Raw genomic sequence first — 72,089 nt, forward strand, 5'->3', positions numbered from 1 at the left:
GCAGAAGGTTGGTGCCCAGCAGTGGGTGTGGTGATGGGACTATCAACAGCAACAAAACAGAGGGGCGGGGAGCACAGTGTTATCTAATTTATTTGTGTCCAACGCATCGTGGCCTAATAGGTTGAACGTAGCCTAGTAAACGACCAACTTCCGTAATCCAGTAATGGTTTCGGGTGGGTACGAGGCTAGGTTGAACGCGGGTTGTGACACAAAAGCGATTGCGAAGCAAGCATATAAATATTGGCCCTTTTGAACTTTTGCTGTGTAATGTTATGCACAGGATGACAAGGTGTTCAGCTACTACAACCACACTCTGGAAGAGGGATATCCTAAAGAGATCCAACAGGACTTCCCTGGAGTCCCCAGCCAGCTGGACGCAGCCGTGGAGTGTCCCAAAGGAGAGTGTGTGACCGACGCTGTCCTCTTCTTTAAAGGTACTGTATGAGTTGTGGTGCTCATGCAGTCCCAGAGCCAAAGCAACACAATCGTAGTCTACGTTGCTGTTGCCCAGGTCAGCGGTTCTCCAACTGTGGGTCGGTCCCCTCATGATTAAGGGGTTAAGGACTTCAAAAAAAGACAAAAAGACAAAAATTATAAAGACAATTGCTGCATCAAAAGTAATTATTGGGGGTGCCTGCTGGCCTACTGGTCCAGGAACATACCACTTTGCCACATAGGCATGCATGCGTGGCGGCGTTGCCGGTTCGATTCCCGATCGGGACAGCCTTTGCCGCATGTCACTCCCCATCTCTCCCCCCGTTTCCTGTCAGTCTACTGTCCTATCCAATAAAGGCATGAAAGCCCAATAAAGGCATGAAAGCCCAAAAACGAATCTTAAAAAAAGTAATTATTGATTCGTCAAATTATTTAAGAAAGAGACATACATTGGGAAAATATGCCTCGCACCGCAAGGTGTTGTGAGCTTGTGAGCTTTTCACAATATTTATCTGTAGAACAGAGTCACACAAAATTGAATGCCTCAACACCTACAATTCCAAGTGCTTATCAGGGAGGTGGTCCCCCGTTCAAATTATTTTGGGAACCACTGCCCTAGGTTAATATAAGGACACAAGCCTGTCATGACTGCAGAATGGTCCTTAATCCTCTCTCCTGTTTTGTGGCGCCAGGACATGATGTGTACAGTTATGACATCGCCACCAAGACGGTAAAAAAGAAGACGTGGGACCACCTGCCCGTCTGCACCTCTGCCTTACGCTGGCAAGAACACTACTACTGTTTCCACGGGCTCAATTTCACCAGGTTCAACCAACGGACTGGAGAGGTGGAGGGCAACTACCCCAAAGAGACCAAGAATTACTTCATGAGGTGCAGTGGTTCCGGTGAGTATAGTGAAAAGATATAATAGGCATAAAACAGGCCAACACTAGCTGTCCCAGTACAGGGCGGCAACTATCGATTATCATCAATTTCTTCTCTGATTAATTGAATAATCGAGAAGTTATTTTTTTTTAATACATATTTAAATGTTACAATTATGTCAGCGAATTAGTCTGATTAACCTGTTTTTATTCGTTAGAATTACACCCTTACAGTGTCTGTTTAATAATGTCTTTAACTGAAAATAACAGATTTTCTGAAATGTGTTATTAGTGCGGCAAGCGAAACGTACAAAGTATACCTGGCTGTGTTGCATGTTTTAGGAAAAGGTTTGATTCAAATACCGTACATTCTGACTGAATTGTAGGTCATGGAGGTGGCTACAGAGTCCCTAAATGCAGTGAAGTCACTCTGGACGCCATCACTTCTGATGATGCGGGCAAAACATATGCATTCAAAGGTAATAGTCAAATCATATTCACCCATGACCATATTTAGTATGTGAACGGTCACAGCTTGTCTGTATGTATCTCTGTCTATAACGCCTGCCACTGTGGTTCCCCTGAAACATCACTGTGACATCACTGTGATGTCAGGGGGACCACTCTCAACAGAATGGGTTTGCCGCTCTGACATCACGCTCTGGCTTCGCTGTGATGTCACACTAACAGAATCCCTTTTATGTCCATATATGGAGTTCCCTGATGTCATCAATATTAAGCCCATATCTAACAGGACTTCATAATGGAATGCCCATATATGGCCCATATATGGCATACATTGGCCACACCACACACTACAGACAGGGATCTCCATGTATGGGCATAAAAGGGTATGATGTCAGATGTCATAGACATCAGAGGACTTTCACATAACGAATAACTGAGTAAGCATGTTTGGGCTCTTACAGCAAATCTCCATATACAGTACATGGAGCTCCATATATGGGTACCAGGGGTCTCCATATATAGTTAACTAGTCCGATATACATCACTGGCCAGGTGGCCAAGAATTGGCGCGACCTCTCCCTTTAGGGCGAGGTCGCATTTCGCCCTGAGGAATCTTACTAGTATATAGTATTATTTATTTACATGTACTGGAGATCCATACAAAAATGTCCTAGATATCACAAATTACTCCACAGGAATGGTGCACATTTTAATGACAGTATTGAAAAGACACTGCAATCCTTTCAGGTCCCATTTACATGCGTCTGGACCAGAGTCGTGATGGAATGCACGCCTTCCCAATCTCCAGGTCATGGAAGGAGTGGAGCGGTGGGGTGGACGCCGCGTTCTCCCTCACTGACAAGCTCTACATGATTAAGGTAGGGTTTTCCCATTTGATCAGCCAGCCTCAATTCTTTCTTCTGAAAACATCCAGTTGCATAATAATAACTTTATAATAACTTTATATATATATATATATATATATATATATAGCACTTTTCAAAACACGAGTTACAAAGTGCTGAACAGCAGTAAAACATAGCATACATTTTTTTTAAAGATCTATGGATTTGACACAAATTAGCAAGACATTCAGTTGACAAGCAATAAAAAACACATTTAGTAGATTAAACACATTTAGTAGATTAAAAAGGAGACAAAAAGAACTTTGGTCTCAATGCAAATATCAACAGATAAACAGACATACACCGCACACACAACACAGTTAAGGCAATTTAGGTGATCTAGGGGATGGCTTTCCTGAAGAGGTGTGTTTTAAGAAGTGTTTTAAAAGATGACAGCCCCATTGACTTCCATTATAACATTTAAGGTTATTTTTGATAAATAAATATAAAACATTATGTGAAAAGTGGAGGTACTTCCATGACCTACTTACTCTGCACAGACAGTGAAAATAAGATCTTATGCTTTTTTGTGTTTAACCTTTTGACAGATACTGTATGCACAAATATAATTTCACATACTGTAATGTCATTTGTCAATACAAATCTCAATCAATCAACCAAAAAACACCAATTAGCACCCATGAGTTTGACATTCTCACATGCCAACTTAGCACCTGAGTTTGTTTGACACTCTCCATCTCTCCTAACTGTTTGTTCTTTTGCTCTAATCCACTGGCAGGGCGATCAGGTTTACATCTATAAATCACCTGCTCCCTATACTTTGATCGAGGGCTACCCTAAAACCCTGAAAGAGGAGCTGGGCGTCGAGGGACCCGTGGACGCAGCTTTTGTCTGTGCCGAAGAGCATGTCGTTCACATAATCCAAGGTACATACAAGAGATGTATAAAACATATCATTGTTTTTATTTTGACATGATTATTTAACTTTTGTTTTTATTTTGATGATAGAGTCGATTAACCAAACCCTATACTAAATATTCTAAAATCTCTTTGCCAAAAAGAGGAGATCTACAAGCTTAAATGTGAGCAAATGTTTGCCTGTTTTCGCATGATGTTTGCCTATTATGACATGCGCAGAATTAGGACACTAGGGTTCAAGTGGTCAACCGCTTTCAACTTGGCTTCCCTATTTTGGCCAACCAGGTGAAATGTTTCAAAAGAAGTTCAGTCCCTCTCTCTACCCCGAACATCTCATAAAATATACTACTGTATGTCGTACAATCTTCTTCTTTTCCTTTCGGGCTGTTCCCTTCAGGGGTCGCCACAGCAAATCATCTGCCTCCATCTCACCCTGTCCTCTGCCTCCTCTTCTCTCGCAGCAACTAACTTCATGTCCTCTTTCACTAACATCCATAAATCTCTTTCTCTAGGCCTCCTGTCTGGCAGTTCCAACCTCAGCAATCTTCTACCAATATACCCACTCCCCCACACATGTACAATGAACTCAGGCTTAAAGGACAACTTTGTTTTTTTTACAACAAGGGTTCATATTTTAGATAGTCATTAGAGAAAAGAAAAGATGAGTGTTAAAATGTTTTCATTGACTTCTTTCTATCGTTTTAATGATTTTAACTATTTGCATGCATGCCCCCAGGTTGGGGGCATGCATGCAAGAGGCTAAATATCTCTTTTTAGACAGTAAGCCTATTCCCAAGATGCACTTGCGCAGATGACTTATGTGGGCTGGTGTAAATAGTAATATAGAAATTGATGGCTTATTGTGTCTAAAAAGACATATTTAGCCACTTGTACGCAATCTAAATACTAATACAATAGAAAGCAGTAAATGAAAACATTTTAACACTCATCTTTTCCTTTCTCTAATTACAATCTAAAATATGAACCCTTGTTGTAAAAACAAAAAAACAAAGTTGTCCTTTAACCACCATCCTTTGCACCTCTCTTCTAACAGGGCAAAAGATGCTTGACGTTGACCTGTCTGCGACTCCCAGGGTAGTGAGCCGTGAAGCACGCTTACCCTTCAAGATAGACGCTGGTCTGTGTGGCCCTAAAGGTGTCCAGGTGTTTGCGGGGTCACAGTACTACCTCTATGCGAGCCCTATGATTCTGAGTCACAGCAGGATTGCCCCCGAGCCTCATCCTATCACATCAGCCATAATGCCATGCCAGGACTGAGTTGGGATATGAGATGACAACTAATCGTCTGTTTCCATATAAAGTCTGCTGTGCATCTCCAAAGCAATACATATCGTCGATGTCGGCTGGAAACCTTGTATCTCCAAGTTTCAAATTTGTACGTTATTTCGCAAAGTAAAGCCCTGCTTCATCGTACAAGGCCGGCGCACAAAATTAGTGAAAACTGCAGATCTACAAGCACACAACGCTTCGCGGTGCGAGGCGTTGTGTGCTTGTAGATCGGCTGTTTTCACTAGTTTAAATCATTTTTGAAATGATAAATGCAAAACGAACGGTTTTGGACATACAAGGTTTTCACCCGACAACAACGATATGATAATGATGTAATAACAACAAGACAGGGAAACAGAAATAGCAGATGCAATTCAGACAACAAAATACATCCCACAAACTTTAATATTCATTCACAAAGTAAGAAAAGAAACAAAGGAAAAGTCTAGAACATTTGATAAAGTAAAATAAATGGAATCTCTTGTTTCTTGTATTGTTTTGACCAATATGTGACAATGTTGTTTACTTCTCTCAACTCTTGGCCTTATTGTTTTATTAAACATGAAAGGTTTAATTACAACATTTGAGTAAGAGACTGTTGCAGTGCTGCGAAAATGGCTGGAACCTCCCTTTACTCAATGTGTGGCACTTTAAAAGGATTGTGAGCAACTTAAGGCTAATAAAATAAAATAAAATACAACTTTTAGAGGATGTCTTTGGTATTTTATTGTTATTGACTGATAAACTTGTAAGAGTTTTTTAGTGGGTGTCACAGCAGGATTGCCCCGTACATTTTGATTGAACTTACACTATTGTCTGTTTCCATAGAAATAATCTAAGCATCTCCAAAACAATACATATGATAATGTTGTAATAATAAGACAGAGAAACAGACATAACAGACGGCTATATTCATTTAATATCAACACACAAAGTAAGAAGAAGAGAAAAAACCTCGTCCAAGATTGGATGAGAGAAAAGTAGATATTGGACTCTTCCTACATAGCCTATTGTATGTATTAAAAAGAAGAAATCCATGTAACAACGTGGTTTGCTTCTCTCAACTCTTGGCCTTAGGCCCTACGTGTTATTTTATTACACAAGAGATATTTCATTACAAATGGAGTCAAGAAATCCACAGACTATTAAAGAGACTGTTGTAGTGTTGTAAAATGACTGGAATTCTCCTACCCTCAATTTATGGCACTTTAAATGGATTTGGATTAACCTATGTTGAAATAACCTTTCAACGTGGTCTTTTTGTATTACTAGTTTATAGATATTGGCTGACAGATACAGACAAGACTTGTAATTGTGGTTGATGACCACAAGAGGGCGCGTTGTACAAAGAAATGTATTGCATAAACGAGGCATTGATGAGTTGAGCCCTTTTGAATGTATAAACAGGTTCATTCAATCCGGGCTTTGATAGATTAACTGACAAAACCTTTTCTCAAAAACTGACACTTTAATTTGTGATGGCCAAGTGACATTTCCCATGTGTCTAGTCCCATGTTAATTTATCCGATTTTAGAAATAGAAGCTGACTGACAAGCAAATAAAAGACAAAATGTCTTTAAGTTTAGAACTGTGGGGGGAAGTCTGTCAAGTAGACCTACTTAAGGACCTAAATGAATATCAGTGCAATCCAAGTGACAAATGTATTATTGTAAGTTGTGTAACATCACATGATGAACGTGTGAAAAGACACTCATGGACATGGTTAGTTGGTGCAAAAAGATAGCAACTTTATGGAGCGGTGTCATATTCTGGAATGTCATCTAGACATTCCAGCACTTCCCACCAAACACACTGAGTGGAATCCTGTGTGTGTGTGTGTGTGTGTGTGTGTGTGCATGTGCGTGCGTGTGTGTGTGCGCGCGTGCGTGCGTGTGTGTGTGTCTCGCTCTCTACTGTACTTGTGAGGACATCACTGTTTTTATGACTTAATGAATTTTATGACTTAAACATTTTTATGACTTGTTTTTTAAACCCAACCCTCAAGTCTTTGTATTGCGTGTCAGGTACCCAAAATAGCCGATCTACAATGCTTTGCAGAGTGCCTTGTGAGCTTGTAGATCGGCTATTTTGAGTGTGTGACAGCTGTGAGGACAAATCGAACAAAAACTATATTTCTGAGATGTTATAGGCAGCCTATTTGTGGGGACATTTGGTCTCACACACACACACACACACACACACACACACACACACACACACACACACACACACACACACACACACACACACACACACACACACACACACACACAAAGACAGAGCGCATTGAAGTGTGTGTGCAGCAGGGGGAGCCAGTGAGCTGCGCCTCATCTACGGTTCTTCGTACCCATGCATAGCATGCAGGCTCTACTTTTTGAACTGAACCACGCCTGCAGCCTCTTCCCCTGCTAGCTTCCACCAACCAGCCAGCCAGCCACTAGTAGCCAGGCACAGGCAGCCCCAGCAGCAGCGTTCAGCCATATTGTATCTGTGAAGAACTGTGACACACACACTCCAGTGGATCATCATCATCATCACCCTTCTACGACCGAGAGGGGCTTTCCACCCACATGCCTGTGTGTCTGCGGGAGGGGGGGATTTGTCTCTTTGACCAGGAAGACGGATGAAATAGGAGCAGAAGAATAACGGCGTTTAAACTCCAGCCTGGGGGGATCGGATCGTTCCCACCAACCAACGCCAGAAAACGTTTTAATACCGGTGAGTTGATGAAGATGATCCTCTCTCTCTCTGCAACTTTGATGCAATAGCGGATATCCTCGTGTGCGGCCCCCGGCTGGCGCACGCACATTTATTTATATTTACAAAACAAATGTATTTAGAATAGATGTGTTTGTTTTATATAATATATAGGCTATGATATGGTCTTTTGGCCGGGGGCGGTTGGTTATTTCCAGAAGGAATGTCCCCCTCTCTGTCTCATCATGACACAGAGTATTGTGTTTTTAATGGCCAAACATTTCTCATTCATCATGGCTTCAAAACTTTACCCCCACACACAGTCACACGCGAGTCTTAAACAACACGCCTGGTTTCCGTTATGTTTAGAACGACGCCCCAAATGTGATCCATACGGTCTCTCGCAGTCTAGCCTTGGTCAGACTGCATGAAAGCTTTCATTGTAGCTTCATTTTTAATCAATACATATGATTGATCGCGGGCTATAGCGTTACGTCTGGCTGTGACCACTGCTTGAAACTGCCCGAATCGAGACCCCCATGAGTGACCCCCCCCCCCCCCCCATTGATCAAACACGTATTTGTGAACTCCATTCATATTCATGACACGCTGCTGTCCTCTTGTCATGTATGATTGTAATCAGGATGTGTGAACGACACGTAGGCTGCATATTAGAATGTAACGGTACGTTCATTCTAGGCGGGTAAATACTAGGCTGCTTGCTAGTGCTACAAAAGTAGCAGCTTTGCTACAAGTGTGTTGGATGGATTTATGTCCTGTGTTTACTCTAGACTAGAGCAGTGTTTCTCAAACTTTGAAATGTGAAGGTCTACCCTTAACTCTGACAGTGTACAAATGGAACCAAATAGACCCTATTTGTTCCATTTGTACACTGTCAGAGTTGAGTTATTTAGACCCCCCCTAAAGGAACCCACAGAGTCCCCTGGAATCCACTTTGAGAAACACTGTTCTAGGGCAGCGGTGGTGCTCAGACTTTCTTTTTAATTTCAAGGACCCCTATAATACGTCATAAAGGGTCCATGTGGTTCCATTTGTACACTCATGAGTTCTAACCCCTTCAAGAAACCATAAGAGAACCACTGTTCGAGGGTTTACCGTGGGTGGCACTGCTTGCATGACATGTATTCATTCAAACTTTATTAAAACCCTCATGTAGCCAGAGGGAACAATTTTAACCGAAATGGAACTCATCTGTGGTTCTTTTTAAGGTCCTTTCTTGAGGTGAGGCAGGATTTCAGGTCTTGTAGTTGTTATGATGCTTATTATAAAATGTGAACAGTGCAGGGCTTGACATTACGTTTTTGAGTCTTTTCCTATTCACTTGTCCAGGCACAAAAGTCACTTGTCCAGATAAAAATGTACCATTTCAGTCACTTTTTTCTGTCTTTTTATTTGACAAATAAATAAGACTCCCCTTGGTACCCTCCACTCCATAGTATCACCAGTCCATAGTCTGCATACAGCACAAAGCTGAGTCACAGAAAAAGTGAAACCAAGAGCCACTTGTCCAACAGACAAGTACATTTTGAATGAACTTGTCCATTAAGATGTATTAGTTGTCCCGGACAACAGGGCAAGCCTTAATGTCATGCCCTGCAGTGTAGTGCTGTGCTGCTATCCTCACAATTGCATAGTTCTTTATTTTTGGGTGGTTTGTTTGTATGTATGGGAAGCCTCCTCAATATTTGTGCCATGTTCTTGAGTTGTACATGGAGGAGGACACCTTTTCATTCGTATTGCATTACCACGGTGGCATCAAGGATGTAATGATCCCCAGAGGGACATTCAGATGTCATAGCAGCAGAAAGGTTGAAACATTGGTAGTTAAGCTTAGATTAGATACTGGCACTAAATAAAATATCTGCAATGGTTCTCTGAATGAACGAATGTACAGTATCTATCAGCCTCACAGTAGTAAGCTAGTCAATGTATAGTCTTGTAAATAACTGTCTATTAACAAAGGAATCTACCAGTAATGGGTGTTTGAATGAGTATATGCGTATCAACCAAGAATGCATATTTGATTAATTACCAGCCTAATATTTGTCAACATTGAACATCTGAATGAATTAATATATGTACTTTCTACAACAGTAAATTCTAGCAAGCATTAGGTCAATGTTTGGCAGTGTACATTGACATTCTATTTAGTCTGTGTGCCAGAGTACTGTAAATATGTGCATTTGTCAATTTGTCATGTTTAATAATGGTAATGTTATGCTACGCTACTTTTAAAAACACTGAGGTTTTAGCCAGGGATACAGTAAGTGAAGGCATATGAAACATGTTGTGGGACTCGTACTTACAGACACCCCAATGGCTGACTGAGACAGTTCTATATTTGGATGAATCATAGTCAACGATTCAGCTTGCCAGGTTACAGAAGTTATCAGATTATGCCGGTGACTGTCATGAACTTTTCTCTTCCAGAGTAATTTAAGGTTAAGGTCGTTTCTCATGCACTCTCTCTCCCCCCCAATGGTTGCCGTATGTCTGCTGAAGCAAAGTGGAAACGCATGTTAGACTTGGACATGAAGTTGTTTCTATTCTGCCTCGGGTGGTGGGATGTTTTCGTGACGTTTTAGTTGCTACCAGTTGCAGGAATAGGATTACAGTCTGTTTTTTGTGGCATGCTCATTTCAGATGATCTAATTCCTACACGATTCCTTCTTCCTGTTGACTCAGAAGTTCATTCTCTCATTTTGCTTTCAGCATTTCTTGTTGTTCATTTTGCTATTCATTTGTTGAAAACGAATGCTTCTAAGTAAACAACATTTTCATTCTAGCTGTCCAAGAAAGACTGTGGTCTAAATTAGTCTCAGCTTAGACAGGCCATGGTGTGCTAGATTTCATTGGCTCCCTTATTGATCCTTATACGACAAACTAATCAATGATTTCCTTCCTCACTCTGTTTCTCTCTCTTTCTTGTCTTTGTGATCCAGGTATTGTTTCCGTCCTCTGACGGGATTTCGTCTCAGCTGTCTTGGTGTGAGGAGGAGGAGAGGGAACAGAGATGCCTAAACCGGTAAGAGTTAGGCCAGAGAATCAATGATGTCTACTGTCCGTTATGCTCCTTCCTACAAACACACACAAACACTAAGCAGCGGAGTCTCTCGAGGAATCAAAAGTTTCCCGGTTTCGATTCCGGTTCCCGACATCGCACGCCATGTGCATGACGCTGAACCGATCCCGCTGAACTCGGCCGTCGTTGGGCTGTGACTGTGTACAAAGATGGCTAGAAGAAAGTCACTATTCCTTCATGTTGGTCACTTGCTCACACAGTTTTGAGATTTCTTTTACTTGACCACAAATGTTAAGACTGTTATTTAGTTAGCATGTAGTTTACACAGATGCTGAGTTTGTTTACCTGGTATCCTGGTTTCTTTGAAGCAGCTACATTGTTCTCTTTGCACTCTACTTATGTGACTATTTACCTTGTTGTTTGACTAGGGTTCATGCTTACTCTGATCTCGCACCTCAGAGCATCTGCTCAAAGCCTAAACTGTAATTGTAATAAATGCAGACCATTTATTACATAAGCAGGAGAAGCCACATCACACAGTGTCACTAGTCCTCCGCTGACAGCGAATTCCCATCTATTTCAAATATGATTTCCATCAGAACTGAACCAAATCTGCCTGGTTAGGCTGTTAGTCATAAGGTCTACAGATATATATCGTCGTTGTCGGGTGGAAACCTTGTATGTCCAAAACCGTTTGTTTTGTATTTATCATTTTTAAAATGATTTAAACTAGTGAAAACAGACGATCTACAAGCACAGGATCTGCTGTTTTCACTACTTTTGTGTGACGGCCTTGTCTGATGAAGCAGGGCTTTACTTCGCGATAAAACGTACACATTTGAAGCTTGGAGAAACAAGGTTTCTACCCGACAAGGACGATATATTGCATGCCCTTGGATAGCTCATGTCCCTGTGCAACACAAGGAGGTTGCTTGGTGTATGACTTACAAAACACTACTTTCTGTTTTGTTGTAACCGCCGGTGCATGCACCTGGATGCCCCGAAGCCAGATTTTATCGTTGCAGGAGGTGACAGCTCTGTCGCCATGCACATGGCATGCTTCTACTCGTCAGAACATTTTCTCTCACATTATCCTCCCACGTCGCAAGTATGGGTCTGAACTTGTGCCACTGTGCTTACTTACGATTGGCTCCTTGTAATTTGTTTGTCTCGACGCTTCTTGTGCAGTTGTGTTTTTGTTGCGAGACGCTCCGGCGAGAAACAACATGTCAAACTTTCATCATAGTTCATCTTCCAGTAAACGTGCAGCGTGAAGTGAACTCCGTGGGCCTGAGGCCTCCTGTGAGCCTCAGACAGAAACCCAGGCCTCGCAGGCTGTAACACTACAGCCATTGTTGCCAGCCAAGAGGGTGGAGAGAATGCCATACGCCTCAGCTCCATGAGCAAAGGCCAAAACAAAAGCATTTCTGCACAGTTGCTGCATGGCTGTCCGATTCCTCGCTGTTGTGAGGCTATGTTGCTTTCAGTCAGAGACAGAGTAAAGCCGTGGACAGCATTCACAGATGAGTCATCGGGTATTGCAATTTTGAACAATTTAGTTTTATGTTTGAGTCTTGGGAATGGGTGAATTCATACACAATCTTTTTGAGTGATTTTAATTTAACTCAGCTTTAAGGATGGGTACAGTTTTTGTATTCTTAAAGGAGTAGTTCACCCCCAAAATGGATTTTTTTCTATTGATTACTCACGCCATGGAGACTTGAGTTCAATAATATCTTTAGTTTTTTGTCGCATTCCTAAGACAAAAACAAATGGATGCTTTCCCCATCCAGTTCCATGCATTCGGGTCCCCATCCAGGGCCAAGCATGTGGGCCCCCATCTGGAATCAATGGGGGTAAAATCGCATTTTTATCTCTAGGAATGTGACAAATACAAAAACATATTATTGAACTCAAGTCTCTATGGCGTGAGTAATCAATAGAAAAAAAAAATTGGGGGGTGAACTACTCCTTTAAGCTTGCAAATGCAATACTATCTATTTTACTGTAGCTCCAAGCAAACAAAATCTTGGACTCTTGTTAGATGGTTTTAGGTGCGCAAGAATATGTATTTGGGCATCCATTTCTTATAATGAATTTCCCTTAGTGGAAAATCACTAATGACTAGTCCAGAAGAATCTTTCCTAGGGATTTGCGAATAACAGTCTGTTTTGGCGCTTGCCACAAGATAAGTATATCTTGTGAGTGAGAGACTACGCTACGGCCAGGCGCTGATGTCATTCATCCCTCACATCCCCCTCTTGTCCTTCTGAACCAATAGCAGGGCACCGTCCCAAAAACAGCTCACAGGGACAGCTAGGGCAGTGGTTCTCTAACTGTGGGTCGGGACCTTATTTTGGGGTGTTCCCAGATGATTAACTTAATGTGCAACATTGTTTTCTCACTCGACAGTAAACAAACCAACACGTTTAAGTGTATACAGGTTTTATGCACATTTCTAAAGTGAAAATGTAAGGACTTTTTTGGCCAAATTGTCAAATATTAGAGGCAGAGATTTTGAAAATAGACAATCTACTTTCTCACAATGCCTCAAAACAGTGTTATATTTAATGCCTCAACTCTTAGTGCTCGTCGGGGTGGGGGGGGTCCCCAGTTAAAATATGATTGGTTTGGGGTTCACGGTCTGAAAAGGTTGAGAACCACTGGCGTAGGGCTCCGCTGGCGGCTGAGAGACTCATCACTGTCACACTCACAGACCAATAACTCAAGTGCCAGAGAAGTGTGTGTCCCGCCCTCCCGGGGGGACATGCTGACATAACCTGTGGAGCTCCTTCCTGGCACCAGGCCTCCGGCACAGGAACCCAGGTGACCTACTGTTGTTGAATATGTAGACGGATTGCGATTGTTTGAAACAGCGGGAGACTTTGAGTGGATTTATCAAAGGGCTTTGGAGTGGGCAAGGCGCTTAATCGAAAAGTTATGACTTTTGAAGTTGTTGTGCCTCGGAGCAAAATAAAGAATATTGCTTCTTGCTTTCCCAAATAGTCCTTTGCCACAATCCTAATCTCAGGGGTTCCCAAACTTTTTTGTCTCAGGGCACCCTATAAATGTTTTTTTAATCCGAGGCACCCCTACACTACAGTATAATTTTCACTCCCAGCACCATTTATAGCATATCGTCGTTGTCGAGTGGAAACCTTGTATATGTCCAAAACCATTCGTTTTGTATTTATCATCTATAAAATGTACTAAACTAGTGAAAACAGCAGATCTACAAGCACACAACGCCTCGCATCGCGAGGCGTCGTGTGCTTGTAGATCGGCTGTTTTCATGTTTTTATGTTGCAAGGAAAACATTGAGATAATAGCCATTTTGGTTAGAACTGACTGAAAATAACTTTGTACTTCAAGTTTAAAAGTGTCCAAATAAATTCCAAATATTATCAAATTGTCTCGTGGCACCCCTGGACTGCCGTCGCGGCACCCCAGGGTGCCCCGTCACCCACTTTGAAAAATCTCATTCAAAACTCTCAATGTAATAAAATAAACGATAATAATGTTAATATGAGATGAAACGACAAATGATTAGGTATAGCATCAACAAGTAGTTAGGTAGGTGTGGTGGCTGGTGGGAGGGCTTTGTAAATGACCTGCATTATTGAGTGGTCATATCAATGGTCTCTCATACATTCACACACACCCCCCCCTGCCCCCATTGTACCCTTTGCTCAGCGGTCGGTGGGGTGTTTTATGAGCCGGGCCGACCCCACAGGAAGAGGGGCTCTCTCGCTCGCGTCCTAGCGTGTGCCTGTTTTCCTGTTTGCAGCACAAGGGGCCCTGCAGTGTGAAACGGAGCGGGGCCCCAGTTAAATCCCCCCTCGGTCTGTAACAACATCCTGTCTCCAGTGGAATCAGGGCACAGAGAAGGGACAGAAAGGAGAGAGATAGCAGGGGAGGGTGTTTTTGCTAAGGAAGGAGGGATAAAAGCCAGTAAGAAGAAGGGATGAGGTCCGGGTTGCAAATGGAAACAACAGGGAGGAGATGGACAGAGAGAGAGAGAGACCGAAAGATGTACAGGAAGCAAGCAGGGATGAGAACCAGGATTGAGGACAGGATGGAGAGATGCAGTTAACCTTGCGAACCCTAGCTTCCCTCCCTATTCTGGGCATGCCATCATAGGCGAACATTTGACACAAATAGCAGTCAGAGCTTGTAGATTTGGCTATTTTTGCCAAAGAGATTTGGTGTGTAGTGTGTGGGGGTGGGGGGCCTAGGATAGGCCGCTGGAGGACCTGGGTTAACAAAGTACATTATGTATAACATTTATATGATGATGATGATGATGTGATACGACTTCAAATCTTGATTATGATTAATGAACGGTAATTAAAAATGAAAGGTATAATACTTGGTGGCTAATCAGACCGATTTAGTCGGATTATAAATAATATCATAATCATAATTATTTTCGTGTCGATTTGTTGATGTATAAGAAGAGAAAAACGTTGCTTTGGGTATTGTCGGTTATTACTTTCTAAATGGTGGCTTCAATATATTCTTGGTTAATTGCCCAGCTCCAGTTATTATTGGAGAGCCTGGTGCTAAGCAGTTGGGGAGGAGACACAGTTGGAAACTTTGTGTGTGTGTGTGTGTGTGTGTGTGTGTGTGTGTGTGTGTGTGTGTGTGTGTGTGTGTGTGTGTGTGTGTGTGTGTGTGTGTGTGTGTGTGTGTGTGTGTGTGTGTGTGTGTGTGTGTGTGTGTGTGTGTGTGTGTGTGTGTGTGTGTGTCGCTGTAAACTCTCTGCCGGCTACATTTGGCCATTTACTTTGACATCAAAGCGACAAACCAGCCCAGGCAACGCACAACCCCACGCTGTGTCACCGGTAAAAGTCACTCGTCAGCAGCTTTGAAGACAAGAGGACTGTCAGTTGGTTCGCGTGTGTGACGATGCTAAGCAGTTATCTCTGTAATTTAAACCTCTCTTTGTCTTTGTTAAAAGAAAAAGACAGATGTTTTGAATCCGCTCAAACATAACAACCATCATGTGTGTTTGTGTGCAAGTAGGTAGGAAAGAACATGCCAATCTCTCCCACTCATCCGTCCTCCCCTCACCAGGGATGTGGAGAGATTGTTAGATGGGCAAGGGGCAAGGGCTGAACTTTCTAAAAGCGCCTTTTGGTGAAAATATCTAAAATAGCAGACCTCCAAGCTCACAGCGCGTCGCAGAGCTTGGAGGTTGGCGATTTTCGGTGCTACCACACTGAACTAAGCATAATAAAGTCAATACTGGAGATGTGGCTTACGACATGGATTTCTACACAGAGAGGGCAATTCTTTCAACATAATGCTACATTACATTCAAGTTCAGGAGAGTTTGGACAAGGCAATTCACTTGAATGCTGCCTTCAGGTATGGCATGGAAAGAGGGCATTTGCAAAACTGCATTCATGGTCTGGAGAGGGCACTTTTTTACATACGGATAAAAGGGCAGGGGCTCAAACCCCCTTTGATGTCTGTGTGCACGTGCCTGCCCCTCACACATTCTCCCCCTCCCCTCTCTCTCTCTCTCTCCCTTCATTCCTCCTCCCCTCTTCTCCTCCCCCCGTCTGTTCGCCGTCCCTCCCTCAAAGGCCTTCCTTACCCCATAGGGGGGTTAATCAGACAGACAAGACAGCTGCTCAGAGCCCAGCAGGCCAGATTAGCAGCTCTACTGATTGAAGAGTGTGTGTGTGATGGGGGGGGGGGGGGGGGAGGGTGGTGGTGAGTCACACGTGTTTTCTTGCACACACATGCAGGTTCGTGTCCTCGTCTTGACGGGCTCTCTCGGCAAAGCCAACGCTAAACAGCTTACAGTAAATAAACAGCTGCACGTTTAACGAAGGCAACTGATGATTTTTACAGAGCAGGTATTCAGGATTCAATGGCTGTTGTAATAAATCTGGTCGGTTTGAAGTTTCACAGATTTCAGGTTGTGTGGGGACACTTTGTGGTGGCTTTCAACTCCAGGCCTGGTGAGCAAGTTTGCCGCTGGCGTTCTAGTTCCCAAGGCAGTAAGATGGGATGCCTTAGGTCAAAATGACTCCCTGATTAGAATTCTAGAATTACAAAAAATAATCGATACCCTTGTTTCTTGTCAGGAGTCTAAAACAGGGGTCGTTTTGAGATCAAGGACCCCTTAGTTGAGAGAGAGATGAAGCAGGGACCCCCACAACCTTTTCATAGATTCCATATAGTTTCATTGTTTGGCAGCACAATCATCAGTGTATTTTGGATTCATGTCAAAGTGTGTTTTCAAATATTTAACCACTTGAACCATCAATACTTAATAAACTTGATCTTTCACTCTGTACTTTTTCCCCCTCCAGACCAAAGCTCTTTGCCGAGGCGCAAGGCGTTGTGAGCTTGTAGATCTGCTGTTTTTGGCTAAAGTTCTCAGAATATGGACGCTAGGGTTCAAGTGGTTAACATCACTCAAAGATTTGGAGGACCCCCTGTAGTAACTCTGGGGACCCCCTAGGGGTCCCGGACCCCCTGTTGTAGACCCTCTAGAACCACTGCGGTGCACCACTTGAGGCCTCACTTTGTAATGTCACCACTCCAGGTCTGGTGTCATGAGTCAGTGTGTTAATGCGAGTAAATTGGTCCCCTTCTAAAGCAAGGGTAATTTAGGCCGGTCGATTGATTAACAATGTGAGAGCTGAACGGCTGACGGGACGGACTAGTCTAGGATCGGCCCACAAAAATGTTTTCTTCCTTCGAGACCGCTCAGGAGTCGGGACTGTGTGATATTAGCTGCGTCAGTGCTTGTGTATGTTGTTCTGTCATCCCCCCTCCTCCTCACTCCTCCTCCTGAGCGGTACAGGATTAACCCTCCCGTCTGATCCTTCCAGGACAGTGTTGCCATGTCTGCTTATTACCAGTAGGTAATTACCAGTATTACCGTTAGGTCGCATAACAAACTTTAGAAGGCAATCGTAGCCAATCAGGAGGGAATATGGGAAATGGGACAGATTATTGAGATTATTTTAAACCAGTTTCCAGGACCCCCTAACTGATGTATTTGTCTGCAGAATGCCATCTGAAAACATTTTGTGCCAGGGACTAGGGATGTCCCGATACCACTTTTTTGCTGACCAAGTACAAGTACGAGTACTTATTTTGAGTACTTGCCGATACCGAATACCGATACTGTAAGTTACGTTTCTGTACAAGTGCTTAAATAGTGTGTGGCGCACCAAAATAAAATGGTTTAAATAATTATGTTGTCATGCCTAGAGTGAGAGAAGGTGAAAACACTGTTCATTAGTTGAACTAACACACACAAAACTGTGTCTTAGGACTTTTGATATGTTGTTACCAACATATTTATGAAACAAAATGGTATCTGGCGCTGCCGTGAGCAATATCGGACGAGTACGAGTACAGCAAAATAGGCTGGAATCGGGGCGAGTACCGATACTGCAAGTACCGATACCGCATCCCTACCAGGGACCCCCATGCAAGATTTGCAAAATATTCCAAATGGTTCACGTTTTTGTGCTAACATAATTTTTGAAAATAGCAGATCTACAATTTTTCAAATAGCCCATATAGATTTTACAGGTCTCATGTTATGTAGCCTATAGTCGCTGCTTTTGGGCTTTTGGGCAACCCAGACCTGGTTGCTTGTTTTTCTCGCTAAATCTCCACTCTCCGGGATCCAAGATCCAGGATCTGGGCTCCAGCCACTCCACATATGCACAGAGTGCAGTGCACACACGCACACACACACACACATAACGCACAAAGGTCGGCTATTTCACAGCTGATTGCTGATGGTAGGCCGGGCCCCACACAAACGCAGACGGAGGGACATTCAAGGCTGGTCACTTGGAAACCCCAGCTCAGCAATACGTTCTCCATAACAACTCCTCTCTCTCTCTCTCGCGCTAAAACCCAACGAGGCATCCGCTCTTGACCCCACACGACACAAAGTCTCACTCTGTCAGCCGTTAGACCGTGAGGCGGGGGTGTTTTGCTGACGCGGCTTCTTGTTGATGGCTTGTTTGTTCGAATGCATGCATGGGCAAGAGGACCATTCGATACTCTGAAGGAACCTGTTGACCGGCTTTGCCTCACAATGATTAGTTTATATTTAACACTTACCGTATGCTGCCATAGTTTTGCTATAAAACGTGTCGCAGCGCGACGTGTTGTGAGCTTGTAGATCTGCTATTTTTTGGCAAATGTCCCGCCCCAGGATAATGGATTTTGATTATCGCGATAATATCGTAAATCACGATTTATTTTGTCACAATCATCGTGATATGACATTTTGATATCGTCCCATCCCTAAATGTAGATTAACTGCCACGGCTTTTTCCTATTTATTTACCTGATTTTCGGTGGCACGTTCTGTGCGCGGTTGTTGCGCTCCACGCCCGCCGAAAGTCTTATCTTTCTCGGGGAGAAGAAAAAATACAACCGCGATGATCTGTGTGTACGTTATGGTGTGTACGTTACAGGCCGTTTTGACCAAACAGGCGATATGGGAAAAGAAGCAGCGATATATCCAGGTTTCTTCAGCCAGGACGAATAAGATAAAATGTAGTTCAAAGTTACAGCAGCACTGAGTTGGGATACAGCACTGGCTAAACACCTGATAGTGATAAAAAGGTTAACTTGATGGTGTGATTCAATGAAAAATGTGCTGTGCCTAAAGGTAGTGTAGTGCTTACGGAGGATGGTATGTTTTGACTACGATCATTATTGATGACCATTTTCCAAAGCATGCAGTGGTTTGTTTGCTTTGTCAGGAAACCATCGGATTCCGTTAATTTCAGTACAGGATAGAATCAACTGGCTCATCCAGTTATTATTATTCATGTTAATGGTGTGCTTTAATGCATTTTCAAGCATGCATTGATTTGAGAAGTCTAGCCGAAAATAGTCCCTGAAGAAAAGCTTGAATTACGAACACTGTTCAAACATCATCCATGAATTATTAATCGAGAAATTAATGTTGGCTCACTGACTCAGTTATTCAGGTACGTAAGTTCTGTAATGGTGGTAATGTAATCTGTAAGCTAAATTGTAAAAAATAAAGCCATAAAATGGTCTGTTTTTGTATGATTACTAGCCAAAGCTGTGAATGGACATATCACCATACATATGGTCCTTTAATGCAACGTTGGTCCCTGAAACCATACACACCTGTCTGATTCCCACCAGAACCTTGTCTGTGTCATGTCTCTCCCACTGTCTCAACTTTCCTTCTGTCTCCGTAAAGTCGAAATACTAAGATCATTGGTCATTTTGAGTCGCCTACTCTGAAATCTGAGAAAATGTTTCTACCAACTGGACCAAGACTAGGGATGGGACGATATGAAAATCTCATATCATGATTATTGTGACAAAATAATTCGCGATTTATGATATTATCATGATAATCAAAATCCATTGTCCTGAGAAGGAACATTTGCCAAAAAATAGGCGATCTACAAGCTCACAACGCGTCGCAAAGACATTTGATAGGGAGTGAAAAAAAGACTGTATCAAGTACTATATTATAAATGCCTTTTACCAATTATAGAGGGTTTAAGTGGTACCGGATATGCTGTTCGGCAATAAAAGGTGAATTGATCCCAGTGCATGACGGAGGACGATATCACGATAAATTAAATCTCCACAATACGATTATCGTGAGTGTTTTTTATCACGATAAACAATAATATCGCTTATCGTCCCATCCCTAACCGAGACCAAGTAGGGACCTTTGAGAATCTTACATGGCTGAACCACGACATGATTATTCGACCAAGTTGCAGACAGACTCCCACTCCAAATAATCCCCACAGCCGTACTTCTGGAACATGTACTCACTGCTCCGCATTTAGACTCGACAGCTAGCGTGAGAAAAAGGGGGAAAGTAGCAGGTTGTAAGGCTGTCAATTATTCAGACCCGTTTAGAGCTTCCTCAGTTTGCAATTCAACCACAAAATCTCTGCTCCTCCGACTGTTGCTGCGAGGCGGTGCAGGCAGCCACAGCCAAGGAGGAAAGACTGTCTCCATAGTAGGGAAAACACTCACAATAATCGTATCGCGTTGCGATGCGTTGTGAGCTTGTAGATTGATTATTGTGATAATATCGTAAATCGCGATTTCTTTAGTCACAATAATCGTGACATGACATTTTCATATCGTCCCATCCATACTCCATGGTATGTCACGTCGGCTCACTCAGCTGTCAGACTGCGTTTCCAGAGACATACAGCCATCTGTCAGAAATGATTGGGTATCATGGCTTATGGTAAACGGTGCATTAATATAATCATCATTGTGCATCTTATCCTTATGATCCGAGAGCATGGAGTGAGCCGACGTGCCTTTTGAACGCCGCTGTGACGCTGTGTGACAGGGTTTTGCAGTTCTGCTAGTGATGGTGATGGCAACAATGACACTCAGTTGTCCATCCACTTGGATGGACGAATGACCAGTTGGCTGCCACGAAGAGATGATTACGTTTTGGGTCGAAAAGGTTGACAACAAAACAAGTCAAAAATACGTACATAATCAGTCATATCTCGGGATCGATGTGATTCTCTGCTACTACTTTACAGTTTGAGTGTAATCCTTTTTTATTGTTACTTTTGGATATTCATATTTTGCAACCCTGCGAGCATAATCGGACATAAGATACCACCATTAGGCTAGTAACAACTTCAAAATTCACCATGTCAGCATTTTAACCTGCTGCCACATTGTAACTTAAAGGAGCACTTTATCCATATAATTGGTCCTCACTAATGCTCATTATAAGCCACAGTTTCCAAGTATTCGCTCTATCTCGTTGGAAGGTTATGGACAGTTCAGAAACCTGCCTTCCAAAGATATCATCGATGGGGGTTCCAAGCTAATAGTAACAACATCCTTTCTTTCCCTGGAAAGTTGGCATGCTGAAACAAAAGCCACTGCTCTTGTATTAATAAAAAAAAGTTTGAAATCTTGTTTGAAATGACTCTACCTGCCTAGCGATAATATTATCATTACATAGGCAGGTATCTGAATTGTCCACAGACGACCTCTGAGATGCAGAGCCAGTAGACTGAAAAGGTGCCATCTTATGAGCATTAGTGAGGACCTGATTATACGAAGTTAGGTTGAAAATGGGTGAAGTGGTCCTTTTTAAGTATATTAAGTAAATAACAGTTGACTGAAGTGCCCTGTGAACTAGGGATTTCACACCACAGTGAAAATGCAATTCAATTCAATTCAATTCAAAGGAGCTTTATTGGCATGAGAAAACATATGTTTACATTGCCAAAGCAAGTTTCAAAACATAATAAAAACAGTTGAAAATGGGGAACAGTTGGAGGGGGTACAGCATTGTGTAAACAGAGCTATGTCACATTTTGCCATTATGTATATACAGGGTATGAAGCTTTTTGGAACAAATTTCAAAGCATTTAGCAATAGCATACAAATGAAGGAAAAGAAAAATGCCTCCAATTTAAAACGTGGAGGTAGCAGCTCTGTTTATACTGTATGTGCAGTAGGTCTGGATGCAGTTCAATGGTTTGTAGACCTTAGGGTGGTTGTATTCCATTTTCTAGCCTTCTTTTATCGCAACAGTTCACAAATATTGCTGCTGTGTTCGCACATAGTTGTATTTCTCCCAAGCGGCCTTTCTCTATTGCAAGGTGGTGTTCACTGAGTCTATACTTACTTAGTCAAGGCTTTCCTAAGTTTTGGGTTGTTTAAAAAATACACAGTGCAAGGCATGCCAGTCCCAGTGTTCTGCTGGTGTTGAACTCCCTTCCCGACCTCCTGCCTCCCTTCAGCAGATTAAACCTGTGGCGTGTCCCTAGATAAGATAGACGGAACAAGCCAACAAACACTGGCTAGCTTTCCCAGTTAGACTCGGCTCAGGTTTTGCGGTGTAACCACACACCCAGTCTTCTCGTTGCCTGGCTTAGCGGGTGACACGGTCGTGCCGTAAAGCGCTGCTGTGGCGGGTGTTGGTATCATGATGGTTGTTTCCCAGAGAGAGGAAGTACCTCAAGTGACCTTTACAACAGCCATCAACACCACTAGCCCACAGCTTCCTTAAGCTCAGGTTGGGTTCAGCTGTGTTCACAAACTTGAGACTTATTTGTCTGCTGTTTGAATCTTGTCATTGTGCAATGAGTATAAATAAGTTAAGGGAGGGCTGCCGGTTTTAATTGTAGTCTATTGTGTTGTAGTTATTGTTGAGTCTGTGTGTCTTATTTTGGTGTACAACTCGTCTGAGTTGTACAAATTGTTAAGAGCCTGTGGTCAGACTGTTTTATATGTCATTGTCTACTGGTATTTGGTGTCACCAGCACAGATCCCTGCATTGCCAATGCACTTCGCCAAGCAAAGTGATTCTTGTTCTTGAATGTCTATACTGTAGAAGTGGAAGGGAAAGTTCCAAGAAAAGAGAAGTGCATCTTATATTAACTCCACAAGTTAATATAAGTTCCACGAGTTGCACGAGTTCCACAAGTTGCTTATTCTTTTACTCTGGATGGCTATCTTATGGATCACCAATTATTTCCGGGGTGACCGGAAGGTCATCTCACACGTTGATGTCATAATCTGCCATAGGCAACACACTATTGTTCTCTTCTCCAACTTTATAGAGTAAACTCTAAAAATCCATTGATAGTTACGGTAAATGGACCTTTTCCTGTAACTTTTTTTGTAATCCCAAAAGTCCATTGAGTTCAACGGAGGAGTGGTGCAAGACTTTATAGGATAACCCCAAAAGCACAATCGGCTAGGTAGGTAGGTAGGTAGGTAGGTAGGTAGGTAGGTGGGTGTGTGGGTGTGTGGGTGGGTGTGTGTGGGTGTCGGTGTCTCCTCTTGTTGAAGACCGTAGCCCAATCAGGGACCAGCATCTCTGGCAGCGTCATCATTAACAGCCAATGAAATACCAGCATTCCTGGTGATGCCACTGGTGAATAAGAGCATTCCTGGTAATGTCTTCATTAACAGCCAATGACGCCAGCAGAGCACAAGGCGCAAGTTGGCACCTCGACAGAGTGCAGTTCTAGTTTATGTCTGTGATCGAGGCTGCCGGGAGCGGGACTCAAACCCGTGCCTGGACCGCTAGGCCAGCGGGCGCCCCCCTGAGTAATGTTATCCGGTAATGTTATTGGGCGGCTGCACAACAGAAAAGTGAAGCTTTTGGTCATGCTTCACTTCACAATATACTGTATAATATAAATGGTAAGACGGAATACACTTCCCAGCGGATTCTTCGTGCCTTGTGTCACGGCAACCAATCTTGCAATTTTCCAGAATTGCATCTTTCTAGTTACAACTGGGCTGCAAAATGACCATCAAGGGTTAGAGCCCTGTGGAGATGTTGTGGGCTTATTAACGAAACACCAATGAAGGAGGGTGCCCACCTGAAGACCCCCAGTGAAGCGTCTACCCTACCCCACTCAACACTGTTCCACAAGTACTGATTATCTAAGGGACATTATTATAACTAGCAGGAGAATCACTTGTTGGGTCCTTCTTCAGGACCAATAACCTGCATATACTTTGCCTCACACATTGTCTGTGCTTAATCCCTGTGTCCTGAAAGAGAGATTGGGGAGGGCATGGGAGAGTGCATTCATGGGAGACTGACAGAGGGATCAAAAACAGAGAAAGCGCTGTAGCATTTTCATGGGTAATTAATGACAGGCAGCTATAATGTGGCTCTGTGTGGGTAGAGGGGAGAGTCCAGCTATGTGCTGTATATGCAAAAGCTTCATGGGTTATTAATGAGAGAGACACACAGGGGGCGGGAGAGAAAGAGAGACGAACACGATGGATGGAGTGGAAAATGAGATTAAGTGTTCCTGAGGTTTTGTGGATGATTATTGGGAGGGGAAAAGCAGAAAAGAACTTCATCTCTCTCTCTCTCTCTCTCTCTCTCTCTCTCTCTCTCTCTCCCTCTCTCTCTTGCTCTCTTCTCTCTCTGCCCATTCTTTTCCCACTTCTTCTGTCAGTGTTTCGTCTACAGTAACCTGACTGTAACTTTATCCCATAACCCTGGATCATCTCTCTCTCTCTCTTTCTCTCTCTCTGGGCTCTATTTTGATTGTCTTAATACCAGCTCATATGCCTTAACTCAAAAGCCTGTCCATACTGTCTCCAACCACCAAACCTTTCGTCGGAAAGGTCCGGCTCAACTACAAAATTATGTCACTCGCATCTTCTGAAAAGCATTACCCCGAAATAGAGTTTGGAAAGCTGCACGTCGGAAAGTCGGAACTCTCCGAGGAAAGGTTCGGTGGTCGGAGACGGTATGGACAGGCCTTTGAGTTAAGGCATAAGAGCTGGTACTTAAGCCAGTCAAAATACAGCCCTCTATGTCTGTCTGTCTGTCTTGCTCTTCTACTGCTCTAGGCCTCTCTATCATCTCTCCTCCTCCCTTCTTCCCTACTTTTGCACTCTCTTGAGTCTGCTCTTCTTATCTCGATTCTCTCTCTCTGATGCCTCACTACATACAGCGTACGTGCACGCGCTTGTGTGCGTGTGTGTGGGGGTGTGGGAGGAAGGATGTGAGATGCCTCGGAGGTCAGCCCCGTTGCGTTTTGTCAGCTGCATGCTAGGCCCACTGCCAATGCCGCTCAAACAAAAGCCACAGCCAATGGCAGGACTCGATTGTCAGCTCCGCCCCTCCCCACCGAGGCATCCTGGGTAGAAGGGTGCCAGGAACAGAAATGCTCACTCACCCTGTCAGTGCCAAGAGGAGGGAGAGAGAGAGAGAGAGAGAGAGAGACGGTACACAGCCTAAGGTTCCTTAGATTGCAGGAGAAATGTCCAAAATTCTACACACAAGATGTAACTTCTGACTGAGGGAATGTTAAGTCGGCAGGATCGAAAGCAAAACGCTGCGTGGTCCATTAGCACTGCAGGGTTTTGGCCCTGAGGACTGTTTCATAATATCCATACTTGTATACTACTGTAACACAAAGTTTCTTACAACATGGGTTTTGTTCGCAAACTTTTTGATTTCAAGTACTACTAGTTTGTGTAACTTGTACTGTAAAGGTCCATTTGCTTACTATCAATTACTTACCTGGGGGACCCCCTGGAACCCCCTCGAGGACCCCTGGGGGGTCTCCGGACCACATTTTGAGAACCACTGCCTCTGAACACAATCTCTGTTCAGCAGGTTGAGTTGAGCAGTTAAAGCTTGCGTTGCTACCAAAACAAAGCAAAATTAGAATGTAATGCGTGATGGCTCTGTCTGTATGAACAGTTGTTGGTCATAAAGCGTGCCAGACACATGCCAACGCATGCAGAACTGCACGTATCGTCTTCTGGCTTATGATTGAAATCTACCAGTGTCTTCCTGCTTTTTTTAAATAACTCCCATAGCACTGTTTTCCCTCTCGGCTGTCGAACCGGTTTTATCTCGATACAGAAATTAAGTGGAAGTGCACAATCTATTAAAAAAAACAACCCGACACAGGGAAACAATAAGGAAGTGAAACGATGATGATTCGCCTCACCCCAGCCACCGAGTTTGAAATGAAAGCAAAATTGCTTGCCGTGTGAAAATGGTCCACGCGGGCCGATTTGTGCTCTGACCTCTGTGTAAAAGAGCATGTATTCCAGGGGGAAATGTGTGAAACATTGGTGTGTTTATCTGACTGTGGTGTAGAATTGACAGTATAGTGACCACCTTCTCTTGTGTGTGTTTTGCAGATCAATGTGCGCGTCACCACTATGGACGCAGAGCTGGAGTTTGCCATCCAGCCAAATACGACAGGCAAGCAGCTCTTTGATCAGGTGAGTCTGAGACACGCACGTCACGCACACGCACACACACACACACACACACACACACACACACACACACACACACACACACACACACACACACACACACACACACACACACACACACACCAAATTCTGGGCCCTGGGTACAAGGATTCACTCACATTTTGTGCTTAAACTATTGAAAAATAGCAGATCTACAAGCTCACAGCGCGGCACTCGGTGCCGCGCTGCGAGCTTGTAGATCTGCTGTTTTTGAAAAATCATGAATATTTGTGCAATTGAATATTTCAAATCAGTTTTTTGGAAAAACCTATGTTTCTATGTCAGTGGTGCTCAAACCTTTTCATGTTAAGGACCCCTAAAATGATGTGTATTTGGTCACGGACCCCCCATCTCTAAATATCTGGTTCCAGGGACCCCCCAGAAGCAAAATTTGAGTTACAAATGTTCACTTAAAAAATACATTATATTCAAAGATTTGCACACATTTTCACCACTTTTAAAAAAAATAGCAGATCTGCAAGCTTGTGAGCTTGTATATCTGCTATTTTTCAATAGCTAAAGTATAAAATAATTAAGGCCCCTCCACCTTGGACTCTAGTAACTCAGACCCACTTTCCCCTCGCTTGTGACGCCCCTGCACACACGCACATGTGGATGCAAACTGTCTATTACCGTCCTACAAACTTGCTTATAGGATTTGCTTGTTCATTATACTGTAGATTTGTTCAGTGTTGGGGAGTTGCTCTGATGGTGAACTCCAGTCTGAATGAAATGACTTGCCGTTCCTCCCAGTGTGTAACCTCATCTGTAGACCGACATTGTACAGAGTACCATAGGATTTCGCTTCCATGAGGTATTTAGTGCAAGTGTGGTTTCGGAGTTGGCAAAAATGTTGCTGTTTAAGTAGTTTTACGATTGAATTATTTATTATGCAGCACTATTGGGCTGCAATGCACACACACACACACACACACACACACACACACACACACACACACACACACACACACACACACACACACACACACACACACACACACACACACACACACACACATTAGTATACCAAAGCAACAATAATGCTCCCGTCATCAAGCAACAGCAGTGAGTCCTCAATTAGTCAAGTCTAATGAAACCAATTAAAGAGGCAGACTGGATGTAAGGCCGTGCCCAGGGCCCATTACTGCTTGCATGACGTCACAGAGTTCATCTCAATCTGAGGCATAAGTTAATGGCTTCCTCTGGGCAGCCGCCACTGCTCTGCCTCATCACCACAAAGTACCTCACCTAACTGCATTTACATGTTTACATCAGACATCAGTTAAATTTAGATTGGATAGGGTTATCTTTAACATGGGATGGTTACAGTTAAGTTTTAGATGGTACGGTTATGGCTAGGATTGGATCAGTTCGATGTTAGATGGGACATGGTTACAGTTAAAGTTAGATGGGATTGGGATATGGTTGGGGTTAGATGGGATGCAGGGAATATATTCACATATAACGTGATCACAGGATATGAGTTTTAACAGATGTCGGAAGGAATAGATTGACACATTCATTGCCAGGTATTCATTAACATTCAGGCCGGGAACACATTTTAGTGTATGGGAGGGGCTTACAGTACATGTACAGTATGTAGCAACATATTTGTTTTTGTAGGCTAATTTCTGAATAAGTCCTAACTATAGGTTAGGCCTAAATGGGTTCAGGTCGGTAGACCTTACCAGCATTGATCCTCATTGATTGTACCTTATTTTGAAGACCCATGGAAGCCACAAGCATGTCCACGTTGGATAAATTCACGCTGCTGTAATATCAATTGAACATGTTTTCTTTTACTCGGATAAGAAAAATTGTTACCTCCTGTCCTATGTATCGTTGGGCATGCATTATCTGATGAGCAACGATCATCGAGTATATCCAGATGCTTACGTAGATGAGTGAATCAATACAAATGGATGAGGGTTAAGCTTTGTAAAATCGGTTAAGGTTAGACGGGATGTGGATAACTTTAGATGGGATATGGTTATTGTTTGATAGGTTAGTTTCAGACTGCTATTGTTAGATTATGGGTAAGGTTAGAGCTTGATAGGATAATGTTAGAGTTCAGTTAAGGTTAAATGAGATATGGTTAAAAAAGTTTAGAGTTAGATATGGTTAGGTTTAGGGTTAGATCTTCTAAGGTTAGATTGAATTTAAGTCAATGCAATGTCCCCAGAAGTTTGCAAAGCCAACGTGTTTTTGTGTTCCTCCTAGGTGGTGAAGACTGTGGGCCTCAGGGAGGTGTGGTTCTTTGGCCTGCAGTATACAGACAGCAAAGGCTACCACACTTGGCTCAAGCTCAACAAGAAGGTAATCCCCTCTCATTTCTACACAGAAAAAAATCCTAAGGGTTCATTTGACTAATGAGCACGAATATAATCACTCTCTTTCGCTTTCTTTCTCTTTCCAACTTTTCTCTCTCGTTCTCTCTCCCCCCACATCCCTCGCTCTGTCTCCTCTCTCCTATGCTCTCTATCTTTCTCCCTAGTGAATGCCTTTCTCTGTTCTTCCCTTCCTCCTCCTCTTTCTTGTCTTTCTCTCTCACTCCTTTATGTTCTGAACTTCTGCCTCACTTTCTCTCCATGGCTCACTCGCCACTCTTATACTGTTATATCTCTCTCTCTCTCTCCCTCCGCTTGTCACATTAGTCAATCGTTTTCCTTTCAAAGACCCCCAGTTTGATATGCATTAGACAACGGACCCCCACTTTGTTTTCTGTCTGTCTGTCTGTATCTCAGAGCGTGTCCAGTAGTCTCTAGAGGGCGCTATGGTCGCAGGCTTCCTGACAAACACGCCCTCCAGCCCCCAGCTCTATGAAATCACGTGTTCCTGTCCGTTTTTACACTCCTACAACTACAAGTTACATGGTCACTCTGGATTGTACTGTGTGTACCCCTCTGAAGCCGTGTGTGTGTGTGTGTGTGTGTGTGTGTGTGTGTGTGTGTGTGTGTGTGTGTGTGTGTGTGTGTGTGTGTGTGTGTGTGTGTGTGTGTGTGTGTGTGTGTGTGTGTGTGTGTGTGTGTGTGTGTGTGTGTGTGTGTGTGTGTGTGTGTGTGTGTGTGTGTGTGTGTGTGTGCGTGCACATCTTAAAATTCCCCTCGTGCGGAAGTACTGTAAACGCTTGCGTGCGTGTATGTGTGTGAGATTGAGGAGGTGGTACTGAAAATTCCCCTTGTTTAAGTACTGTGTGTGTGTCGGTCTCAGGCACTGTAAATCTACCGTGTGTACTGTATGTATTTGTGTGTGTGTGTGCGCGTGCGTGTGTTTGTGCGTGTGTGGAGGCGTTCCACACAGCCATGCTGGACCCGTGTTAGGCTGTCAGAGTGATCTATGACAGGATTTCTTTTAACAAGGGGGGCTCCAGTGGAAACTATTCTGTGTGTGTGTGTCCATGTACTGTACAGTGCAGTACACACACACACACACACACACACACACACACACACACACACACACACACACACACACACACACACACTGTAGCTATATTCTGTACCGTCCCCAGCTTGTCATTATGCATTACGTTCACATACTGCACAAGGGTGCTAATTACCTCCTCTAATGACTACATTAGATAAAGTACAGTACAGTCCATGCTGTTGTTCATCTCGGCACATGCAGCACCTTCTTTATCCCCAAGTCGACACTGTAATTAGTTTATGTTTGACTGTTAAGCAGAGACCGACCAGTGGTGTCGGAATAGGGGGGCTTTTTGGTGCCCGGCCCCCACACACACTTTACCGTTGTCAGACCTTTGGGTCTGATCCTGCTTTTGGACAGTGGTGGAAAAAAAAGTACTTAGCATTTTGTACTTTGTACTTTTGTACTAAAAGTATCAATACTGCAACATAGAAATACTCAAATAAAGTACAAATACCTAAAAATTGTACTTAAGTACAGTACTTGAAGGAGCTATAGTCAACTTTTTCTTGAAAAACGGATGCTAAAATAAAAATAATGTTTCGAAAATATTTTATAAAAAAATAAGCTTCATATATGTGTTTCTATTCAAAAATGACCACAAAAAGCGTAAAATAATGATAAAATAATCATTTTGGCCATTGTCAGACCGATACTTTGTTTATATTCTAGTCTATAGACTAGGATGCAAACAAAGTGTCGGCCCTACAATGAAAAAGTTGACTATAGCTCCTTTAAGTAAATGTACTGTGAAGTTACTTTATACCAATGCAACCAGGCCTGGAATTTAAGTAAATGTTACATATGATGATGATAATGTTTTTTCTTTCTTTCTTTCTTTCTTTCTTTCTTTCTTTCTTTCTTTCTTTCTTTCTTTCTTTCTTTCTTTCTTTCTTTCAACAAAAAATGTCCAATATTTGTATCAACTTCTGAATCAAAAGTTCACACACACTCAGCCTTGCAGAGTCGCTAGACTGGACTGAAGATGGGGATTGGGACTCGGGAACAGTTAAGAATTCAGAATCCTAACAAAAGACTCTGGTGTCTGAAAAGGAAAGAGGCAGAGGAGATAAGGGTGCAGTCAGCTGGTGCAGTGCAGGTGGAGCATCAAGGTCACTGTGGCCTCGGGCCATCTCATTTCCTGAAGGGCATAAGGCCAAACAGAGGGGCAACTAATTCCTCACCTGTCAGCAACTACTGATAGTTTGTCAGTAAAAGTGCACCATTTTATACCACTTACGACCTGAGGCTGAAGCTTTCAAGCTTTTTCAAAAATGCTCAAAAAAATTGCAGATTTACGAGCTCGCAGCACAGCATGAAGTGACGCACTGTGAGTGTGTATATCTGCTATTTTTTGAGCCGCGCAATTGCACAAACCAATCCTACGTTTAACTCTGTGGTGCCTTTTCTACCAAAAGAACCTTGGTTCAAGAACCGATTGAACCAGAGGAACCAAGGATTTTGTGGTTCCCGTTCCGAACCAACTTTTACGGTTCAGAACCAACTCAATTCACGGTGGAAAAGCTCACCTCTGGTTCATCGCATAGGCGGGAGAAAGAACCCGAACCGGTTCTTTGCCGATTGAAAAAGGCCCTGTGTGTCAGCCATGTATGGAGATCCGTGCTCTATCATACACATAAAGTAACTGTAATGTCAGGGACAGAACAGCCCATACAGGTATGCGCGTGTGTCGTGTTTGCACCGCTCACTTCGCACAGGTGCGATCTTTGAATATCCAAGGCTAAAATCTATAATAACGCAGATGCTTTTCCGGGGGGACTGCCCCATAGGTCGAACTCCCGTTGGGTCGAACAGCGTCGGACTCGGCAGGTTAGATAATCACCCGCGAGCGTTGGCAGGTTAGGTTTAGGGTTAGGGTTAGAGTTAGGCATAGTTTTACTGAGGTTAGGATTAGGGTTTGGGTTAGACTTTGGTCGATCCAAAGGGTGTTCGACCTAATGACATGTTACCCTTTTCCGGTCTCATTGGGTTAATTACCTTAAACAAAATGTTTCAAAAATAGCTGATCTACAATTTCACAACGCGTCGCGCCGCTGTATAATAACCTGTTCTCTACCTCTGCCCTGCCTCTTGACTTCCTTGCAACGAACGTTCCTGTGAAACCGTCTGTGATTTCCTGTGTGATTGATTTATTGATCCTCGCGTCGTTGCTTTGTCAGACCTCGAATAATTAGACCAGCCGCTGACGCTGATAGGTCGGTTTTTAAAGACGCATTATTCCTTTTCTTGACATGACGAGTCATTGGGACATGGGTCGTGATCGACAGTCTGATTGGTTGATTTAAGTCATGGATTATTTCTCAACGTTGTGTCCGGGAACCTGTCTGAGGATTCTACACTGAGGATTTTACAGTGTTCCCAATATGTTATCAAATTGGGGTCCGTGGTTTCCCAAACACTGGGCTGGGACCCATTTGTGGGTTGACACTTTTTTTTATTATTTCAAGACATTTTCAAAAAACATTCCCAAATAGCAATAGCTTTAATGAATTAAAAACAAATTAAATGTTTTTTTCACCCCCAGTAATTCCATAAATTAGAAAACAAATGTTTAAGAAGCGATGCAGCTTGTAGCTCTGATATTTTCACTAGTATGAGTCCCGGGCGAATGTCTGATTTCTCTTTTGGGTCTTGAGCTAAAAGTTTGGGAACCACTGGTCTAATGTAATCACTCCTTACACTGGCTCCCTGTGTGTCAAAGAACTGGTTTCAAAGTACACCTGGTCTATAAAGCTTTAAATGGGTTTGGGACAAAATACATTTCTGATCGTGTACGATATCATGATCCATCCACATCCAGGCCTCTCAGGTCATCTGGGAAAGGTCTGCTTTACTGTTCCTACAACCACAAATAAACGTGGGGAAGCAGCATTTAGTAGCACCACATATTTAGGAAAAATAAAGACCTTTCTGTTTGCCGCTGCCTTTGAGCTTTTTCTTTGTTCTCTTTTCTTTTCTCTGCACTGTAACTGTACCTATCAATTTTTACTTATTTAGTTTTATACACTCTAAAGTCATTTTATAAATCTATTAATGTTTCCTTTGCTTGATGTTCTGTGTAAAGCACATTGTTGTTATACAACAATGTTGTTGGTATACAAATACAATTACTGTGCCAGTGTGCCCCGCCTAATGCATATCAAACTGGGGGTCCTTGAAATGGAAAAGGTTGAGAAGCAGAATCACAGTTGTAGGTTTTTGATTGATTGCCAGCGTCTTCTTGCCCATGAGTCCTTGCTGGGCACGTTCTGCACTGGTTGCTGTTTGACATGGCATCTCTGTCTTATTGACTAATTAGGACATACTATAGCTGTGGTCCAGAATACAGATTTTGTCGATCAGGTTATTGATTAACTGTTTGTTCCTGTAACAGTTGCTCTGATTGATTGAGTTAATCAAATATCAATCAATCACCCAATGCATTCCCTCACTGTTTCTCAATCAGTGGCCCACTGTCATTGACAAATGACCACAAAAGTACAGACTTTCCATGGGAAAATGTTTAAAAAAAAATTAAAATATATATTTTACCTTTTTTCTTAAATGTATAAAAAATATGTTTAAATAATGTCTAGTCCTTGGAGATTGTTTGAAATATGCTAGACCTAGTGGTCCAGAAGAAAAAAAGGTTAAGATTGAGAACCACTGGATTAATTCAGTGGTTCTCAATCTGTGGACCCCCAGGGGGGTCCCCCAATGATTTTGGGGGGTCCCCAGATGATTAGCTTTATGTGCAAGATTGTTTTCTCACTCAACAGTAAACAAACCAACATAAAGTTTAAGTGTTTAGACTAGAGGGTATCTACACATTTCTAAAGTGACAATTTAAGGACTTTTTAATACCTCTAAAATGAAAAATTGTACAATGGCCAAATTGTCAAATATTAGAGGCAGAAATTGTGAAAAATAGCCGATCTACAAGCTCAAAACGTCTTGCGTTGCGAGGCGTTGTGAGCATGTAGATCGTCTATTTTCACAATAGAATCGTATTAAACAAAATGTAATTAACTCCTCCAACTCCAAGTAGTGCTCGTCAGAGTGGGGGTCCCTAGTTCAAATATTATCATTTTGGGGGCTGCAGCCTGAAAAGGTTGAGAACCGCTGTGATTAATTGACGTCTTTGTTAACAGGTGACCCAGCAGGACGTGAAGAAGGAGAACCCGCTTCAGTTTAAGTTCCGGGCAAAGTTCTTCCCTGAGGACGTCTCCGAAGAGCTGATCCAGGAGATCACACAGAGGCTGTTCTTCCTACAGGTGAGCCGTAAAGGACAACGTTGTCTTTTTTTACAACAAGGGTTCATTTTAGATTGTAATTACAGAAAAGAAAAGATGAGTGTTAAAATGTTTTCATTTACTGCTTTCTATCGTTCTAGTGATTTTTGAGATTTTGATTTCAGTGGTTGGGAGTATGCGTGTGGCTAAATGTCTTTTTAGACACAATAAGCCCATTCCCAACCACAGTAGTGTTACTGTAAATAGTAATAAAGAAATCAACAGCTTATTGTGTCTAAAAATATATTTTTCCACTTGTACGCATGCCCCCACCCACTGAAATCAATTCAAAATGTCCAAAATTATAGAAAGCAGTAAATGGAATCATTTTAACTCTTCTTTTCTCAATTACAATCTAAAATATGAAATCCTTGTTGTAAAAAGTTGTCCTTTAAGTGTTTAAAACCCACAATATTACAATATCCATAATGCCAGACAATATCTCGTCCCATATCACAGTATCGATATTTGTCAATAATTGCCCAGCCCTAGTCTGATTGTATTGTTGGTATTTAGACTAAAGAGATTTTGCACAGAACACTATTATTGACCGGTCCCATCATTCCTACCTCCTGCCTCTCTCAACCACCCACCCCTCCGGTGGTCTCCAGGTGAAAGAGGCCATTCTGAACGATGAGAACTACTGTCCCCCCGAGACGGCCGTTCTGCTGGCCTCCTACTCTGTCCAAGCCAAGTACGCAGACTACAGCAAAGACGTACACAAGCCAGGATACCTCGCCCATGACAGACTGCTGCCACAGAGGTACGCAATACACACCATTCAAGTTCTCACTCTGAAAATATGATTCTCAGCATGTCTTAATGTGGAAGCATGCCATGCACCGAAAATAGGCTAAGTATGACCTTACAACACTTATGCTATAGGCTTGTAGATAGCCTAATGTCGATTTGAGATTAACGTGTATTTGTAGTCGTCAAACTACCAATAGAATGCATGTTCAATCTTCCAGAAAATCCTAGTGACCTCAGATATTTCATAAAAGCAAAGGTTGACCCTCTGGCGTCTGGCATTTTGTTTTAAAACTCAAAATGATTATCGTTTTTGGTATGGCTGAATTTAGCATTTCCTTCAACTGGTTGTCTGTATGGTTACCAAAACATCATAATTCTACATTGTGCTAAATGTTTATGAAACACAGCGCTAGTGTATAGCGAGGCTCTTTCAGGAATCACATATTAGGACTTCAATGGCGAGATTTTATTTAGCTTTAATCCAAACGCGCGCGCACACACATACACGCGCGTTCTAACCGCAAATAGCCCATTGGGAAAACAAGAGCCCCAGCAAGACATCCTCCGGTATTTATTTTATTTTATTGTCTGTCTATTTTGTCCTCGCAAGACAGAAATACAATACTAGCAATGCAATACGAGAAACACAATACTAGCAATAGAAGAGCACACAGTCAGGACATGTCATGACCCGTGCAGGGCTTGTTATGATTTTCTTTATGAGTGTGTTGTTTTTTAATGTTTTCTGTGTTGCATCAGTTCAAACAAAGACTAGTTACAGCTAGACCCCACGCATTCTCTCTCACACACGCACATGCACACACACACACACACACACACACACACACACACACACACACACACACACACACACACACACACACACACACACACACACACACACACACACACACACACACACACACACGGAATGTGTCTCATTCTCTTGTGGAATGTTCTGTGATTTCCTTGGTAGGAAATGTAGGGTTGAGTCACCTTTTTTTCCTTGGATAGTTGGAGGGCTCCCTTCTTACATCAGAGAAAGCTGAGCCCCCTGCACACGCACGCACGCACACAGACACACACACACAAACACTCACGCGTGCTTTTCGAGTGCTATACTCGTACGACAAATAACGGAAATACATTTTGTTACGATGTTAATCAGTGTGCTTCACAATGATGTTTATTGTGTAAATGTGGGAGTTGGCTATGATTTTGTGCAGCATGTTAAACATTTCGGACTGCCTCCAAACAGACGAGGCCTAACGTCCCCCCTGGGATCTTTCGTGCCAAGGGGGGCCAGACCCCCGTTTGAGAAACACAGGGTTAAGTGTGTGTGTGTGTGTGTGTGTGTGTGTGTGTGTGTGTGTGTGTGTGTGTGTGTGTGTGTGTGTGTGTGTGTGTGTGTGTGTGTGTGTGTGTGTGTGTGTGTGTGTGTGTGTGTGTGTGTGTGTGTGTGTGTGTGTGTGTGTGTGTGTGTGTGTGTGTGTGTGTGTGTGTGTGTGTGTTGCAGAGTTCTGGAACAACATAAGCTGACCAAGGAACAGTGGGAGGACAGGATACAGACATGGCACGAAGAACACAAAGGAATGCTCAGGTACTGTACACACACACACACACTACTACACAGAGAATGCACAGGTACACACTGTCTGGAGAGTGGAGATTGTTATATTTTCTCTAGACCTAAATTGGTATCTGATAAATGATATCAGTCCCAGCTGGCTGGTCTGTAGTTGATCCATCAGCGCAAGCTAAAGTGTCACAGCATGCACTTTATGTATATTGTCGCTGTCTGGCAGAAACCATGTTCCATCATTCTCCATACTAGAAGCTCGGCCGCCCGAAGGAGCGTCTAGTCGGCGCCCTGGCCAACACGGGAACAATGTAAATATGGAATGAATGCCCCGCCCTTTAATGCAAACCCCATTACCTGTTGTCATAGGATCTGTTTTGACCATCTGTTCGCGTGTGTCCATTTATGCCCATCAGAAGCCAGTGGGACAAACGGTTCTCGAGATATGCGGATTACAGACAGACAGACAGACAGACACACACACACGCACGCACGCAGAGACTTCTCGCATTTATAGATAGATATCACACTCCTTATAGGCCTATCACACAAAAGTAGCCTAAATGAGCTCACAACTTAGTGTCTGCGGGTTTTATTAACTAGAGTTGGGCCTCACCGACAGTGTCATATACCTGTGTCCCTATATGCCCATATATGGAGATATCTGTCAGAACTTTTATGCCCATAAATGAGAGGTAGAAGTCACAGGAGGATGTCAGCTGTTGGTTTGACAGCTGCAGGCAAATCTACATTAGTGTGAGATTTGCTTTAAACTAAATTCTACAAAGTTGAATATACTGTAAGTAGGATACACATTTGACAGTCTATAAATATTTCTACTACAATATGCCCATATATGGAGATATATGTCAGACCGTGTCCTTTTATGCCCATAAATGGGCATGCAAATTTTAATATAGGATAGTGAACCAATAACAAATAAATGTGAAAAAGCATGTGACTAAATATTAGCTACATTGGATCGACTGGAACACACAGTAATTTATATTTCCTGAAAAAGGTTTTGGACTTACAAGGTTTCCACACAACGACATACAGATGGCTGACAAATTAAAGGAGCCCTGAATAAATGAGTGGAAAGACATAATGAGATGCTTCCATGTAGGTTTACTGCGTCGTGCATTTATCAGGGTTCCCACAGTCATGAAATTCCTGGAAATATTTTTAAATCAGAAAAATATTTTTCCTGTACTGGAAAAGTTTTGGAATTTATCAAGGGTCCTGGAAGGTCCTGGAAAAAATAGCTATGCATTGTCTTTGGTTATTGATTTTGTTAATACCTCTGAAATACAAATTAAACATGGGCCAAATTGTCAAATATTAGAGGCAGACATTGTGAAAATAGCAGATCTACATGCTCACAACGCCTCACAACATGTAGATCTGCTATTTTCAACTTTGGAACCGTGTTCTATTGTGTTCTTAGTGCTCGTCAGGGTGGGGGGGTCCCCAGTTAAAACATGATTATTTTGGGGGCCATGGCCTGAAAAGGTTGAGAACCACTGCCATACACTACCTGTCTTTTATATAGTCCTGGAAATTGGGTTAAAAATTCTGGAAAAGCTTTGGAAATTAATTGGTAAAAATGTGTGGGAACCCTGATTTATGAACTGTGTCTCTCCCCTTCTCTTCTTCGTTGAATTTAGTACTGGAAAAAGTACTCAAATGTTTTAGGCTACTATAGTAAATGTACCAATCATCCAATGTAGAAATACTCTCTGTAAAATCTGGATTTCAAAATGTACTTGAGCAAAAGTACAAAATATTGGCATCAAAAGTTACTTAAAGTATCAAATGTAAAAGTATTCATTATGCAGAATGTCCCATTTCAGATCTTTTTATGAAAATCGTTTGAAAATAGCAGATCTACAAGCTGTGAGCTTGTATATCGGCTATATCAAACGGCTGAAATGTATATAGGGCTGAAGTACTATGTTTTGTGATAATAATCAAAATCTACAAAGTAACTAGTAACTCAAGTTTTCAAATAAATATACAATAAGTACATCAAATGTCGTTGCGATGCATTGTGAGCTTGTAGATCGGCTATTTTTTTGGCAAATGTTCCTCTGCAGTATAATGGATTTTGATTATCGCGATAATATCGTAAATCATGATTTCTTTGGTCACAATCATCGTGACATGACATTTTCATATGGTCCCATCCCCAGGGAGGACTCCATGATGGAGTACCTGAAGATCGCCCAGGACCTGGAGATGTACGGAGTCAACTACTTTGAGATCAAGAACAAAAAGGGCACAGAGCTGTGGCTGGGAGTGGACGCCCTGGGCCTTAACATCTACGAACACGAGGACAAGTAAGGACCATAGACTGTAAAATAAATATGGACGAAGCGAAGCCATTGGTTTCTATGCGGCGAAAATGACGTTTTTTTTTTTCCCTTGTATGGGTGTCGCCATCATTGTTTGAATGGTACCCCAGGAATCATAAGGAATGCTATTGGCTGCCAATGGTCACGTGGAACCGCAGGGATACATGGGAGAATGTGGTGTTGAGCCTCCCGAAATAAAGCACACGAAGAACACAGCAGGCTAGTATTAGTTTAGTTGGCCACGCCCCCCGCAACTTTATCATCAATTTTAACATACATGGGACCATATTTGCACAAAACGCATATCATGGTGATTGAAAGGGAGTTTTTCACTAGCGACAGGAACCATAAAGTATTTATGACGGTGTTTATTAAGGTTAGAAAATCAAAGGGGAAAACAAATGGGGTCCAATGTAGACAAATTCTTTTTGGTACCTCGCGGGGGGAAAACATCGCAACTAGCGGCCAAACATAGGAAGTTTTAGTTCCGTATTGGATTCGTTTTAAAATCGGCGGAACTATGCCCCTGGTAAGGACACACACATACCGTACACGTTTGTGTTAACTAACACGTTTTCTGCCCAGGTAGTTTTTATCATTCAGAAATGCAAAACCGCCAGTGATTTTCATGCTTTCACCTTATTTTGAAGGACCCACAGAAGTCACGGGCGTGACCACGATGTGTGTGTACACGCTGTTTTGTCTTCTGTCGCTCGGTAAAGAAAAAATTTAACCGCGACGACGATCCATTCTTTTCTGGGCGATTTGGATGATCCTGATGAATCCTAGATAAATCCACCTTTCGGAATTCTCCAGCATTGGTCGAATGGAGAGTCAAGATACCCGGATGACTGCAGTACCGAGTCCATGCTTTACTGCAACTGCGGCACTCTGATATTAATATACTTGAGAGGACATCGACATTTCAGTACATTTTTTTATGAATGCCATGTTTAACCCTAAACCTAAAGCAGAACGTAGCAGATCAAATCTTCCGCTATTTTCGGTGGGTGACACCGCCTAGCCCCCAAACCCAAAACCTGACCTCTAAAATGCCAAGTCTAACTTGAAATTGTAGGCTTAAATTGTTTGTTTCTCAAATTCTTCTATACGTGTGTGGCGACATTTGGCCCTCACAAGTATAGGAACACACGCACGCACGCACACACACACACACACACACACACACACACACACACACACACACACACACACACAGGAGTGAGCGATATGAATGGATGTTTGTTTGATATAGAGTGTTTGGATTCACACACACTCAAATGAGAGGCTCAGTGTTTGGAGAACTTTGGACACTGAGCAAACATGAGTTGTTTTGCGTGTTGATTGAAGGGCGTCAGTCAGTCAGTCAGTCAGTCAGACTTATGTTCAGCCTTTCCTTGTCCAGAGTCGGATGCTTCTGTGAGGTCCTCAAGTGCACTCAGTGAGCATCAAGGAGATGCACGGAGAGATGTATAAAGAGCAAACATTTGAGCAGATGAAATCGATGGAAGAAGTAGGAACTTTGCGCTGCACGCAACAATCTCCCTTTTATAATTGCATTACTTACGTCCACATTATATCTCCATGACAACTACAGTCACGGCCATACAACAGTGACATGGTATGGCTCCGCACCAGAATTCTGGTTCTCTTGTTTGATCTGCTCGTTAATCGTCTCTAATTAATCTCTAACGAGTCCAATTGTGGGAGAAAAAAAAAACGGCTGACATTGGGAAAAACTCTCAAGAGGACGGTTTGTTGGGAAACTGTGAATGAAAGCTTTGTGAAAGCCACAGAGTCCTTAAAAACAGAAAACAGGCTTGTCCTAATGGATTTATGCCCTACAAACAACTTATATTAGCTTTGCTGTGTTGTTTGCTGAGTTACGATGTGTATTATGTCTTTGTCAGGAGCGACGGCCAGCAACGATTATCATCCAGGGCCTTTCCGACTCTCCCACACAGGCTAATGATGCATGAGGGGAGGGGGAAAGGTTATAATTAAATTGGACGCAATGAACTCGCAAAGCATTGGAGAATGCGTTGAAGTTTGAAAATATCCGTATATCATCGATATGGCTTTCGCTCAGAGGGACGGGACACTTTAACCGACGTTGGTAATCAGTGTCATGTTTCAAAATCAGCCCTAAATTACAGTCTTGAATGTCCCGGCGTCCACATTGTCATTGAGAGGTTTGTAGTGGTGGGAAGATCTGAGCTTTGAGTGTGGGCAGACTCTTAAGAAACTGAGACGTGTGTGTGTATAGGAGGCACAGGGGGAAAACTGTGGTGGGAATCGGTTCGGTGTCTGTGTGTGTGTGAGTGAGGTTCTGGTGGGAATCAGTGTTGTGTGTGTGCGTGGTTCTGGAGGTCTGCTTACTGTAAGTTGTCTCTGCACACCAGTGAGAGTAGCAGAAATTAGTTTTGTTTTTAGTTTTATTTATTCGCACAATAAAGATACATTCAAAGTACATAAGCTAATGATTAAACAGTTCGAGATATTTGCAGGTGAGAAAGGAAACTAATGGCGCTTATACAAAGTCCGGTCCTCAACTACTGTATATAACACATCATTAACAGAGGTAAACATAATGTTACTAAATCACACAACACAAGACAAGACAAGACAAGCAAAACATGATTGTGTGCGTGGTTGTGTAAAGAAAAGTGAGGTAAATAAAGTTGCCATATCAAACACAAGATAAGAAAACGTGTGTGTGTGTGTGTGTGTGTGTGTGTGTGTGTGTGTGTGTGTGTGTGTGTGTGTGTGTGTGTGTGTGTGTGTGTGTGTGTGTGTGTGTGTGTGTGTGTGTGTGTGTGTGTGTGTGTGTGTGTGTGTGTGTGTGTGTGTGTGTGTGTGTGTGTGCACACGCACATGAGTATGTGGAAGTAGGGTTAGCTTAGGGCAGGGGTCTTCCAACAGGGGGTCCGGGACCCCTAGGGGGTCCTCAGGGTTACTACAGGGGGTCCTCCAAATCCTTCTGTGATAGAAACTTGTTTTTTTAGCGTCCATATTCTGAGAACTTTAGCCAAAAATAGCCGATCTACAAGCTCACAACGCCTCGCAGCGCGAGGCGTTGTGAGCTTGTGGAGGGAAAAGAGCAGACTAAGTACAGTGAAAGTTCAAGTGTATTAACTATTGATGGTTCAAGTGGTTAAATATCTGAAAACCCACATGCACATGAATCCAAAATATGATGATTGTGATTGATGATTGTGCTGTCAAACAATGAAACTATATCATGGAATCTACGAACAGGTTTTGGGGGTCCCTACTTCATCTCTCTCTCAACTAAGGGGTCCCTGGCCTGAAAACGTTGAAGACCCCTGGCTTAGGGCATTATCAGACCCGTAGGCTTAGAATCAGCTGGAGATCTATGCGTTCTCTGTAAAACAGGCATATCGACAATGTTTAATTCATGTTCAAGTGAATACATAATGATTTCATCAGTGGCGTACACTCCTGTTCAGCATCCAGTGAACAGGGACGTTGTCGGCTGCACTAGAACAAATTACATTTGGACCGCTATCGATTTGCCAGCCGAGCCGCGTCCATAAATTGTCACTTGCCCACATCGCAGATGGAAGTTCTACCTCACTGGCAGAAAAGAAATGTTTTATGTGCAAGACAGATGAAGCAGGGACCCCCCACAACCTTTTCTAACAATAGTCATGAGTGTATTTTGGATTCATGTCAATTTGTGTTTTCAGATATTTAACCACTCGAACCGTCAATACTTAATAAAGTATTGACTACGCCTCACAACGCTCACAACGCCTCGCAGCGCGAGGCGTTGTGAGCTTGTAGATCAGCTATTTTTGGCTAAAGTTCTCAGAATATGGCCGCTAGGGATCAGGTAGTTAATAAAAAAAATATATGTATCACTCAAAGATTTGGAGGACCCCCTGTAGTAACTCTGAGGACCCCCTAGGGGTCCCGGAACCCCTGTTGAAGACCCCTGTGCAAGAGGTTAACCGCTTAACGCCTGTATACTTAGTTGAGCGGAGTCCCCCAGGGGTCAATACTTGGTCCCCTCATTTATTTTTCCCTCTACACCAAATCTCTACAGCGAGAATAGCTGATCTTGTTGCGATGCATTTCGTGAAGCGCTGTGAGCTCGTACATCTGCTATTTTCCACTGAACATTTTCCCATTACGACATGCCCAGAATCGGGACGCCGCCTGGGCTTTCAGAGGTTAATGCAGGAAGCCCGCCTTATATTTAGCAGAGAAAGGGAGAGACCGTGAGCGAGGGATGGCAGAGGAAGAGTGTCTGCCCATTGTGTGTGTGTGTGTGTTGGGGGGTGGGTCTTTCCTGTCCTCCCTCATTTTGGAGTCCCCCCGCCCCCCAATTTATGGAAGAAAAGAATGGGTTTTAATCTGGACTCTTGACAGTGTTTCCTCTGTCTGTCCTGCTGCTCCTGGCCCGTCTGTCCCCTCTGGACCCCCCCTCCTCCCCCCTCCCCTTCCAAACAATAACCTCAGGTCACCACAACCTGCATCCTTCCCTCTGACCTTCCCTTCTTCTGGTAGCGGGGAGGGTATGTAGGGGACAGGCTTCCCCAGTCCCTTGGAGAACCTGGAGGAGTGATGGATTTTCAAAATGCCATTTCCGAGTCACAAGTAACTTAATGGAAAACATGAACCACCCTTTATACTTTTATTGATCAGTTTTATTTTATTTGATTGATTATATATTTTATTCACGATTGTTAAGGTACAGTACAGGCAGTACAGCAAGTGAAAAAACATAAGGCTTGTTTTGTTGGCAGTCCATTAAACATTCAACACTCAAACAACCGGACAAAAAACAACAACAAAAAAACTACACAAAAATGTAGAATATCAAAATAATAATATATATTTTTTAAATGTGTGTCTCCAGGAGCCTGCACTTGTCCCTCTTCTATTTGCCCTCAACTCCAAATCTCTTAGCCGAAATTTGTCTCTGTTTTATAAGCTTGTCGTATTTTGAGCATTTTGTTAATAGTTTGCCTATAACGACAAGTGGTTAAAGGGTAATTTTTGAGCGGTGGTCACACCGTCTCCATAGCGTGGCCGTGTGTGTATCCGTCCGTCTATGTATGTGGGTGGGTCCGTATGTAGCCTAAGTACCCCTGGTGACCAGAGAGGTGCTGTTGAGTCTAGTCTGCCCTGAGCATCAACTGCAATACCAGTGGTGGCCTGAGTGACATGGATGGATGGATGGCTCTCTCTCTCACACGCAAGCAAGCCCCCCCCCCCCCCCCCCCCCCCCGCATATTATTATTATTACTATTATTATTTTTAATATTTTTAAAAAATATTTATTTAATCTTTTTTATTATAATTATAATTATTATTATATATTTGTTTTGCTGTTGCGCCGCAGCCTCCACGACCACCGTTCAGTTCACACGGGTGTGATTTTGTGTAGATGTGTCATTGCGTGGCGGGTCAGTCTGTCTATACTCTATGTACTGCGTGTGCAAATCGGATCATGTAAATGTCAATGTGGGGGATTTTTGTGAGCGATAATGAGTGAGGGGGCGAAGGTGGTGTTTTTCTCCTCACAGACACATACTATTGCATCATCGCTATGAGCTGAGACTAGTCTTAAGTTGTCAGTCGTGAACGCTTGTGATCAACAGACACCTCAGCCGTCCAAGGATTTGGACTGCCTAAATTTCATCAGGGATTAAAGTTCTCAGTCACCATGATTGATTTCACTTGAACTTGAATTCCATCGAAGCACTCTTGGCTTTCTTGTTGGAGATCTGCTGTTTTTGGTGTGCGACATGGTGCGCAACCAAGTATTAATTTGGCTGGTAATGTCAAGCCCTAGTAGATCTAGCAATAATATACATGTTCAGAAGCATTTTCCCTAAACCCCAATGGTCTTGGTTATTTGATAATAAGCTATGTTTAAAGCCTAGTCTGCAAAATTCTTCAACTGGTTGGCTTTATGTAAACGGAAAGAACACAGGTTTAGAACTTCAATACAAAACATATATTTTTTTACATTTTTTGAAATTGTGCAAGGAAACAGTTGGTGTGGGGGGGCTCCTTTCACACGGTTTCACAAATCCCAGATTGGAACTTGGTTTAGCAAAAATGTTTCAGTTGTGAGATTTTTTTATCTGATTTTTTAGCTTTGATCTTACCCTGTCGTGTTCCACATTGCATGTGTGGAAGGTTTTAGTACAAGGGCACTAGAATGGCACTCATGAGAAATCGGTTTGTTTTTAAAATAGACAGAGCCCTTCCTGCAACGCAAGTCACATCTTGTGTTAGCTGGACACCAAAGGTTCTCTTGATCTAAAATGTTGCTGACAAATGCCACACTGAAAGATGACTTCCCCAAACTCATCCTTTCCTGTGTGTAGCTCCTGCTGTGTGTAGCTCATCGCCATCTGCTGGCTGAATGTTGTAAAATGTTTTCTTATATGCATTGCTACTTGCTGTATTTTATGTGAGATGTCAGTCTGTCAGTTTAAAAAAAAAGAAATCTTAAAAGTATGCTCTGCTCATGGACTGGAAGAGTCTATTTTGTATCATAACCTTGTGACTACTTTTTTACTAGCTGCTAATAATACTTTATTTTGGCATTCTTCTGCTTTTTGGATATATTTCTTCCTAGATACTGTAAGAAACATATATATTTTTGGTATAGCCTAAACCTAACCCTATTCATCGCAGAAACAGACCATGCATTATTCCAACATCTTTAAAAAGGTTAACGGTTCCAGAATATACTGTATGTTCATGCTCAGGATCCATTTGCCCACATAACCTCCAACATGGTGGATGTGCAGATAAAACTTTTGCGTATCACTGTGCTACGGAACAGTCACAATCACAGGAAAGTGTGCAGGTGAATTGGTACATCTGCCAGTGTGAAGTCAAATGATGACACATGTAACCAATGATTATTTCTCCTCCCCAGATTGACGCCAAAGATCGGTTTCCCCTGGAGTGAGATTCGAAACATCTCCTTCAACGACAAGAAGTTTGTCATCAAACCCATTGACAAGAAAGCTCCTGTGAGTAAACCTGCATACTGCATAGACGATTAAAAGTCTATCAAATTAGGCTTTAACCAAGTAATGTAAAACAATGATTTGGGGTGCCTGTAGCTGAGTGGATAGAGAGATCTTCTGGTTATAATGAGAAGGTTGTCGGTTCACCCCTCGGATTTGATTCTATGCTGTGACTGTACTGTGTATGTATGGTGTGTTTGATTCGTCGGTGTGTCCTGCAGGACTTTGTGTTCTACGCCCCGCGGCTGCGGATCAACAAGCGCATCCTGGCGCTGTGCATGGGCAACCATGAGCTGTACATGAGGAGGAGGAAGCCAGACACCATTGAGGTGCAACAGATGAAGGCCCAGGCCAGAGAGGAGAAGCATCACAAACAGATGGAGAGGTACTGGAGGGCACACATCGCAATCGTTTTAGATAATCGCGATTATTTTAGTAAATTATTAATTATCGCATTATCGTAAAAACAATATATATAAAAAATGTTTTCTACAATGTTTTAAGTAAAATTTTCAGTAATGTCTGTGTATTTAAGTAATTTGTCTGCCCTGTGGAATTTCTGTTTGCAAAGCCTAAAAGCAGAGCTTTGTAGTTTTATTCACATGTTCCAATGTTCAACGCCACTAGAGGGCAGCGTCACCTCTTATGTTGACAGAAGGAATTTAAATGTCACTGAAGAGTATTAAAAAAAAGTAAGAAAAAAAAACATATTATTAAAGTAATTTTCCAAGAAACCTGGAAACATTTTCAACAATTTTGAATCTCATTTTAAAAACACAAATTCAGATAGGGTTCTTGCGGGTGTCAAATACAATTTGGAAGACCATGACACGAAAAGGTTTTAGGATCAGTGCAATAATAAACTCCAAAATGTATAATTCTTTAAATCCTTTTGAACCACCTCAGGGCTCAGCTGGAGAACGAGAAGAAGAAGCGAGAGCATGCAGAGAAGGAGAAGGAGAAGATCGAGCGAGAGAAGGACGAGCTGATCGAGAGACTGAGACAGATAGAGGAGCAGACGCTGCGAGCACAGAAAGGTACCTGCACTGTTCAGTCTGAAGTTGAAATGGAAAGTTTTCCCATCTATTTTAGATAACCTATCGTTGTTGTCGGCTGGTCCAAAACCGTTCCTTTATTATTTTAAAAACAATTTAATATTTTGAAAATTGGCCGATCAACAAGCACACAACGCCTCGCGACGGGCGTTATGCAGCGATTATGAATGGCCCCGTACGCGTGTCCATTTTGGTTCCATTTGTACAGTCAAAGTTAACATTTTACAGTGTCTCTTCCTGTCTCTCTTTATATTTGTCCACTTTTCAAATGTGCATTTCTTTTCTCCCTGCAATGTTTTGATAGTACTTGCCGTTACCTCTAACTGACGCGGCATGTGTTTGTGTGTGTGTGTGTGTGTGTGTGTGCGCGCAGAGCTAGAGGAGCAGACCCGGCGTGCTCTGGAGTTGGACCAGGAGAGGAGGAGAGCGAAGGAGGAGGCAGAGAGGTTGGAGAAGGAGAAACGCGCCGCAGAGGAGGCCAAGGCAGAGCTGGCCAGACAGGCTGCAGACCAGATGAAGAACCAGGAGCAACTGGTGCGTGTGGGAGTGGGGGCATCCACATCGTGTGTGTGTGTGCGTGCTAGGCATGGGACTAAAAGCGATATTATCGTTTATCGTGATTAAAAAACACTCACGATAATCATATGTTGGAGATTTAATTTATCGTACACTTATCCTCCGTCATGCACTGGGATCAATTCACCTTTTATTTGCCGAGCTGCATATCTGGTTCCACTTAAACCCTCTATTGGTAAAACATACCACTTCTAATATACGTACTTGATACGTGATACGTCTTTTTTTTCTCACTCTCTACCAAATCTCTTTGACAAAAATAGCCAATCTACATGCTCACAACGCTAGATCTAGATCTGCTATTTTTTGGCAAATCTTCCGCCCCAGGATAATGGATGTTGGAGATATTTTGATTATCGCAGTAATATTGTAAATCACGATTTCTTTGGTCACAATAATCGTGATATGAAATGTTCATATCGTCCCATCCCTAGTGCGCGCGTGAGTGCATTGCATGGCGCAGAATGGAGAATGGAGATTCTTTCTTTTTACAGGAGTTGGGCGTTGTCATATTCGAATACAGACCGAATGCCCCATCTCGGCACTGGCCTCGGTGGCTTGGCTCGATAATCATTTGACTCACAACCCACACCTCCTGGGATCGTATGCCGCTTGTGCTACTTACTAGAATAGTAAATATTGGAGCTGTGTGCAGCTCCCTATACGTGGCTGTGTGTGTGTGTGTGTATGTGTATGTAGCCTGACTTCGGCGCGTAACTAGTGCCGCACCATTTACGCCACTCGCGCAATATATACATCAAAATGTGCGGCTCGGCCGGGAATGGTGTTCTATTACCTTTCGTTCCGATCCGCCTTACCATGCCGACGTAATCGGCAAAAAACGACGCTTAATTGTCCCCATTGACTTATAATGGGACAATGCAAGAAATCACTTTCAAGTATTTTTCTCTCGTAAACCATAGGAGCTACAGTTTCAAACCTCGGAGAGGAGATTCATAATGATTTTAAGAATGAATCGAAAAATAATTACATCACTCGGCCTCATGGTGGCGCTATAACGGCCCACTTTACGTTTTGCCCCGTAACTCTTGAACCGTAGATCGGAAAATTAAAATTCTTTTTTCCCGCTAGATTTTCCGCCATCTTGAATTTTCTCCAAAACACACTTTTTGCTCCTTTTCCTACATATTTTCTTCAAATGTCACAAAAATCGGTACACATGATCTACACACACACACACACACACACACACACACACACACACACACACACACACACACACACACACACACAGCTCCACTTCACACGGGTGTGATTTTTGTTGTGGGGACTGCCTTTGCCAGTAGTCACTTTGACACTCAAAGTGACTACTTGGTTTGGCTGAGCTCTTTGTTGGTACCAATATTGCACTCAGTATCATGGTCAATATCATGCATGGTCAATATCATGGCCTGTAGGTACAATAGTCATCCATAGTCTCATAGTGTGTACTAGAGGTCTTCACGGGTCCAATTTGAACTACCCGAACCCAAAAGGACCCGGGGGAAATGGACCCGGACCCATATGGCCCCGTCTATCATTTGGAATTTGAGAACCGTTACCCGATCAGCCCCGAGACGTGATGGATCCGATCCGAACGGCCCCGCCTGTTATTAGAAAAATTGGATCCGATACCCGAGCAGAACGAGAGATCCGAGACCCGAACCTGTCGCCCCGAAATGAAAGAATGCCAACGTTATTATATTAAGAGTTGTATCAGACATATTTCTTACCTAACGTCGCCACGGTGCTGCTGTTGCTGTCAGCGGCGCTGTGCCTCTCGCTCTCGCCAAAAGATGATCTTTTCCCAGACCAGTAAGTCAATGCGGACAGTTTGTAAATACAAATAAATCCATGTTTTTATTCCTAGCCAATGCTAATGCTATCGTTTTCTGTCGCATGTGTTGTTCATTATATCTTTCTGCTTTGAGTGTCCATTTTGCTCTGCAGAGCATGACAACACGCAATGACAACTCCATTGTAAACCGTTAACCAAAACGTTACGTTAATATCTTTGATAGTAATAACAATCCAACTGATACAGTCAGTGTTGTTGTGACTGAGTGAGTTCTACTTCTCAGTTCTCACAACCAATGCAACAGATTACATGCTGCATCTTTAGTGCCATCGTGTGGCGTTATCTATTTGGTGCAGTTGTTGCGTTCACTTTCACTTCAATCTCGGCCTGTCTCGGCTCCACTCGGGTAACAGGAGATACCCGGGGAACCGGGGCAGACGGCCCCGGCCCCGGCCCGCCCCGCGGTAAAAGCTCGAAAACGGCCCCGTTACCCGGCTCGGTTCGGTTCGGATCGCGGGTAATTTCGGATCTCGGGCAGGTCCGAAGACCTCTAGTGTGTACCATAGTCATCCATAGTCAGTACCATAGCTATCCATAGTCGGTACCATAGTCATCTATAGTCAGTACCATAGTCATCCATAGTCAGTAGGCCTACCATAGTCATCCATAGTCGGCATTATGGAGTAATACAAATCACACACACTTTGTTCCTACAAAGATAATAATACTAACCTGTGTGTGTGTGTCTCCTCAGGCTACTGAGTTGGGTGAATTCACGGCTAAGATTGCCGTCCTGGAGGAAGCCAAGAGGAAAAAGGAAGAGGAGGCGTCAGAATGGCAACACAAGGTAAACTGCTATCCATACCGTATCCGAGGTGTGTTGTTCCAGAAACACCCCGTCTGTTGAAGTACATTTCCCCCGATTACGATCAATGAACAATTATTTTACTGTGAGTGTGTAGATCTGCTATTTTTGTCACCATTGTACAACAAAGCACAGTATAATCTTGGGCTTGAATGGTTAATCAGAATGATCAATTTAGTATATTGACGGCGCATCGCAGGTTCGAGTCTCGATCCCGGCAGCCTTTGCTGCGTGTCACTCCCCATCTCTCTCCTCATTTCCTGTCAAACTACTGTATTATCAATAAAGGCAAAAAAAGCTCCAAAACAATCTTCGATAATTATATAAGATTAGCTTTTCTGGTATTTGATTAACCTACTTCGAGTTACTGGTTCTAAATTGATGGTTGATTTCAGTAATATTTCTGAACTTTGAACCACTTTAACCATTATTTTATGCTTTAACTATTACAAAATTGCAGATATACAAGCTCACAGCCCGCTGCAAGCTTGTAGATCCGCTATTTTTGGAAAAATAGCAAATCGTGAACGTTTGCGCAAGTCTTTGAATATTTTTTACCCGATTCTATAAATGTCTTCTAAATCCTTCCTCTAAATCAGTGGTTCTCAAACGTTTATCATAATTACAAAATGACATGTTGTTCCAGGGACCGTCCAAAAGAAAATATTTGAGTTACAAATGTTAGCTTTTAAAAAGATTTTTCAAAAATAGCAGATCTACAAGCTCGCAGTGCGGCACCCTAACCCTAACCCTAACTCGGTGCCGCACTGCGAGCTTGTATATCTGCTATTTTTCAATAGTTAAAGCATTAAATAATTACGGGTTTCTGGTTCTAAATTGATAGTCGACCTCGATAATATTTCCGGTTAAGCCCAGCTCTAGTGTTGAACGCTTTCCCTCCCTTTCCTTTTCCCTTCCCAGGCCATGTCGGCCCAGGAGGACCTGGAGAAGACCAAGGACGAGCTGAAGACGGCCATGACGACTATGCCGGTGCTGGCGGCTGTGCCGGCGGCCGTGCTGGCCAGCGTGCCGGCGGGCGGGGAGAACGACGAGCAGGACGAGAGCCAGCTGGAGTACGCCAGCGCCGAGCTGTCCAACGAGGGCGTCAGCGACCACGACCTGCGCAGTGAGGAGGAGCGCGTCACCGAGGCCCAGAAGAACGAGCGCGTCAAACAGCAGCTGCAGGTAAGAATGTGCTGTCATGAAATATACAGGGTTCCCACGGTCATGAAATTCCTGGAAATATTTTGAAATTAGAAAAATATTTTTCCAGTACTGGAAATGTATTGGAATTGATCAAGGGTCCTGGAAGGTCCTGGAAAAAATAGCTATGCATTGTCTTTGGTTATTGATTTTGTTAATACCTCTGAAATGGCAAATTAAACATTGGCCAAATTGTCAACTATTAGAGGCAGAAATTGTGAAAATAGCAGATCTACATGCTCACAACGCCTCGCAATCGCGAGGCGTTGTGAGCATGTAGACCTGCTATTTTCACAATGAAACCGTGTTATACAAAATTCCTCAACTCTTATTGCTCGTCAGGGTGCCGGTCCCCAGTTAAAATCTTATTCTTTCGGGGGTCACGGCCTGAAAAGTTTGAGAACCACTGTCTTTGGGCATTGCGCATAGTAAGCGAGTAAGCGACTCGTTATTGAGCTGAATTATTGTATATTGTATATATAGTCCTGGAAATTGGGTTAAATATTCTGGAAAAGTTTTGGAAATTAATTGGTAAAAATGTGTGGGAACCCTGATGAAATATAAAAGAAGTGTGCAGAAGAAAACATTACACACCCAACAACAACAAGTGTGTGTGACTGCATGCACACTGATTGTGTGGTATTTCACACACAGCAGCAGTTGCTTGCTATTCTACTGCAGAGACTAGAGTGACACTTTGAGACAGCACAAGTGCAAGGAAAATATGAATATATCAATACAATGTATAGAATATACATAATACATAAATAATAAAGTAAATCAAAAAGATGTCATTACAGAAAAAGTTATGTAAGAGAAATTATACGAACGCTGCAAGGCGTTGTGAGCTTGTAGATCGGCTATTTTCGGCAAAGAGGTTTGGTTTAGAAGGGAAAAAGAACAAACTAAGTACAGAGTGAAAGGTCAAGTTTATTAAGTATTGACGGTTCAAGTGGTTAAATATCTGTAAACACAAATTGACATGAATCCAAAATACACTGATGATTGTGCTGTCAAACAATGAAACTATATGTATCTATGGGTTGTGGAGGTCCCTGCTTCATCTCTCTCTAGACTAAGGGGTCCCTGGCCTGAAAACGTTGAAGACCCCTGGTCTGTACAGTATGTAATTGAATCCTCCTCCTTCTCTCCCAGACGCTGAGCTCGGAGCTGGCGCAGGCCCGCGATGAGACCAAGAAGACCGCCAACGACATGCTGCACGCCGAGAACGTCAAGGCGGGCCGAGACAAGTACAAGACGCTGCGGCAGATCCGCTCGGGAAACACCAAGCAGCGCATCGACGAGTTCGAGTCCATGTGAGAGAGATGGAGAGAGAGCACAGCGCCCCTCCGCCTCCCCTCCTCCCAACCTCCTGTTTCCCCTAGGGGTTAATTTCCCTCTCCTCTCATTCAGCGGCACTCGCTTTTCATGGACAAACAGAGACTGCCGTCCTTGTGACTTCCCCCATCCCCCCCGCTGTCCCGACCCCCTACAACGCCTCCCCGACCCATGTGAGGGGAGGGGGGCGGGAGCTGCAGCCGCCTCGTCCGTCTTTGCCAAAGTCCCGAACGCGTCGGGTTAGCCGCCTGCCACGGAGCGCCTACAAGTACCTTGCCTGCGCATCACCATGCCACTCTGCAGTTGGAACAGAGAACCAACCTAACCGCTACACTCGTTGCCCTCCAGCAAAGGGGAATGGAGATACTGAAATGGAAACTATTTGGATTTATTTTTTCCTACTTTTTAAAGCGAATAACGGCTGTTGAAAGCTTATTTTTTTTGTTTGGCTTAACAAGCTTGCATTAAGCTAGTATTATCTCCTGTGTTCAGTTGAAAACAAAAGTATTGACCTTTTTAAAGTGCTTTCCCTCTGCTGTTTGACTCATTTTATTAACGCCCTGTTCTTTTGTTTGTTTGTTTTTGTTTTTAGGTTGTTGACATTGTACATGTCGAGATTTAGGGTTGGACCCAGGTTTAGGAATAAAGATTTGAGTTTGGGGATAAAATGTGGGTCATTTTCACTCAAGGGAGATGAGGGTAAACTGGAGCTTTTCTCTGTGGTAAAGCGCCACCAAGTGGCGACAAAGCATTTCACATTCTCCCATTATAGTAAATTGCCTTTACCATCCAGTAAGGAGCCCGGTTGGGGTCACTACAGTCATTTCCGACTATAATTTGAAAGTCTAATTTACAGGTATCATACTGTATTCACTTGTTTGTTTCTTTTGTTCCGTTTTAGACCGAATACAGGCACAATTTAACAGCCGGATTTTCAAATGTCAAAGAAATACATAAATGTTTTGTGTGCGTGAATTGAGCGTGATGTGAACCTCGGCAGTCATGTGGTGGAGGTTAAGAACAAATGAATGTAGCAAAGGGAACAAAAGGGAATGCTTCATGTTCATGTACTGACATATTAAGATATCATTACGGACAGAGCGTGCCACTAAGTAACATTGGAGATAAGCTATCGCCCTCAAAGTGTTATGAAGATGAGCGTGTTGATAGTGTGTGTGTGTGTGTGTGTGTGTCTGTGTCTGTCTTCCCACATCCCAGTGTTTTCCCACCCAGTCACCATTGATGGTTTTCTCTGCCTACCAGCTCACAAAGGTACCCAGGGTGTATGGGATGGACGGACGGATGGGTGACCCGCCTGTCCTTCCATGTGTGTACAGCACTGTTTCTCAACCACCAGACCCCCTTATTATTAGGTTTGTTAATCTGAGTGTGTGCAAGTGTTCCGTTTGCACACTCAAAGAGGTTTAATAAACACTTGAGGATCCTACAGTGTTTGTTTGAGGTCCCAGAGATCAAAACGTGGAAACCTTGTCCAAAACTGTGTTTTGTATTTATCATTTTTAAAATGATTTAAAATAGTGAAAACAGACGATCTATAAGCACGCAACGCCTCGCACCGCGAGGTGTTGCGTGCTTGTAGATCTGCTATTTTCTCTAGTCTTGCGCGACAGTCTTGTATGATGAAGCAGGGCTTTAGTTGTACAAATTTGAAACTTGGAGATACAAGGTTTCTGCCCGACAGTGATGAAGTGGAAGGTCTGTGGCCCTAATGCATATCAAACTGGGGGTACTTGAAATGGAAAAAGGTTGAGAATCACTGGTGTACAGTTGTGTGTGTGTGCGTGCGTGCAGCTGTGGAAGCTGCGTCCTGGTGCCCTCTCTGGCTGGGGAGCATACGAAAACATCAGTCCTTGACCCCCAGGACAAATGTCTACCTCAACACTCTTAACCATGGTGACTGGCTGGTCAAAACACTCCCACCTCCGCCTGAAAATAGCACGGTCACGACTTTTAACGGTCAACTTTAAATGAATACAAATTCTGACATTTGAATTTGGTGGTCTCATGCTAACCCTCAGGCGTCTCCTGATCAAAATGAGTGAAACGTAGTGTTTGTGGCTGTCGAAGCCGTCTGTGTGTGAAGACGGCAGGGCGAGACTTTGATTCTTTTCGTTTGATACGTACTCCACTCCACTGCGCACCTCTGTCCTAGGCTTACAGGTGTGCAAAGAGAGTGTGCAAGTTAGTTCGGCTGACGTTCTTGGGCGATCTCAAGAGGATGTTTTAGTTTTGCGCGAGATTTACCTACTACCTAGGTCATACATGGGCAACTGGCGGCCCGGGGGCCACATGCGGCCCCCACCTTCACCTAATGCGGCCCGCAGGTTAATATTGCAATAGTGATATATTATTGATTTCAGCTGTTACAATTCCAACCATGCAAACGTGACTCACTTTAATTACATCCGTCTATATTATAGTAGCTTAATGACTCAGCACAAGTCTTTTTTGTGTCCAATGTATTTGAATTGGAGTTCATAAAGTTAGCATAAGAACAGTCATATAAATGCATTTGAAATAAAAAAAATATATACTTCTCAGGAATCCAATTAAAATAGCTAAAAATAATTTCGGATTCCAATTCAAAAATAGCTAAAATAGCAGATCTACAAGCTCAAAACGCGCCACGCTGCGACGCGTTTTGAGCTTGTAGATCGACTATTTTTGCACATTTTGACTGTGTATGCCACTGTGTTGTGGCCCTCTGGAGTGAATGTGGAAATATAGTGGCCCACTCCATCATCGAAGTTGCCCACCCCTGACCTAGGTTAATACGACTGAAGTGGTTTTAGTGGAGAGGTGTTATGGTTGCTATCTTCAACGCTACTTTTAACACATCTTTTAACCGATTGCCTGTTTCCGGATATCTGCCATTGTATCTACAGTAGCAAATCTCATCCTGGGCAAATACAGACAGACAAGGCCAAATTCATGTTGTAATATCTGATGCTACTGCTTTGTACCGGGACAACATACTAGGTGCTTTTTTTTTTTTTTTGCTTTTTTTAATGAGTGAACCTTGAATATTAGTTTTTATTTGAAATATGATCAAATTGATTTGTGGTTATTATTTGTTACTCGACAGCTGGTGCCACTTGATATTTTAATAGCCAGAGTTTTAAAGGTAAAAACACTTGTCAGGAATGTGATACTTGACGATGCTTTTTCTTTACTTTTCTTAATATTTCTTTTAAGTTTAAGCCACTAAAAAGGATTGCATTTGCCAGAAAGCAGGTCTGTGCTTCCACAACTCCTGATGCTTTGTCTCGTAACGTGCTCAAATAGACCTCAGCAGCATGCTTCAGTGGGTTAGTTGGCCTCATTGGAGGGGATGTTCAGGCCTAAATGGGCCTGAACACATTATGACGCAATATTTTATGCTTTAAATATTAAAAAATAGCAGATATACAAGCTCACAGCGCGGCACCGAGTGCCGCGCTGCGAGCTTGTAGATCTGCTATTTTTGAGAAATCGTGAAAACTAGAATTTTGACCCGATTCTATAAGTGTCTTTTGAATCCTTCTAAGATTTTTTGGAAAAAAAAAACTTTGTTTCTATGTCAGCAATCTGGCCAGCCATCGTCAAAGAAAAGGTCCTTTTCACTTGACTGGAGCTCAGTTAGTCTGTTCTTGAGAGACTACTATGTCAGTGGTGCTCAAACCTTTTCATGTGAAGGACCCCCAAAATGATATTTATTTGGCCACGGACCCCCATTTCAAAATATCTAGTTCCAGGGACCACCCAGAAGCAAAATTTGAGTTACAAACGTTCGCTTTGAAAACACATATATTCAAAGATTTGCACACATTTTCACGACTTTTTCAAAAATAGCAGATCTACAAGCTCGCAGCGCGGCACTCGGTGCCGCGCTGTGAGCTTGTATATCTGCTATTTTTCACTGGTTAAAGCATTCAATAATTTTAGGCCTAAATGGGTTAAGGGTTCAGTAAGGAGCCAGAACCTGTTGCCTCCAGAGAACACGATTTCAGTCCGTGATCATCATGCTAGCCCTGGCACCAGCTGTCCCCTGTTATTTCCCCTTACGTTCATTTGCGTACAAGATGGATTGCAGTTGCACCATTCCATTGGTTCACAAATAAAGGTGTATTCATTTTGAGCAGGTGTCTCTTTTTTGTCTCACACAGATGTGATGTTGAGGGTGTATGATGTACACCCTCAACATTTACAAGTTAAATATCTCAAACTACAAAACATTTCAAAGTAAAACGTTCAAGCATGTGTGTCCACAGTTAGGTGAATTATAGAAAGTATGAATGGAGTTTCTAAGTCTAAAATATGGATTAATAAGAATAACAGTGAACCCCGACAGTCCTTGATGGCATGGGGCTTGAACCTGCCAACTGTTTGTCTGAGGCGATGACCCTTCAAGTGCACCACACCGCTGATCCAAGACACCTTAAAGCATTCAATAAAAATGTCTATGATTGGAATCCACTCATTCTAGTTAAATAAAACATAATAATTCTGAGAATGATACCTGAATGTAACTACATTTTATTGAGTAGCCTTTAAGGCTGAAATCATTCTGAGAATATTGTTTGAATCCAACTCAATTTTAGTACTTTTTATAGAGCTGGGTAGTTGACTCCACCCCTTTCCCTTGATTGGTCAAATAAGTTGGTTATCTGCTATGCAAAGCATGCTGGAAAAAGCATGCTTTATGTTTCCAGGGGCATTTTCTAAGCATTCGGAGATTATCTAATCTTACACTGAAGAGCATGCGAACACATGAAATACAAACTACAGGTGGTGCAGTGGTAAAGACATAGAATTAGAATGTGAGACGGAACCATGAGGTAAAGTGGTACTAAAATTGGCTTGAATGGATTGACTCTGTTCAAATCCCATAGATGATCTTGCCAATCTTCAATCTCCTCTGTATCATGCCAAACCTAGCCCAAAGTCAGCGTCCTGTTGCCAACAAAGGGCATTTTGGTATTTCCTCTGAAATAGTTTGGAATTAGAGACGGTCAGTGGTTCTTTAGACTAAAATCTGTATACAACTGTTTTATGGACCAACAATATATATAAGATATTCTGATAAACATGGTGGGGCCCCTTTAAAGTCATACAAGAGTAGTTTCATTGAGTTAAACTTGATGTAGTCGTGGTTATGAAATGGGTTTTATTACCAGGAGATAACTGATATTTTAGTGAATATCAAGTGAACAGAATTAACAGGAACCGTGCTGGAGTAGTGGTTAAGAAATAAGTCTTAAATGTTGGTGGTTCTGAGTTCAAATACGTGAGTATGTTTTTCCAAGTTCAAACTGGAACTACCACAAGCAGAACTATTTGTTGATAACTTTTTGTCTTGTACACTGAATGTTCTGGGTTCAATACTACCAGGGAAATCTTTCTCACTTTTAAGGGGCCCACCATGAATTTCACATTTTTAATTTTTTTCTTGTTTCTTGGTCTTCCCAGTGTCTCATCCAGCCCCCCAAAAACCCATTCATTAACTCTAAGCCTTGCCTTTCATTTCAGTGATGTTCTGAATGGGCAGGTCTTAACGGTACTCTTTTGAAATTGAGCCCTTCGAGAAGGGGGGCGGTACTTTTTGGGAGGCTATATTCTATTGACACTATACTGTATATGAGATGGAACCATGAAGTAAAGTGATACTAAAATTGGCTTGGATTGGATTGACTCTACATGGTTCTCATTGTGGTACCATGCTAATCTTCTCTGTATCGTTCTAATTTTAGTCAAAAGATACCGCCCGTTGCGAACAAGGGATCTTTTGGTATTGCATCTGAAATGTCTTTACTTGGAATTAGACATGAAATTTAAATATCGGAGTGGTTGTTTAGGCTAAAACCTGTATAAAACCCAATTATGGACCAATATTTATATAAAATGTATATTTTGAAAAGCATAGTGGGGCCCCTTTACAACTAATCTTTCACTGGAAAGTGTGCTAGGTAATTGTTTAAATATAAGCCATGGTGGTGCAGTGATGAAGAAACAAGGCTGAGAGACACAGCAAAATGTTAACCTTAGTTGGAGGAGTGATTATGATATGGGCCTTGTTGCCAGGTTGCCAAGATTATCCTGTCAGTTGTTCTGGCTCTGTTACCTTTAACTAATCTTTTAATCAACAACATGCAAGAGAACATACCAGGATGAGCCATGGTGGGGTAGTGGTTAAGATGCAGGTCTTGAAGTCTGAAGGTTCTGGGTTCAGGACCGCCAGGTCCATTTTACAAGGTTGAACCGGCATTACCACAAGCAGAACCATGTGTTGTTTATTTATTCTATCTTTCTTTATTTCCGCTTTTTATTTGGCTTTTTGATGCAGCGGATAATCAGGATGTTCTTGAACATTTCCCATGTTTTGCTTGGCTCTTGTAACTTCATCTTTCATTAGAAACTGCAAAAATTTGATACATCACATATTAGATTTAATAGTCTAGTGGTTAAGATGCAGCCCTTGGACACAGGAGATTTTGGGTTCAAAACCAGCACGGAATTTTCTCTGTATTTCATCTAGTTCTTTTAGCTTTATTTAACCTTGAAAGAAAACACTTTGAAAGTTCCAATGGTGCAGTGGTAAGATCCTTGACTGACAATCCATAGGGTCCTAGTTCAAATCCAGCAAAGAATCCATGAAGTTTTTATCTCAATCTTGCACCTTTATTTAATCTTATAGTGAAATTGTGCAAAAGAAAAGATTTAAAGCAAACCTTCATAGATTAGTGGTTAAGGCAAAAGCCTAAAGTCCAGGAAGTCACTAGTTCAAACCTGGCAAATGTCAAGGATGTTATTTAAAATCTTACCTTGTTCCTATAGCTTTAACTAATATTTACTTTAAATTGGGCAGGAGAAAAGAGTCTGTATGAGCCATGGTGGTGTGGTGGAGAAGCTCCTGGGCCAACAAGCAGAAGGTTCCTAGTTCAATCCCTGGGTAGGGGTTTTCCAAACCTTTACCTGGGTCTTGTACCTTTACCTCTGATCTTTCACTTAAAAACGTGCAAGACAACAGATTAAGTATGAACCAGTGGTGCAGTGGTTAAGAAAAATGCCTCAAAGATCAAAGACTGCGAGTTCAAACCTCACCAATGGTGAAGGTACAGTCTGAAAATGGTTCAAGAAAAAACCCAGAAAGAGGGAACATGGGTAAATCATGCAAAGAAACCCCGAAAGATGGTTTAAGAGCAAACCGTGGAAAGAAGAAACCCGAAAGATGCTAAAATGGAGAATTCCGAAAAATGGTGAAAGCAGAACTGGCAAATCCCCGAAAGATGATAAACATCAGAAAGTAAAATGTCAGACACTAACGAGATTCCGAAAGTGACAGCCCAGGCAAATGGAGACGACAGTGGGTAGGGAAGAAAAGCTGGCGGTGACGAAAGGAATACGAGAAAACAAGGCAGAGAAGAAGAGTGTCAGGAAAGAAAAAAAAAGAAATAACTTTTTTATTTTTTATTTAAATTTTAAGCCCCTCCTTCTACTGCCTGAGGGAGGCGGGCTAAACTCCTCTTATGGACAAAAAGTTGAAGCTGCTGAGGCCCGGATTCAAACCCCCAACCTTCTGGTTACAAGTCCTGTGTGTTACCTTCACACCACCAGGTCTTTCACACCTGAATTATATTTTAGGTCATATTTGAAGTGGAAGCAAGAAACGGCAGGCCAAAACACACATATTTATTAATGTGGTTTCTATTTTTTCCATCATAAAGCGCCTTGGAGAAGTGCTATATACATGCACCATTTACTATTTATATATGAGTAATTTGATTATTTTCTAATGGGGGATTGGGGTTTTACATCCATTTTGGTCTTTACATTAAACTAATTAATGGCTATAAAGTTTCAGACCTGTCGTACTAACCCCAAACGTAAATGTTTAACTGAAAAATATCACTCATGCCATGCAGCATATCACATTAATGAACAATTATAAGCTGAGCCACATAGTTATCAACAGCATTCAGTTTTTTAACTGATTCTAGACAGCATTCTGCCTGTTTGACTTGAAACTTGCATAAAATAGATTTCAATCACTTCTATTCCATGTCTTTGTTAAAACATAAAAACCTTCACGTCATAATTTACTACGTTCAAAACAACCATTAATATAGTAAAAAAAAACTCATCATACAACATTATCTTATGACAACATACTGTAAAATAACACTGTCAAAAACATGAACCTAACTAACCCTATGTCATCCAAAAACACGACAAGGTGGGTTTTGATTTCATGACATCTTTATTGCCTCAAATGCATACTGTATTAATAAACTTCAAAAGAAATTCCATTGTGTTTCTTTGTGTTGTGAGTGTGCGTGCGTGCGTGTGTGTGTTAATAACATTAACAATATGGGCGTATAGAATAGTTTTTAATGTCCCAAAAGTGTCGTTTTGTGGCGTTAAGGGCAGTTCACACTGAGCACTATGAAATACAATGGTGAACCATATGGTCGTAGTTATAGAGTGAATGGCCCTTTGATGTTAGGGTAAATTCTTGTGGCGTTAGGATATATTTGTATGGTGTGTGGGTTCTTGTGGTGTTAGGATATATTTGTATGGTGTGTGGGTTACATTCATACCCTCTGGTAACACTCTAACATGGTGTGGTCTAGTAGAGAAGGTGGAGTTCTCTGCATCAGGATCCTGATCCACTCCCTCAACAGTGGATCCACCCTGAAGGTCAAACACAAAGGTCATTAACTGATGCAAAGTTATATTTATGATCCATTCATTTCAACAGTAGAATAATGATCAGATACTATAGCTATAGACAGTTATATCTATAATCCATCCAAGGACACATTTAGTATAATTACTCAGGATTTTTTGTTCCCTGTTGTCTCAATCTGAAGGGGACAAAGAACGGCTACTTTGTTGATTTTCCTTTACCTTGCACGTCTGATTACATTTGGTAATCTATCTAATAAACCGCCAAACTCACTCACTCACTCACGCTCTAACGCTCACGCTTATCTACGTTTATCTATTCACTCGCTTCAGCAACTGATCCCAAAGTTCACATGGTATTGGCCATTAGCATTATACCAACGGTGACGGAGCCCGAATTTCATTTCTCCCAAATTAAAGCTGTTTATTAGCGTTTTCTACTGTCTGTTGCCAGGGTTACGGTCCGTTCCTCCAGGCCATGGGATCTGTAGCCCCACACACACACAGCTCCCTCTCTCACAGTTAGGAATGTTTGTTTGCTCTCTCTCTCTCTCTCTCTCTCTCTCTCTCTCTCTCTCTCTCTCTCTCTCTCTCTCTCTCTCTCTCTCTCTCTCTCTCTCTCTCTCTCTCTCTCTCTCTCTCTCTCTCTCTCTCTCTCTCTCTCTCTCTCTCTCTCTCTCTCTCTGCTGCCATTTGCTATACAGCATATACCCTAGAACACTCACAGCCATGGTTTTACTTTGTTTTAGTAAAATAGTCTGATGACAACAAAATTATGCTCGATTTGGGGCAGAGGTTCTTCCTTGACCTACTGGCAGTGTGCATGCAGAGTTTGAGCTGCACTTGCACATGCGCACATGTGCACACAGTGTGAAGTGAGCGGTGATATTTATGAGTTAATTAAGTGTCCTGCAAAGCTTGGGTAATTATTACATTAAGCAAGGTAAACACATAGGCCTACAGTACATAGAATGCAGAGAGATAGTGTAGTGTCTCAGTAAACTATAGGATCACATACTGTAGAGGGGGACACAAACAATATAGGACCCCCTTTTTTTTTTTTTTTTTCTTTTACATTAACCACTTAATAACTTAACCAGCATCCCTATTCTAGTGCGAACATTCGCCAAAAGTAGCCGATTTACAAGCTCACAACACTGATTTGGTGATTTGGTGAAGAGGGGAAAACCAATGTCAGAACCAATACAAGTAGCCAAAGGTCATGTTAAATAAATACACATGAATGTAACATGCATCGATGACAGTGATGTCAAACAAGTCTATGAAATCCATCAGAAGGTTTGATCTGTACACTGAAACTATGGCATAGCAGGTAAATAATGAACCTAGCATCAGTCTAAATAACATGCCTTCTAAATGACAATGTTAACATTGTGGTCAAGAAAAACAAGCCTAAGTAACAAAAACACAAGAATGACCAGCATACATGTACATCTGCATGGTCGTCATATCTAGGTCAGACACTAACATCAATCCAGCACAATGTGGAAGGGACACACTCTCTTCTCCTCCAGGCTAGTTTGTTAGTCCAGTGGTTCTCAACCGCGACACCAAAAATAATCATAATTGAACTGGGGACCCCCCACCCTGACAAGCACTTGGAATTGCAGGAGTTGAGGCATTACATTTAGTTTGACTCAGTTCCACAGATATTAAATATTGTGAAAATAGCTGATCGACAAGCTCAAAACACTGGGAGGGATTGTGAGCTTGTAGATCGGAAATTTTCAAAATGTTTGCCTCTTTCTTATATTATTTGACAATTTGGCCAATGTTTGACCAGTTTTTATAGCATAGTTAATAATTAATTTTGATACAATAATGGTATTTACATAGGGGTGGGCGATATGGTGATAATTACGGGTCCATTTGGTTTCATTTGTATACTGTCAGAGTTACATACTTTCATATTTTGTATACTGTCAGAGTTACATAATACTTGTAAAGTTCGATTTAGACCTCCCAAAAGGAACCCAGAGTCTAGTTTTTGTCAAGTAACTTGAAAAATGACCATAAAAACCAACGTGAAAAAGAATCGTGATAAAATCGTGTATTGTGATACAGTTTGGGAAAATATTGTGATATTGTATTTTTCCATATCGCCCACCCCTATATTTACAGTAGACAAGAGGTAAGGATAGGCTTTGTCTTTTTTTTTACCCCCTCCAAAATCAAGTGGGGGGGGGGGGGTCCTGACCCACAGGTTGAGAACCACTGTGTTAGTGGAGCAGCCACAGCCCACTGAGTGAAGGGTTACAGGGAGAGTGAAGTGTTACAGGTAGGGGTGAGCGATATGGAAAAATACAATATCACAATATTCTTCCAAGCTGTATCACAATACACCATCTCATTAGTGTGGTTGCCCAACAGGGCAACACATCATAGTCCTGCCTGAGGAAACTTTATAGACTTCTAGGGTAACTTTTTCCGCTGCCATTGCAAATGGCAGAGATAGGGAATAGGGAATCAATGGGAATGGGAATCAGCAGGAAATCAATCAGAGTGGGAATCAATAAGGAATCAATGAGAGTGGGAATCAATAGGGAATCAATTGGTGGAGCGTCACATGACAGTTAGCTTACTGTAGAATATAGTCAGCAACCACACTCGCAATTTCCAATTGCATCTTTCAAGTTATGATTCTTTTTCATGTTGGTTCTTATGGTTATTTTTCAATTTACTTAAAAGTACAACCACCTACAAGGTAAAAAAAAAGAAAACGAAAAAGGAGTAACAGACCATTCGGACCAGTGGTCCTCAATGTGGGGTCCAGGGACACGTACTACAGGTTCCTTTTGGGAGGTCTAAATGGACCCTTACAAGTATGTAACTCTGACAGTGTACAAATGAAACCAAATGGACCGTTATAGGTCCATTAGGTTTCATTTTTATACTGTCAAAGTTAAGAAGAGACCTTGACATTTTAAAGTGTGAGAACTACTGATTTAGACCAAAATGTTGTTTTAAATGCATTCTGCAATGAATCTCTGTATTAACAATTCAACAGAATGTTCTATAAGGCTCCCTCATTGTATCACGATACATACGATATCTCTGAAAAGGAATATTGTGGAGATATTGTATCGTCTCAATGATATTTATCACCATATTGCCCACCCCTAGTTAGGGGCTGAGGTGGAGTCTGAAGAGGTGAGTCCTCAGACTACGATGGAAAGTCAGGAGTGATTCTGCGGTTCTAACTGCAATGGGGAGTTACTGCAGTTCCACAGTTTGTGAGCAGGACAGGGGAGAAGAGTCTGGGACGTGTGGAGCGTTGTCCTGGATGTTGTCCTAGAGAGAAAGCTTTGTCTGGTTGAAGACCAGGCATGCTGCATTTGCTGGGGTTTCAGTGCACACAAACATGCTGGGAGGGCCAGTGAGGAGAGAGTTTTTTCACTAGCAGTAGTTTTGATAAGACCGAGGTCTGGATAAGGAGCTGGCCTGCTGGGCTGACTCCTGGGTGAGGAAGGGTCTGAACCTTACAGTGTTACTGAGCAGTGGTTCCCAAACTGGGCATCGGGACCCCCAGCCGGGTCCCCAAATGTTGTTTTCTCACTCAACAGTAAACAAACCAACACACAAAGTGTATACAGTGGTATCTGCACATTACTTAAGTTAAAATGTAAAGACTTTTAAGACCTTTTAAATACCAAATTGGCCAAATATTACATGAGAAAGAGGAAACCATCCACCACCGCGGAGGTTGTGGGTTTGAATCCACAGCGGTGCATCCGGCTTTGCCGAGCGTCTGCATGAACACACCTGTCAGCGTGGAGTATTAGGAAAAAAGGGAATATCCGCACTCTCTGGAGTAGTTTCTTGTAGATTTATTAAATCATTATTTCACAGCATCTCACCGAATAGACGGACCGGTTTCGGCCGTGTGGCCTTCCTCAGCGTCTCTAAACTGAACTTCCCTGGGCGGAAGTGACATATAAAGATGAGCTGCAATCAAGTGCAGCTGAGTCTCATCAGGAAATGACATCATGTGTTTACATTCTCTTTTTTTTTAAAGTTTTTAAACAGTGAGTAGAAAATAGAAAACATTACATCATGCAGTTTCCACAAAGAATCCAATAATTTCAAAAAAATAAATAAACAAATTACAAAAAGCAGTTCAGTAATAATTCCTCATTCAATCCCTTAGGAAACTCAGTATTGAGTGTATGGATCCAAAAAGCTTCCCTTTGGAGCAGCAACTGGTCTCTATCCCCACCTCTTTTTAAAGGGCTAACTGTCTCTATACCTTGAAATCTGAGAGTACAAATGTCATGTTTAGTAGTATTAAAATGCCTGGCTATCGGAGACTTTTCATCCTTGTTTCTGATGTTGCTTTTATGTTCTATAATTCTTGTTTTCAGCTCTCTTTTAGTTTTGCCAACGTAACAGAAACCACAAGGGCATTTCAATAGGTATACCACATATTTAGTCTTACAGGTTATTCTTCCTTTTACCTTGATTTTTTTACCTGTATGTGGATGTGTTATCGTCTCTCCAGTAATCATAGCATTACAGTTAGTGCAACTTTTACAAGGGAAATTTCCTGAAGGTAAAGTAGATAAAAAGTGTTTAGGTTGTATAGAGATGTCATTGTTTATTAATTTGTCACTTAGATTCTTAGCCCTCCTATTTGCAAAAATAGGGGGAGTCGGAAAAGCAGGTCCTACCTCAGGATCGCTCGACAGAATATGCCAGTGTTTCTTGACTATTTGTCTAATAGGCTGAGTCATAGGAGAAAACGTGGTAGTCATGACTATGGGCTGTTTTTTCAAAACGAAAGGTTTGGGGACAAGGAGACCTGTTCTCTCTAAGGGATTAACTTTTGACTTGCTTGTAGTTAAAATGTGTTCATTAAACCCTCTTTCTCTGAACCTACTGCACATCTCCGTAGCCTGACTTTCAAATTCAAATTCAGTGTTACAGATTCTCTTCAGTCTTAACAATTGGCTATACGGTAACCCTCTTTTCAAACCAGCAGGGTGATAACTGGAAAAGTGTAGATAGTTATTACGGTCAGTTTTCTTCCTGTACACCGTAGTTTGGATACCTGTAGTCGATTTTTTAACACACACATCTAGGAAAGGCACAGTTTCTTGACTGGCTTCCAGAGTAAATTTTATAGAAGGTAACCTTGAATTAATATAAACCATGAACTCGTTCAGCATCTCAGCTGAACCATCAAACACAAAGAAAATGTCGTCAATGTACCTACACCAGCCTTTTATATGGGCTCTATAAGGGTTATCTTTATACACATAATCTTCTTCAAATTTCCCCATGAAAAGATTTGCATAATTGGGAGAAAACGGACTTCCCATTGAAACACCTTGTTGTTGGAGATAAAACTCATTCTCAAATTTAAAATAATTCTTTGTAAGGACCACATTGGCCAGGTCAATAATAAAATCAGTAGGTGGAGACTGAGTCTCTCGTTTCTCCATGTAATATCTGAGGGCTTCTAAACCTTCTTGATGAGGCACATTTGTATAAAGGCTGGTAACGTCCATCGTACATATAAACTCTGCATCTGAAATAGTTCCAATAGATTCCAATTTATTTAAAAAGTCAGAAGTATCTTTTGTATAGGAGGGTAACTTGATCACTGAATCTTTGATATGAAAATCGATATACTGAGAAATAGGTTCAGTCAATGATCCGATCCCTGCCACTATGGGGCGCCCTGGGACCGGTGGCACACAGCTCTTGTGTATTTTGGGCAAAGTATATAAAATGGGTCGCACTGGGTGTTCCTTTAGCATAAATTTGTATTCATCTTTAGATATAATTTGGTCAGATAAAGCTTTGTCTAGCATAGTCTTAATTTCTTGAGAGAAACGAATAGTGGGATCACAGGTTAACATCATATAATGCACAGTATTGCTCAATTGTCTGTTTATTTCCACAATATAAGACGCTCGGTCTTGCAAAACAATTGCACCCCCTTTGTCTGCTTTACGAATCACTATGGATTGATCATTAGAAAGATCTTTTAAGGCTAACGTCTCTTGAGATGACAAGTTAGAATGACAGAGGTGGGTTAGTAGTAGTATTACCCTCTCTCTCCTCAACTGGGGAGAACAGAAGAACCGACCAGAGATGTGATTAAGACATTTAAACCCAAGAGTAAATTTGTTCCCCATGTATTTAACGCTTCTGTCAATACTTTCTGTAGGTTGGTTGACCAAGATGTGTTTTCTTTACTCTCGCCTTTAGACTCTACCAATCACTGTCATTCTAACTTGTCATCTCAAGAGACGTTAGCCTTAAAAGATCTTTCTAATGATCAATCCATAGTGATTCGTAAAGCAGACAAAGGGGGTGCAATTGTTTTGCAAGACCGAGCGTCTTATATTGTGGAAATAAACAGACAATTGAGCAATACTGTGCATTATATGATGTTAACCTGTGATCCCACTATTCGTTTCTCTCAAGAAATTAAGACTATGCTAGACAAAGCTTTATCTGACCAAATTATATCTAAAGATGAATACAAATTTATGCTAAAGGAACACCCAGTGCGACCCATTTTATATACTTTGCCCAAAATACACAAGAGCTGTGTGCCACCGGTCCCAGGGCGCCCCATAGTGGCAGGGATCGGATCATTGACTGAACCTATTTCTCAGTATATCGATTTTCATATCAAAGATTCAGTGATCAAGTTACCCTCCTATACAAAAGATACTTCTGACTTTTTAAATAAATTGGAATCTATTGGAACTATTTCAGATGCAGAGTTTATATGTACGATGGACGTTACCAGCCTTTATACAAATGTGCCTCATCAAGAAGGTTTAGAAGCCCTCAGATATTACATGGAGAAACGAGAGACTCAGTCTCCACCTACTGATTTTATTATTGACCTGGCCAATGTGGTCCTTACAAAGAATTATTTTAAATTTGAGAATGAGTTTTATCTCCAACAACAAGGTGTTTCAATGGGTAGTCCGTTTTCTCCCAATTATGCAAATCTTTTCATGGGGAAATTTGAAGAAGATTATGTGTATAAAGATAACCCTTATAGAGCCCATATAAAAGGCTGGTGTAGGTACATTGACGACATTTTCTTTGTGTTTGATGGTTCAGCTGAGATGCTGAACGAGTTCATGGTTTATATTAATTCAAGGTTACCTTCTATAAAATTTACTCTGGAAGCCAGTCAAGAAACTGTGCCTTTCCTAGATGTGTGTGTTAAAAAATCGACTACAGGTATCCAAACTACGGTGTACAGGAAGAAAACTGACCGTAATAACTATCTACACTTTTCCAGTTATCACCCTGCTGGTTTGAAAAGAGGGTTACCGTATAGCCAATTGTTAAGACTGAAGAGAATCTGTAACACTGAATTTGAATTTGAAAGTCAGGCTACGGAGATGTGCAGTAGGTTCAGAGAAAGAGGGTTTAATGAACACATTTTAACTACAAGCAAGTCAAAAGTGAATCCCTTAGAGAGAACAGGTCTCCTTGTCCCCAAACCTTTCGTTTTGAAAAAAACAGCCCATAGTCATGACTACCACGTTTTCTCCTATGACTCAGCCTATTAGACAAATAGTCAAGAAACACTGGCATATTCTGTCGAGCGATCCTGAGGTAGGACCTGCTTTTCCGACTCCCCCTATTTTTGCAAATAGGAGGGCTAAGAATCTAAGTGACAAATTAATAAACAATGACATCTCTATACAACCTAAACACTTTTTATCTACTTTACCTTCAGGAAATTTCCCTTGTAAAAGTTGCACTAACTGTAATGCTATGATTACTGGAGAGACGATAACACATCCACATACAGGTTAAAAAAATCAAGGTAAAAGGAAGAATAACCTGTAAGACTAAATATGTGGTATACCTATTGAAATGCCCTTGTGGTTTCTGTTACGTTGGCAAAACTAAAAGAGAGCTGAAAACAAGAATTATAGAACATAAAAGCAACATCAGAAACAAGGATGAAAAGTCTCCGATAGCCAGGCATTTTAATACTACTAAACATGACATTTGTACTCTCAGATTTCAAGGTATAGAGACAGTTAGCCCTTTAAAAAGAGGTGGGGATAGAGACCAGTTGCTGCTCCAAAGGGAAGCTTTTTGGATCCATACACTCAATACTGAGTTTCCTAAGGGATTGAATGAGGAATTATTACTGAACTGCTTTTTGTAATTTGTTTATTTATTTTTTTGAAATTATTGGATTCTTTGTGGAAACTGCATGATGTAATGTTTTCTATTTTCTACTCACTGTTTAAAAACTTTAAAAAAAAGAGAATGTAAACACATGATGTCATTTCCTGATGAGACTCAGCTGCACTTGATTGCAGCTCATCTTTATATGTCACTTCCGCCCAGGGAAGTTCAGTTTAGAGACGCTGAGGAAGGCCACACGGCCGAAACCGGTCCGTCTATTCGGTGAGATGCTGTGAAATAATGATTTAATAAATCTACAAGAAACTACTCCAGAGAGTGCGGATATTCCCTTTTTTCCTGTTACTTACTTGAATCCTGCACCCAGTAAACTAAAAGACTTTATTACTCTCGCAGAGAGCGCGTCATCTCCAGACGGTTTTGTACCGACTAGGAGATTTGTCCAGCGTGGAGTATTAGGCAGGAGGAGTAGGACGTAGGTATTATTCCAGTTATCAACTGGCATAATACAAGTGAGCTTGTAGATCGGCTATTTTCACAATATTTATCTGTGGAACCTAGTCAAACTAAATGTAATGCCTACAATTCCAAGTGCTTATCAGGGTGGTGGGGGCCCCAGTTGATTATTTGAGGTTTGCAGCCTGAAAAGTTAGGGAAGCCTTGATATAGAGTCTGCGATGTGTGCCTTGAATGTTGTTGGAACGGAAGTCACCAGAGATGGAAACAGAGAGATCCTGCATGGGGCATGACTTACCTGGGAAGAAGAGAAACTCAGTCTTGTCTGGGTTCAGCTTGAGGTGGTGAGAAGAAAACGTCCTCTGTGAGATGTCAGCCAGACATGCAGCGATGCCCTCTTCAACCTGAGTGGCAGAGGAGTGGAGAGAGAAACGGTTACAATCAACTAATTGTGACCATAGGTCACATTTAATTGCGACCGAATGTCATCAATATTAAGGACATATCTGGGAATGCCCATTGGTAATGCCCATACTGTATATGGGCATGTTTTGACATAACATTGATGACTATCATATCACTATCATATTATACATCACTGGCCAGATGGCCAAGAATGTTTCCCTGAGGCGTCTTACTTGTATGAAAACCCGCAGATCATGCGTGCATGCGTCAGTCAGTCCGTCGCACTCCATATGTGGCCAAGACAGTCGCTTTTATGACCATATATGGAGGTCCCTGATGTCATCAATATTAGGCCCATACCTGGGAATGGACATATTGTGTCAGTCTCTGTTGTTTCATCACATCTGCTATTTTTCAATAGCTAAAGTATAAAATAATTAAGGCCCCCTCCACCTTGGGCCCTAGTAACTCAGTCCCACCTTTCCCCCCCTTGTGACGCCCCTGCCTGGATCCTCTGGTGTGCTGTAACAAGTCCTGATCACCTCTACTGCACAGCTTTGGTAGCAGGTCCTATAAGCACACTATCCAAAACACAACAACACTGTTAAAGGTGGGAGGCTCTCTCCATTCCGACATGTCGCCACTCCGAAATTGACTTCTTATTGTCCTACTGTAGTCCTAGATTGGCTGTGATATTCCTTTAATTTATGTATTCCATATACAGTATAAAGCCATAGATCACTCCTATGCCCTCCTGTGTCGGTGACATTGTGAAATGTAAGTGATATCACGGCCATTCTAGGGCTGAAGTTGTCAGATCCATATACTCACTCAGAAACCTGTTGAAATGTTTCCCAGACTCTCTTCTCCTCCAGGCTAGTGTGTTAGTTCAGTTGACCAGCCACAGTCCATCTTAGTAGTAGTAGTTATTAATGTCAGCTGGTTATGGTAGAAATACTGAGAGAAAACCCAGCTCCAAACACACAGACATGCTGATATATCCACACTGATATTAATCCCTGGATCTTCATTTGATGACAACATTTATCAGATTATTTAATTCATAAACATCTCTGTTTACACCTGTTTCTCTCACGTTTTCCTTCCTGCTTCTTTTAGCCCCACCCCCTCTTATACCTGCTAGGTTGTCTAGAGTTGATTGACACCTGGATGCCCAATGACATTGTTTCCATGATCTTGGTATAAATCTAACACATATCTGACCATGTAGTTGCATGTCTGCCCCCTAGTGGACCTGGTGCTTTAGACAACTTAATAGTGCAGCTGTCAGTGAAATGACAAACCTCTTGTCTTTGATGTTTGATGATCTCAAGGTTAAGAGATCAAACACTCTGACTACATTTAAAGTGTTATTAATATAAACATAATAATACTAGTAGATTGGAATGTAAGAGGTAAGCTAAAATATCCTGCGCTCCATTTATGTTAAGTTAGTAAATCAATATGCTCATTTCAAATGCTAGCACTTTGACTCACTGATGAAGTATATTAAAGTATAGTGTAGGTAGTGTATCAAGATGACAGATATGCCAAGATAAGGCCAAATTAAACACATGGGACACTTTATTAGAACACACAAAAAAAATCTCTACGGCCTCAGTAGTCAAATTATGTTATTTCACGTTGCCTCTCATTGGGATTGCATATTGGCAGCTGCAGTGCTTTGAAATAATTTGTAGTTTTTGAAATATTTAACTTTAAGCTCCCAATGCAT

The 72,089-nt window shown here is 42.1% G+C and overlaps 2 protein-coding genes across 3 annotated transcripts in view; both read left to right on the forward strand.

The window, feature by feature from the left end:
• The window catches only part of hpxb (hemopexin b), a 7,463-nt gene extending 2,493 nt beyond the window's left edge, over window positions 1-4,970 (forward strand). For both annotated transcript variants that reach the window (XM_080720746.1, XM_080720747.1), the window contains exons 5-10: window positions 281-434; window positions 1,128-1,340; window positions 1,706-1,798; window positions 2,535-2,665; window positions 3,432-3,579; window positions 4,626-4,970. In XM_080720746.1, coding sequence (XP_080576872.1) covers window positions 281-434; window positions 1,128-1,340; window positions 1,706-1,798; window positions 2,535-2,665; window positions 3,432-3,579; window positions 4,626-4,849 — 963 coding nt within the window. In that variant the 3' untranslated portion in view covers window positions 4,850-4,970. The remainder of the gene's footprint in view (window positions 1-280; window positions 435-1,127; window positions 1,341-1,705; window positions 1,799-2,534; window positions 2,666-3,431; window positions 3,580-4,625) is intronic.
• A 2,373-nt stretch (window positions 4,971-7,343) lies between these two features.
• Window positions 7,344-54,198, forward strand: LOC308280431 (radixin-like). Its single transcript, XM_080720694.1, has 15 exons — window positions 7,344-7,579; window positions 10,522-10,604; window positions 26,274-26,357; window positions 28,614-28,709; window positions 33,971-34,093; window positions 34,723-34,874; window positions 36,381-36,464; window positions 38,636-38,782; window positions 45,723-45,819; window positions 46,038-46,201; window positions 46,723-46,853; window positions 47,245-47,405; window positions 50,000-50,092; window positions 51,032-51,295; window positions 52,469-54,198. Exons 2-15 carry the CDS (start codon window positions 10,593-10,595, stop codon window positions 52,631-52,633), a joined length of 1,773 nt encoding a protein of 590 aa, XP_080576820.1. The 5' UTR covers window positions 7,344-7,579; window positions 10,522-10,592; the 3' UTR covers window positions 52,634-54,198.
• Window positions 54,199-72,089: the final 17,891 nt, after the last annotated feature.

This window comes from Nannobrachium achirus (genome assembly GCF_963921795.1).
Source record: "Nannobrachium achirus genome assembly, chromosome: 24".
NCBI classification, from domain to species: domain Eukaryota; kingdom Metazoa; phylum Chordata; class Actinopteri; order Myctophiformes; family Myctophidae; genus Nannobrachium; species Nannobrachium achirus.

Bases quoted from the DNA above. Each gene is read 5' to 3' on its own strand.
- LOC308280431 (XM_080720694.1), top strand. The intron at 26,358-28,613 runs GTGAGTCTGAGA...TGTTCCTCCTAG, and splicing joins GCAAGCAGCTCTTTGATCAG to GTGGTGAAGACTGTGGGCCT. The intron at 38,783-45,722 runs GTAAGGACCATA...TCTCCTCCCCAG, and splicing joins ATCTACGAACACGAGGACAA to ATTGACGCCAAAGATCGGTT.